This window comes from Colossoma macropomum, unplaced genomic scaffold, assembly GCF_904425465.1.
Source record: "Colossoma macropomum unplaced genomic scaffold, Colossoma_macropomum, whole genome shotgun sequence".
NCBI classification, from domain to species: Eukaryota; Metazoa; Chordata; class Actinopteri; order Characiformes; family Serrasalmidae; genus Colossoma; species Colossoma macropomum.
The window spans coordinates 15,962,908-16,034,996 of NW_023494801.1; the positions used below are offsets into that span (position 1 = coordinate 15,962,908).

Consider the following 72,089-nt stretch of genomic DNA (forward strand, 5'->3'; position numbering starts at 1 on the left):
TTTTAATGGCTTTCTCTCATTTTATCTTTAACTGAGGGTGCTAAAACTTCTGGAAAGCACTGAATGTTATAAGTTGTATTGAGGAGTCAAAAATTCCATGACTGGGTTGTACTGAGTCAAAAATTCCTCATGGGTGAAAAGAAAACCAACATTAAATAATTGATCAACTAGTATGATATTGTTACGGAAACAGTATTCCAAAAAGATATATTTATGCGTGTATGAAATATATGCTTGTATAATGATTGATATATGCTGTATATGCTTGCATTGTATTGTAATGTTTCATATAAAGAAACTATGTGGTGAATATTTACGCTTGTAAATTCCATGCTAAGCAGGCCTGGCGAAGAAATGCATACATTAAACAGGTATTTTATCAACATTGTAATTACAAATTAAGAAAAATTTCAGACCAGCCAGGCTAGACAAGATGTGGAGAAGTATAATATTCCAGATGGATCAAGTGTTCGCGTAAGAGCTTTCTTACACTGTTAATTTTAAATATATTAGTCAGTGAAGAGAAACCCAAAAAGTTAAGCTGACATTTTTCATAAGACTTCACAATTATTGTTATTTTTTTAATGTAATGTGTCTTGTTTTTCCAAAGAAGATAAAGAGCGTTTGGTAAATTTCTTTGCTTACTTTACTATCAAGATACAGAGCCATCGCTGCGCTATAATAAACATGGAATTCATTCTGCTATTGTGATTAAAGCTCTGCCTCTGTCTATTGTTAGATCTTGTAAAAGCCATTGGTTTAATTTCTTTTGAGTTTTTGAATAATGGGGTTAGTACTTATAAGGCTTTTTCTTTGTTGATCCTAAAATGATCATAAAATGCCAGTTTTTACTGGAATATTACAATATGAGGTTTTAGAGCACTCCTTAACTGGCATTAATTCACATTCATTTAAATTCAGAAATACACCACATGCCCTGGAAAATTAATTCATTACTTCAATAGTGACTGGAATCTGATGTTCATTTTATAGAGAGAGTGTAGTATCGTCAGCAAGTTGTGTTATAATTAATTCAGTAGTAATCACAGAAACAGGAAAAGGTAGGCAGAAGCTGGGCAGCTTGATCACTATCAGAAGAAGGTATGGAGAAGCTGGGCAGCCTGATCACTGTCAGGAAAAGGTAGGCAGAAGCTGGGCAGCTTGTACACTGTCAGGAAAAGGTAGGCAGAAGCCGGGCAGCTTGATCATTGTCAGGAAAAGGTATGGAGAAGCTGGGCAGCTTGATCACTGTCAGGAAAATGTGTGGAGAAGCTGGGCCGCCTGATCACTGTCAGGAAAAGGTATGGAGAAGTTGGCCGGCTTGATCACTGTCAGGAAAAGGTATGGAGAAGCTGGGCAGCCTGATTACTGTCAGGAAAAGGTATGGAGAAGGTATAAAATGAATCCATTATCATTAAAAAGTTCTAAATAGTCTAACATATCCAATACAATTTTCTTGTTTTATATGCCTATTTCTCACAAAGCCAGGTTGTACTTCTTTAATAAATTAATCCTACAACCTGATGTATTGCTCCATGTAAACAATCTACCCTCAGCAAATTTAACTTTCCAGAAAAAATGTACAGGGTGATTAAAAAAGATTCATCCGATTTCAAAGCAGCATATTTTTACAACCGTGAGGCGCCTAGGAACTAATCACATACCAATTGAAAGAGGGAGTTTCTGACTGTCAGCACGGCAGTGAATCTCCAACAGTTTAGAGCATTCGTCATTGCCAACAGTTCCAAGATAAATGTCACCAGCATCACCACATCTCACGCCGTGTGACTTTTTTGTGGGGGGTACGTTAAGGATTCTGTTTATGTGCCACCACTCCCAACAGCACTGGATGATCTCCGAAATCACATTGAAAGAGTCATGAGTACAGTGACACCCAACATGCTCAACTGAGTATGGGATGAATTTGACTTTTGATATTGTCCATACAGCTGAAGGAGGTTCATATTGAGCACTTGTAAAATTACATAATAAACTTTACGCTCACTTAAAACATTTACAATTTACTGCATTGTTCTGTAATGATTTACAAGTGAAATAAAACATTTTGAATTCAGATATGAGACCAAATCTATCCATAAAAGCTTTTAAGATTGAGCTGTTCCTTTATTCTGGATCAGGAGGCCATTTATCAACCATACCGTCTAAGACAATATTAAAGCCCCCTCCTATCAACAGAAAAGCATTTGGATATCTAGCTAACCATCGACGTTCATTTTCCAATTTACTACTGTACCCATAAATGCTAGCAATGATGATAATGTCATGATCATTATTACTGGAATGAGATTCTTGTAGAAGAAATATGCCCTAAATTGTTTGGCAAACAAAAATAAAGCTTTCCTGTTAACTATATTATGTAATCCTTGAGTGTTAAATGAAATAAAGGATAAACTCGACATACTAAGGTGAACAATTATAACACACACATATTATCTAAGCCGCTTATCCTTCTGGGTTGCGGGGGTGCTGGAGCCTATCCCAGCAGTCATTGGGCAGAAGGCAGGATACACCCTGGACAGGCCGCCAGTACGTCACAGGGCAGACACACAAACATACACATTCACACACATGTTCACACCTAGGGGCGATTTAGCACGTCCAATTCTCCTGACTGCATGTCTTTGGACTGTGGGAGGAAACCCACTAAGAAACAGGGAGAACATGCAAAACTCCACACAGAAAGGACCCAGGTTACCCGGTCAGGGAATCAAACCCAGGCAACAATTAAAACAGTGACATGAGATAGAAATTAACAGTAATGTAAGTTAGTAGTCAAATGGATTCCAGATCCGCACCCACTGATAAGAAACTTCAAGTGATATGAGTGAACTCTTTTTTCCCTCACAATTTGAAGTACAATACGTAGAGATAAAACGGAAATAAGGTGAAGGAGACGAGCAGTTCTGTTCGTCTGATCTTGTAGTTTGAAGGCGTCATTCTGCGCTATGGTAGTTTCACTCCCAACCAGCAGATGGCGCACATGAATGGCCTTTGTTGGCTGCTTAGGTTTTTCTTTTCTCTCAGTGCCTCGTTGCGAGGACCACCGCTGCCATTTTGTTGTTGCAACGGAATCCTGAAAGCGTTGGACGCTTATTTTTTGTAAATGAGTAAAAATAAACCGTTGTAATTTGTCGTGAACAACTCCGAGGCAGAATGCTGTCCGCCGCCCAGCTCCTCGACGAGTTAATGGGCCGAGATAGAAACTTGGCCCCCGATGAGAAGCGCTGTAACGTCCGCTGGGACGACGAGACTGTGAGTCACTGCAGATAACGAGCACCTAACGTTAGCTTAGCGAGCTAATAACAATTATGCTAGCCAGAATTTTAGCTTAAAACAATACAAAAAATAACGCTGCTTATTTTCTTAAAGTACTTATGTTCGGATCACGTCAGATGTTGCGAGATCAACCAAACTAACGTAATCGACGTCAAATTTGCCTGCGTGATGTAGCGGTATGTTGTAATACGGTGCTGCATTGCGCGCCACACAAGTAGGTTAAGTGTCTAGCTAAACTAGCTTGCTAACGTTCTTAGATAGTTTGGCGTTTTTGGCAGGTAGCTAACTAGACAGCCTGGGCATTATCAACCAGATTCATTTCTAAGCCTGTACCCAACGAATTGCATTACCCTCGTATGTGAGCTCTTAACAAACGTCCACGAGGTTGTTAAAATGTCTCCGTGCTGTTAAATTGTGTTCTCTAAGCAGGTGCGACCTTTAGCTAAAAAGCGCTCTGAGCTTCTACACGGTGGGCGGTGTTTTAGCTGCAGCGACTTGGCTAATGCTAAGTTAGCTAAAGTTAGCGTAGTATGTTAGCGTCCCCCTAACTAAATATAGATAGGGGTCCTCTCAGGTCTTCTGTGCCCAAGTGCTTACTGGTCAAGTCAAAACAAGCTACGAGGAACTAGGATTGTAGGGTAACTTAATTAATAAAACACGTAACGCTAACGTTATTAGATGATGTTGGGCCTCTGTTTCATAAGCTTGACTTGATACGCGCGGCAGTTTTTTTTTAAAGTTATATAGTAAGAAGGTAAAGTGCTCCCCGAAATCATTGGTTTGATGTGAAATGCGCCGTTCTGGAGAAACTTTGCGAGTCAGAATTATTTCCGGGGTGGTGATAGGAACCAGACGACTGAAGCATTTAATGCCTCTAAAAGCTACTTCAAAGAAAGTTAGTACTTGAAAGGTTTATGGCTGCACTTCCTTATCCCTGAGATACTGTTCATGGTGGAGAGATATCTGTAGGTCGCTGGAAGGCAAAATAGTGCCTAAGGTTTTTTTTCCGTAGTACCACTGTATTACCATTACTAACAGGACATGTTAAAGTTCAGAAGATGTGTAGGATCACTGGTCGTATTGGTTAATAAGTAAAATAGTTATGTTTGTTTTGTAGATGTCACAACACTGGTTGCTATGCCCACTACTGTAAATAAATCTGAATTGCTAATTTCTTCTATAGTGCACCATTTCACATCAGACCACTGTGAATGACTTTGCTTACATCTCAGTGATTATTCTGAAATTCAGAAAAAAAACTTTATAGCCATAATAATAGATGAGGAGCGTTTGGGACGTTTTCCCTGTCACATAGGTAGTTGCCAGGGTTTTTTGCAATAGCATACTATGACCGATGTTCACAATGTTCTACACACGTAACTTGTTTATTTTAACGATGGCTGTTTTGTTCTAGATTTGATCCCTTGTCTTTCTTTTTTGGTCTTCTTTTTATCACAGGTCTGCAAGTATTATCTCTGTGGCTTTTGTCCAGCTGAGTTGTTCACTAACACGCGCTCTGACTTGGGTATGAATATGTTTCTTGTGGTTCTTTAGGATTAATTTAAGTAGCAGCAGTTTGTCCTTCAGGTATCTGAAACTCATAATGATGAAACTTTTTCCTTTCCTAGGTCCTTGTGAAAAGATTCATGATGAAAATCTCAGAAAAATGTAAGTGAAATATCCTTTTAAACTACAGCCTGTTTTGTAGTAGGTATTATCCAGAGTTTGAAATAACATGGTTATGTGTGGGGCAGGTATGAGAAAAGCTCCCGTTTCATGAAGGAAGGGTATGAGAGGGACTTCCTGAGGTACCTTCAGAGTCTTCTGGCTGAGGTGGAGCGCAGGATCAGGAGAGGCCATGCCAGACTGGCGCTGTCACAGGCCCAGCAGAACTCTGGAGTATGTGAATATAAAGCTTTTACTTCTTTTGCAGTCAGTCTTAATCACCTGTGGTTAAATAGCCATGAATCTTGTGACATCTTGGGAGAAGATGTGTTTAAATAGCAGTTTTGTTGGTGTACTTTTTTGCTTTTAAAAGTATTTTAACTGTTGCGGTACCACAACTATGCTTAGTTTTGCCCATGCTTACAGGGACCTGGCCCATCTGGGAAGAATGAGGAAAAGGCCCAGGTGCTCACAAAGAAGATTGAAGAACTTGTCGTCCAGGTATGGTTGTGTTGTGTATAGAGATGCAATACTGCTCCCGAATATTGGCCCAAAAGCATCCATGTTTACTAGTAAAAATGTATCGATACCGCGTGATACCATGTGACGTAAGCCTAGGTATGCTGCCACTCTAATGAACATAACACTCAAGCTGGTAGTGAACAGAAGTCTCCTTGCACAGAGGAGTGTTGCTGATGGCAAAAGTTGGACGCATAGTTGGTCACTTTAAACACACGCATATGAGGTTTGGTTTGTTCAAACGTACATTGTAAATTCTAATCAAAGAACAGGATTTCTAAAATCGCAAATTGTGTGCCTGGCTTCAGAGAACATTCAACTTCAGCTCAATCAGCCAGCTATTCAAGAAAGCTCCAACAAGATGTAGAACTAGAAATGTGAGCTCCTTAGATTAGCCTCGTGTGTGATTCCTGCTGTCAATTTGCTACAGAGACAGATGAGTGTGTATCAAAATCATAAAACATGTTTCTGTTTACTTTTAATTACTAAACGTACTTACAGCTGTACAGATGTGCTTTTCTTACTTGGAACAAAACCCGCTCTTCTCCACTGCAGTGCTACTCAATCCAAGGTAACAAATGGTGACTTACTTGTGTAGCTAAGTGTGTTAGCTACACAACAAGTCGCACCTGGCACCTTTGCTTAATAAGTCGGTAGCATATTTAACCATGTTAAAGCAGCCAAAACATCAAAGCCAGCCTAAAAGAAAATGAAAAACTCGTTACTGTTAGTCAGGTTTAACACTGAGCAGCTACAAATCAGAAGTTTTTCTGACCACTTCATATTTCAGATATGCCTTAGAAACAAGGAAGGGAGATAAATGCTGCTTGTTAAAGAAGTGCAGCGAGGTGATTCCAAATGTGAGCAGGTATATAAGAGCAGGGTTAGCACTGAAATATGCAGTGCAGGAGTTCTTCAGGACCAGAGTTGGGAACCATTTTGAACCTATAAATTAGACTCTTACTCTTTGTAGCTGTTGCTTGTCTGAAAATATCTTGTTAAACCATGTAAATTAAGAGCCATCACAAATTGCATTGGCAGGATTTCCAACTGCTGAATGTTATCTTTCATATGAATATGGCACTTATGAACTTTACGCAAGAAATTGATTGAATCTTAATGCGGTTGTAATAAGATTCTAATTTTTTAACATGTGTATTTGTTTCCAGATTGAAGAACTGGGCTCAGAAGGCCGTGTAGAGGAAGCACAAGGCATGATGAAGCTGGTGGAGCAGCTAAAGGAAGAGAGGGAGCAGCTCAGCTCAACACCTTCTGTGAGTTATAAATCTGTTAACTACAGTGTTTTAACAAATTTAACATCTGTTTCATTCTGTGGAGTTTTGGATGAACTTTAGTTTTAGATGGGGGAAGTTTTGACTCTAAATTGTTTATTGGTAATTTCAGACAATTGAGAGCTTTGCTGCTCAGGAGAAGCAGATGGAGGTTTGTGAAGTGTGTGGTGCTTTCCTCATCGTTGGCGACGCTCAGTCCAGAGTGGATGACCATCTAATGGGCAAGCAGCATATGGGCTATGCTAAAATCAAATCAACTGTGGAGGAGCTCAAGGTGAGTGTGCAGCATGTTCATGTATGCTTTAATGTGAAAGTAATTGGGAGTTAGTAGTTGAGAATCCTTGTTAATAATTCATGAAATTCATGTTTGTTTTTTTGGTTATGCAGTTATTTTTTGGTATGCTGACATTCCCTTAACCATCACAAAATGTGTTCAAGAATATTAAAAAGCTTTCTGATGTTTAAGGCATCTTGATTGGTTTACATTTCTGCCTTTGTTTAATCAGCATTCTCTGTAGCATACAATTTGAACAAAGCTGCTTTTAATGGCTTTTAGGCAAGCTGTATTTCGATTTTGGGCAAGCAGCTCCATTAAAAAAAAATGTATTTGCTGAAATTCTGCAGGAGAAACTTCGTCGGCGCTCAGAGGACCCAGAAAAAGAGGACCGGAATAAGAGGGAGAGAGAGAGGGAAGACAGGGAGCGCGAGAGAGAAGAGCGAGAGAAGAGGCGCAAGGAGGAGGAAGAGCAGCGAGAAAAGGAGCGGGAGAGAGAGAGGGAAAAGGAGCGGGAGAAAGAGAGAGAGCGAGAGCGTGAACGGGAACGTGACCGGGACAGAGAGCGGGAGCGAGAGAGACGCAGCAGACGAAGCCACTCCCACAGCCGCCACTCCAGCAGGGCATCAGATCGTCGCAGGAGCCGCTCACGGGACAGGAGGAGAAGCAGAAGCAAGGAACGGGAGAGGAAGCGTAGCAGGTGTGCATGCTCCAACCCAGGTCAAGCCCTCAGTAACAGTGTCTGTTATAAATTATGAGGAATATTAAACTGGATCAGCATATGGCTGTGTTGCACAGGCCTCTCCTCTTCCTGGAGTTACCAGTGCAGAGAACCAAATGTTATGGTTTCAAGTACAAAAATATCTGACTCTTTAAGCTAAGAAGAAAAATAAGTATCTCTACAACAGTGTTTCTCAACCTTTTTTTAGTTATAGCACCCTTGAAAGGTATGCAAAATCTTGTTACCCCAGTCTAAAATGTATTTTTAAAAAAATGTGCACTCTGCATCCCTCTGACAGCCAATAGGCACACACAACGCATGCGCTCGCTATAGCACATACGTATATACATATCACTGCTGAGATATCTCTGGATTATAGTCGACTCATGCAAGTTGCACAACTGTCGTTTCTAGAATTTTTTATCATAATTCCTTTTATAATGTCAGCATTGTTCAATTGTGTGTGTGTTTTGGGACGCCACTCTCGACGAAGCCAGATGGCACCCTGGTAGAGCTGCTCTACAACATGTTTGTTCCACCCAATGAGATTAACAGGCTACAAGATTTAGATAAACAAATCTGTTGAATTCATAGAATCATTAAACGTGATTACCTATTACATAGCTTTGGTCATTATGTTAGTAATGTTAAAAGATCTGTTTCTGTACTACAGTGCAGTTTTTCAGTGACTGTATGTAGCAGAAGCAGTGCTAAAGCAGACCATTATCTTGCCATATAAGCAGCCTTATTTAACTTTTTTCAGGTGAGGATGCAGTCACCAACCAATAGTACATGACTAATAAATGCACCAGAATGTAACCTGGTGCACTTGGCTAATGTTAACTTGGCATACTCTTTACAAAGTGATATTTTTTTTTTGGTAAAAATAAGAGCTAAAATAACCTGTTCTCTAGTTTACTAGCCTACATAGCATTGGCAAATAAATGTAACTGTTCAAAGTGAAAATTTGAAAAATAGCATTTGGCATATCAAAATATATCCTATCCCATGTCATGGACACTTGCTTGATAAATGCCATGCACCTGATACTGGTCCAGTAAAACTACACTGCAAAAAAAAGGATGCTGATTTGATTCAGATTATGTTAGTTACGTCAGATTTTTGAATAGACAGAAGTGGATGTCATATTCTTGTGGAAACGATGACGCACACATTTGAATCAAGTCCTTTTTCCCCCAGTGTAGGCTTGCCCTAGTCTTGAACTGCTTTTCCACAGCATGGAACTGGCTTAGCTCAACTCTACACTACTTGCTTTTGGCACCAGCTACTTCGTTTTCCACTTTAGGTATAGTCAGTGGTTGTCATAGCAATGCCACATGAAAGTACCGTGATGTAAAGGACACCAATATTGTTCAGAAGAGACTGGCAGCAAGACAAAAGACTACTGAAAAAGCAGGGGAGTTTGGGGAAACAGCACAGAGCTCAGATGATGAGATGAGACTGGTTGCTCAAAGGCGACGCAAGAGGGTACGCTAACCTATTAGCTATCGTAAGCAGATGTGTTGATGGTAACAGTTCTCTTTGACCAGTCAGTAGTCTGCAGTTTTTCTGCGTCACCTTTTAGTATTGGCTCAGCTTGATTGGACCCTCGACAAAAGTGATGCCAAAAATAGTACCTAGAAAACATAGAAAACCAGAAAAGTCGAGGTGAGTTGCACCAATTCCGTTTAGTGGAAAAGGGGCTTTGGTAAAGCTACGCTTGAACCTGTTATTGAGGTTCCAGTAGTGAATCCTATTCCAGTGCATGTTATCTTGCTTCACTGTTCATAGTGAGGGATACTTTAAATGTTTTTAATACTGTAGTTGCTATCAGTTGTGTGTTGAACACGCTTGGTTACTAGAACATTCTCTGTTGCTAATCAGGAGCCGTGACCGGGAGAGGAGGCGTAGCAGGGAGCGCTCGGACAGGAAGAGGCGTTCCCGCAGCAGAGAGAGGAGGAGGTCCCGGAGCTCGGAGCGCAAGAGCCATCGACACCGCAGCCGTAGTCGCGACAGGGATAGAGACAAAGAGAAGGATAGATCTGCCAGAGACAAAGGTAAGACCAGAAATCTTAGATGTCCTCCTAATCCTGTGACATAGGCCCCTTTTACATTGTGGGACAGGAGGGTTCTGAGTATGGAGAGTAACCATTCCCGTGGCATTTCCACGCGGATATGATTTGGCACAGAATGCATAGTTTCCTCGACACTGTTAGCTAACAGTACTCTGGGCTGCAGAAGTGGAGATATGGCCAAAAATGTTATCACGATAAACAAAATTCATATCAGTCGATATCGATACATATTGCGATAAATGTCAAGTCATTATTTCTTTCAAGTTTGAAGGCTGATTTTTGCTCCTCACTGGTTAATTGCGGTTTTAAGCTATGCTTTATGGTCAGAACATGACAAACACTTGCCAAACAATTCTCAAATCTGTCATGGGACAGTGGGAGAAAGTTTCTGGTGAGCTGTTTTTACCAGCTGGAAAAGCATGGCCGCAATTTTTGTAATATTCATAATTTAAGGAAAAAAAGCTTATTTTTAGCTGTCTGATGACAAGTGCTAGGCTATCCGGTTACAAATTTTAAACTGTTTAGTTTCTCAACAACGTCAACTTAGTACGAACAGCAAATATTAGCTGGCTCGGTAGCTCAGTGATGGATCACACCACCTTATTGCCATCCCTCTTGCCACATCCACATCAGAGTATATCACAGTATTCAGACACCAGCTAGCAGACATCTGGAATATCTCTATAGTAGTTTAAGGGGTAAACCGCAATATATCTAACACTAGACAAACAGAGTCCTCCTTTTAGGTATGTCTAAACTGAAATCGATGCTTTTGTGTCTTGTTTGATCTACAGTAACATCAATTTGCCGTGTTGTGTGAGTGACGGAGTGCTGCTTCATGTTAGCCAGCTGTAACTTGCATGAACCCACTTCTTTCTTGCACTTTTGTTGCTTGGAAATGCACTAATACTAAAATGACTATGTAGTTGTGAGGAGCAGACATTTTGTCGCTGCTAAAGCTTTTTAGCTAGGATGTTAGGAAGTAGGTGAGTTACGCACAAGATAAAATAGCTAAGCCAGCACTAAGACCTAGTACTAACTTGGGCAGGATGGTGCTAATTTAGCCAGAAGTTTAACAGGTCACTCACCATATTTGACTTTAGATAGATGTGGAACAAATGCTTGACACAGCTGCAATTTTAAATAGTCATCATTTATCTATTTTTGCTAACCACTTTGTCCTAACATGAAGTTATGAAGGTATGTTTTTTTTTTTTTTATGTATTTTTGTGGAAGCACTGTGAAAGCCTGAAATGTGTTCTATAACTACTATTCTGTATAAATATTATAAGCCCTCCAAGAGGAGTTAATCATTTACAAAGCATTTTTCAAGTGCTGGGAGTCTTTAAAATTCACCTCAGTGCATTTTAAAGTATTTTATTACCAGTAGCCACAATGCGTTGCAGCCTTACTGCTTATGCTAGTATGCCTACAAAAATCAGCAATATTTTTATGGAGCATATTGGATCTTGTGTCTAGTGCAAAAACATGCAGTTTCTCCTAAGTTTGACAAACCATGTCACATGCGTGTTCATCACTATAGTTGTAATGTAGTTCATCCATATCATGCAGTCCCTGGTATGTAAGTGTTTTGTGCTATTCCTGTAAATGAGATCTGTGCTGTCCCCTCAGAGCACAAGGACTCAGAAGAGAAGAAAAGTAGTGGGAAGGGCTCAGGCGACGAGCGGCCCAGTGAGCCCCTGAAGCCCGAGCCCATGGAGGTACAGCCTCCCAAAACAGAGGTGAACGGCACCACTGAAGACCTCCATTCTGAAGGTGACACTCAGTCCAATTAAAACTGATCTGATAGGACCTCAGATCAGCTCCAGGTAAGTGCACTCTCCCCCTCCAGCTTGGCTCCTTCCCCCTCCCCTCTCCCTCCCCCCTTTTTCTTTCAGTTATGTCTGTGATTTTTCTTCCTGTTTTTTAATAGTGCATCGTAAGTATGCACTGAAGATGGGACTAGAGGCTGAAACAGAAGAAGGTAGAATGAAACACAAACCCAGAGGGAAAAGCCAGTGTAGTCCTGAAAAACATGCCTGGAGGTACTTTGTTTTGTATCGGTCATACACATTTGTCTCTTAGACAAGTTCTCTTCCAAATTAAGGTTTTTTTTTGTTTTTTTTTTTTTAATTTAAATTTCCTGCCTCTACCTATATACATTTCTGAACCTCAACTGTTAACTCAATGCTCGCAGTAAGAAAATGCTGTGATATTTGTTTAATTGATACATAGAACATAAAATGGTGTGCCTATGTATGCATCCACATATATAAGCACACAGCAGTTTTAGCTGTATTTGTAATGTCTGAGGTGTTCACGGAAGGAGCTTTTTAAAAATTCATTAAAACTGCAGTCAGTATTGATTCTGTTCTCCAGTTTCATGGATGTGTGCTTCCTTGCCTTGCACTTTAATGCAGTCTGTTCTTAAAGTCGAGAGCCGATAGCATTGGGATGATGGAAGTGTAGGGTTAATGAATTATTGCAGCTGACTTCCATACCTCACACAGCGTTGGTGTTGTGAGCGACCCCATGAAAAGCCAAATTAAAAATCAAGGATACTGTCAAACTGTACAGGTACTCACCCAAGGTACTCCTTTCTCTACCCACATCCATTTGAATGCTGTTGCCTGTGAACGTGTTTCAGAGCTTGATGTTTTTGGTTTCTTTTCATTTTTTTTTTTTTCTCCAGTTACGGTTAAGATCCTCAGGCTTTTCTTTTTTTTATTTGTTTTTGGTTGATTTTGAAATGTCAAATGCCTACTGCACTTTAAACAAGTTGGAAGCAAAATGTTGGGCTACACAGATGAACCCGGTTGATATCCCAGAGTCGCATGTCATACACTGATCTAATCATTGGGAAATGTGATTTTTCATGCGAGTTGTGCTTTCTTTGTTACTAATATTTTTTTAATTTGATTTAAGCCTGTTTAATATTGGCAGTTTAATGAACAGGTAATCCACCTGTTTTTTGGAGATCACAACATACTCCACCTGTTATTCCCATCACTCGTCTTCAGTGGACGAGGGGATATCAATCGGGTTACTCTTATGGAGGGAAAAGTCAAACATAAGTGCATCATAAATAACTTTTAAAGTTCTGAGGTTTTGTTTGTGTGCTTTCCCTTAAACTTTTACATGTTGAACTGAATGGTCACTGAGTGTTGCTATCTAAAGTACAAGAAGGGCCAAAAACAATTAGGCAGGAAGAAGATAACAAAAAATCCAAATGTCCTTCTCCAGCCAAAATTGTCATTGCAGTGCTAATTACTGTCTAATTGGAATAAAAAGTAACCAATGGATTTACACCTCTGTGTTTAATTCTGTAGTAGTCCATTAGCTGAAGTTGTTTAAGTGACCATGAATATGATGAGGGAGTTTTTATTTTTTCCTATTTTTGTGTGCAGCAAATGACTGTTTTGCTGTGAGCAAATGGGATTTCAGCCACTAATTGTCTCTCTCTGACCATTTGTGCACGTCAGGGGGCGCTGGGACAGCTGAGTGAGGAAGACCCGAAGACCTCCTATCTTCAACATGTCAACTCCGCTGCTTAAAACAAGGTGAACCACAGATGTAGTGGCCTAAATAAGATAAAAGGAATAAATGTAAAATGGTTCTGTTGCCCTTTTCCAGCAGTATCACAGGACCTTGTTTTTACCATGTTTCTGTTCCTTCGTACTTAACTGTTATGAGCTTATAAGCCTTTAAGTACATGAAGGTCCGTTCTTACTTCTGTTAGTATGCATTTAATAAAAAGTACCTGTGACATGTTTGCTTTGTGCAGTTGGGTCTCACTTCACATTTTAGAATTGGAAAAGCAGTTTTGGAGTATAATGTACAGTGTTTGGACTCAGGCCCTGATTGGGCTGTCTCTCGCTTAGCTTTCATAATTTTTCCCCTCTCTGTAAGCTATATCCCAAATGTTTGATCACTTTTAGTTTAGAAAAGTGGATTTTCATTTTGTTCATATTTTTAAAATCCTGTATTTTGTCTTGAATAAAAAGTCAAAATGAATTTACTGGAAAGTGTCTTGTTAATTGATGACTGTTACGCTCTATTGGGGAAAATAAGGTTTAAGCAAATGATTGAAACTGAGTAAAGAATGTCATAACACCTAGTTACCTTCAAATCTTTCAATTTTTCAATGATTAATTGTCTAATTGTGATTCAGTGTAAAATACTTTTGTGTAATGAATAACAAATGGTTTGTTAGTAATCCTTGCTGTGTCCAGTTGTGAAGGGAAAGACTAAAAGTCTTTCTCTTCAAAGCGAGTTAACCTCTCTAGCTGTTGGTTTATGAATGTTTTGATGTTTGATGTTTTGACCTTGTCTTCACTGTTGAAACGGCAATCATTTACTTGAGCTTTTTGGTTCTGCTTCTGACAGCATTCTAGGAGTAATGATGTGACTAAACACAGTGTGTAAAGTGTTTTTAAAAGCAGAGATACACAAAGAGTTTGAGACAAAATTAAAAAAAAAATCGACATTTCATATAAAAACTCTAAAGAAATGTGCACGTTAGAAATAGAAGTAATGGTAAATGTAGATATTGAGACCCCTCATGACTATCACCGCCGCTGTAAAGAAGTCCGAGCAGGTAAGTTTCTCTACATTAACCCTTTCGTATGAAAAACACTGAATGAATGTGTTTAAGGTCTTAACGATTTAACTATGCTGTAATTTTGAAAAACCCCTTTAAAGTCACTGTTGGCCGTAGAAGACTTTCTCACGTTAGTAAAAGGCAAATTAAAGTTACTTTGTGCTGCCATTAGATGGCGTGATTTACATGTGACGGACTAGTACGAGAGCCCTGTTCTGTGGAGCAAAGGGACGACAACTATGTAAGATCACGACATGCGTTTTATAAGACCTGTACTATAATTTTGTGATGTGAAACCTATTTGCATGTTTCTCTCTCATAGACACAGGTCAGGGGGATATCCTTTCCCACCCTTCCCTTTTCCGCAAACATCCCAGTTTCTTCTGTTACGCAATAAGCAGTCCTTGAATGTCCGATTCGCTGTACGCTGATAAACCTCATCTCATTGGTGCTGTCTCACTTATCCTTCATTGGCGCTTGATGTTTACGTTCATCCAGCATCTTTATATTCTTACATTAAGTTCCGTAAACACTGCCCCCTCCTTCGGAGTGACGTCATGGCCGTAGCCCGCTATTCGTGTAACTTTTCAAACACGTTCTCGCGCTGCAGCTCGAGCTCTCAGTCTCAACGGAAAAGTGTCTGCGTGTGATTCACCTCCAAGAGTAAAGTGGATACTAAAGCGTGGCAGTGGGGTTTAATTCAGCGACACGGACAAGATATTTAAACAAACATTCTTATTGTCTTTTCGCCTCGGTCTGGGCGGTTTTAAGGAACTGCTAACCTTACGGGATATTTTTGGGACGGAGTGGTCGGTGAACAGACTACAAGAGAAGTACTTTCAAGGATGTAAGGCGAACAACAAAATGTGAATTTACAGTGGAAATAACTACAGAAGCGGACCAGCACGGCACCTCAGTCTGAATGGCAGTGTTGAATTTTACGCCGGAGCTCGGGTGACCTACAGGCTAATCTTTTAACGGTTGTTTTTACGGATAATGTTGCTAACACAGACATAAACTCGTTAATGAACGGTCTATACGGTAGTACGTGACTTGGAGCTGTATATTGTAGAGTCATCCGTTTCTGAACAAGAGACATTTTTTTCCAGCTGTGAGAAAATGATCTCGGAAGAAAGAAGCAACCAGTTAAGCAAACAAACCCTCGGTTTTCCCGTCGGATTATTAATCCGGTCACCGAAAAAAAGCCTTGCGAAGCTGGGGAGAAAACCCAGCAATGGATCTCTACAGTAAGTCATCTTTGGTTTAAAAAAAGTTGTACTTTCCTGTCTATAAAATGTTTTAAAATGTAATAGCAACGCTGTTACACGGTGATAGTAACCTGTTACTCTGTAATATAGCTTCTCTCACTCCTAACTCATGAAAAAAAAAAAGATTAGCAATTACAGTTACAGTGCTCAATATGTAGCATGCAAGCTTTAGCCTAACGGTTTTTTTTCTCTGAGAAAGCTGATGAGATTCACAATACTTCAAATGTAACGTAGACAGACCTTTTTTCTTTATATATATATATATATATATATATATATATATATATATATATATATATATATATAAATATATATATAAATATATCTACAGCCTGTCATTTCCAGCGTATGGTCCGCCGTGGATTTGCAGAATACTAACTTTCTGGGAGCCTTTAGCTACTCCACTGATAGCTGAGCTGTGTCTGCTCTAGCTAATATTGTTTCCCTCGCTATTGGCTAGCAAAACAAAATCCTCTTTCAAGCATAAAATGTCTACTTATGGGTCCAAGGAATCTGTCTTTGCTTCACTGTCTATGGAATGCTTTTAAAAGAATACTGTCCTTATTGTCCTGTAGATGGACACTGTGCGGATGAGCATGGCTGCAGCACATCTTAAAGGTTATACCTCTCTCTCTGTCTCTCAGGTCCAGTGCATCTGATATCACCACCCGATCCATGGAGAGCACTGGCGTCAGGCAGCCAGCCAAAAGCAAGATCCGCCGCCACAACAATAGGTTGGCCACTGTGTTTAACCGGAGTCCTCTCTTGCGGGACAGCAGACCGGGCCAGGGGGGCAGGCACCTGTCAGGAGACCTGCAGGTAGCTGACGATCCCTCTGAACTGTCCAGCCAGCTCTCTGCTCCGGGGATCCTAAAAATATTCGGCAGTGACATCTGCCAAGGGGCCAATTATAAGAGTGTGCTGGCTACAACTAGGTCCAGTGCGAAGGAGCTGGTTAAGGAGGCTCTGGAGAGGTAAGTGTTTCTGTCCATTTCTACAGTGCTGAAATGAATTTCTGTGAAAAGAATTTTTTTTAGATTGTAGCTGAGTTCTCCCTTGATTTTCGGTGCAGAAATTGTTGTATCACTGAATTGTTTTTTGCTGGTGCTTTTACAGATACTGCCTAGAAAAGGAAGATCCAGAGGCGTATGTGCTCTGTGATGTGATTGGCCAGACAGGAGTGGACCACCAGTGGAAGACAGAGTGCCTTCGGGTTGTTGGCGACAATGAGAAGCCCCTTATGCTTCAGTCACTTTGGAAACCCAAAGAAGGATTTTCTAGACGCTTTGAGATTCAGAAAAGAACTAGTGTTGAAGAACGTAGTGGCAAAGACAGAGACACAATCACTGCAGGTATTGTGTCTAAATTACCTTTTTTTGTAGTAAATGTTGGAATCAAAACTGTTAGCATTGGAAGTTTTAATGTTAGAACTTAATTAGAATTAATTTACAAGTGACTTAATGTCCTTTTTTAATTCCATTTATCATTTCCTGAAAGGAAAAAGTATGGTCACAGTAGTCTATCGTAGGTGTGTTTTATTGGAATGGTTCCTTCAGCTCTCATACTGTGCTTTCCCGTTGTGCCCAAACACCTACAGCATGTTGAAGCACCCCCTTGTTTTTCCTTCTATCTGATCTTGTTTCCTGCGCTCTGGAGAATGTGTAACCCTGTTGACTTTGGCACGGGGCGGTGGGTTTTCTCAGGGTTCCCTGGTGGAGACTTAGCCCTGCTGCTGCCTTCCTTTTGCAGAACAATGTGGACAGACGCCCACTTCCACAGCTGATAACGCCCAGAGAGCTGATGGGTGTGAAAGCTTGGCCTCTGAACATTCCACAGTGCTTAATGGACCCGGGGTTGAGTTGAATGGTGTTTGTGTTACGTCAGTCCCATGCATCCATGGGTGGTATCAAATGGAAGTGAACAGCTCTTGTTCTCCAGATTTTCCTGCCCCTTTACTGTCATTATTCATCTCAGTCCTCAAAGAGTGAATCATACTAGAATGCTGTTCACTTATGAAAGACACTGGCAAGGTCTTAGATATCTGTATTACTTTAAAGTCTGTTGGGAGTGTATAAGATGCTTCTGAAGAAGTTGAGTGGGGTTTAGTTTGTTTTTCTGAAATTATAGCTTGCCATTTCTTTAGATGATGTGAATAAGAGTGCAGGCTTCTATGTTCTTCTAAGTGCTCTGCTTTGTTGCTTCACATCTTTCCTGATAAAACTGATAAAAGTTTCAGCCAAACATAACAAAACACTTATCATCCGATATTATGCATTGGTTTGGGTCTGACTGAGCAAAAACGTTTCAGACACAGGTAATCCCAGCACCTGTCCTATCGTAGAAGTGAGAGCAACACCATTTCCACTATCATATTCCCTTGTCTTATCCCTCCTGTCTATTCCTCCTCAGGCCTCAATGCCCAGGTCCGAAAACTGCAGAAAGTGCGTTCACGGGTCACCTCACTCTTTGTGGACGGGAGCGATGGGGAGATAGACAGCCTTGGCATGTGGAGGAGCCTGAGTGACATGGACGTCTCTGCCATGGGTAAAGAAGCCTGCAAGGTTCATAAAGCAGGGGCACTGCAGGAGGACCCGGAGGCTGAGGCTGATGCAGAGGGCCACTGTCTCAGCACAGAGAAAGAAGAGACGGAGAGCAGTGACGACAACACAACACAGTACTCCATCCACCCGCCCTTCGATTTTCCCTACTTCCTTCTTCTGCAGGGCTACAGCCACAGACAAGTGAGGCTACTTTGCCTACCATAACTACAGCTTAGTAACTACTGTCTATTATTGTCTCTTATGCATGTGTACAATATGGGTAGTTTCTATGCATTGCAGTGGCAGTTTCTTTTTTTATAATTCCATCATGGCAGGCCATCAGGTAGTGATTGTGTCCTACAATCAGAGATTCCCTCTGTAATTGGTTTACCGGGCATTAATCAACAGTCCCACAAGGTCAGTGAAGGTGTATTCTGTCAGCTTACCCAATGCTGTCTGTCTACAAATTTACTCTACCTTATTAACTGTACATTAAAGCTTTTAATTGAACTTCTACATTTAATCTGGTGAAGAGAGTCCTGAGGAGCTGTGGGCTGGCAACTGTAATGTGTGGTGCGCTTGTAGCAAAGCTAGGGGAGGGAGCTTCCTGCTGGATTAGGCCATGTCTGACTGTATTGGGGCAGACAGGCAGCCACGATGGAGACAGGTGATCTCTGGACCTCTGGGGTTTGACCTGTCTCTCAGAGGTGGGAAGCTCAGCTTGAATCAGTATTGCCCCTGCCAAGAACTTCAAGCTGTATTTTGGCAGAACTTGTGAAAGGAATGTTCTGTACACGTTAGGTCTCATGCTGAGATCTAACAGCTTAAAGGCTTGATGGACATACAAAGCATGTGTGCAAACATGTTTTGTTCTCACCACAACCGAACACTGATAAACACTGCTAAACTACATTCTCTTTCTAACTGAGACCATTAAAAACAAATCTTAACCTCATTTAACGGTTTACTGGGTGATTAATTTGTTTACAGAACTTTGCCTTTTTGTAACGAAGGCCAGAGTGACTGCCTTTAGCTTGGCCAAGCTTATTTCCAGGAGCAGGAAACTGCCACTGCGCTGTTTGTTCTTGATTGTAAGTGCTGCTGAGTATGCAGAGCGGTGTGAGGGTGGGCGTGGCTGGGTGGGAGTGTGTGCTTCACTGGGAAACACACAGCCTGGCCTGCAGCAGAAACAGCCATAGTTACTTTTTCACATAGTGCTCACTGATATGTTCATGCTCACCACAATGTATTTGTTTGACCTTTGCCATTGATTTCATCTCATCATCAGTTAATGCCAGTGCTTCCTTCTGCGCAGAGAAGGCAATAAAGTGCCTGCTGATTGTTTTGATTGTGTGTGTCAGTATTGTCTGAAGGTTGACGAAACTGTAAACAGGAGTTAACATTCCAGAGGGATGAGGCCACCCTCAATGCTGTAATTTGCACAGGTAGAGCGCTATTGTGTACTTACGCGGAGGTCAGCTGAGACAGAACAAAGCTATAATCAGTACCGAGTCTGTCTCCTGTGTTATAAGACTTTTGACACACTGCTTTTTATTTGTTTTTAGGTACTTTTACTGTTCTCCTTTTATAGGAAAATGTTTGTTGTTTTACTAGAAAATGCATCATTTAATTTTTTTTTACCATGAAAAGTGAAACAAAGCTCAGTTAAGATGTGATTTGATGCCATAGTCAGTGCCCAGAAAAGTCTTAAATTAGATTATCTTAAATTAAAAGATTAACACAGTGATATGCCAGGCACTTCAGTAAATCCCCAAAGGCACATTTATTTTAGATCAAATAGTTACTTCCAATCAATTGGCTTGCAATCGCATTTCTTTCTTTCTGCACAACTGTGGGAGCTCATAATGAATTTTCTGTTTAATTCAGTGGCCATCTGCAAAGGATTTACGATAAGTTCATCCATGGTTTTTAATTGCTTTTAAGTGCTTTTAATTATGAAAATTATCCTGAGATATTCCTGGGTGACAATCTGATGTTTGTGGAGAAATTAACTCAGTATCTCAGTGGTTTCTATTGGCCTATTAACATTTTGTCCACTCACTATCTTATTTGGTGTTTTGTAAAAAAGTCTCTTGTTCCTGGTTCCTTGCAGGACTTTGTGATCTATCTAATGAGCGGGAACAGCTGCGTGTTTGGCTGCTACGGCGAAGACAGTGAGGATATGGAGCGGTTGAAAGTGGATGTGCTGCTTTATGCACCTGACGTGCTACCCCAGCACTGCTGTGTGCGACGCCTGGATGCTCCCAGCCCCCCATCAGAGGGCAACAGAAGGACTCTTACCCTACTGCAGCCTCTCCACGGAGCCCCCGTCACACGCAATGGTGTTCCATTAAAGAGTGAGGCTGAGCTTTTCTCAGGGGACCTGGTGGGCCTGGGCCAGCACTACCTCTTCATGTTCAAGGACCCCACTGCCCCTGATGCCCAGCATATGCCCTCTTGGATGACCACACTGTGTGCCCCAGCTGAAGCCTCACCCTGTAAAAGCTGTGGTTCCTCTTTAAGAAAGCCCAAAACCCACAGAAAAGTAGCAGCGCACTGGAGGGACATGGAGGGCAGAGTGCTCTCACTTTCCTACCAACTGCAGCAAGAAGACCAGGTGCTGGAGAAGATCCTCACCATGGTGGACCCAAGAGGAGAGGAGCCCAAACTAATTCCTGCCTTCTTGCTCTGTTTGTGCATCCAGCATTCAGCCGCCAGCTTTGAAATGGTGCACTTTCGCAAGCTATTACTGCGAATTGCCAACCGGATCCAGCTCACCATGTGGGTGAGTGAGATTTAGAGCAAGGCAAATCACAAATCTAATTATGGCCCTCAGCATTAATCACATTCTAACAGCTTTGTCTTGTAAGTTCTTGATAAATGATGTAGCAGTAACAACATTCAAATGATTGTAAGCAGGAGTCACAGGCATATGTAAAGTCTTTTAGAGACACACTTTGAGAAAAGTATGTTTTAACATGAGTATTTTCCTATTCCCTCACAGGAGAACACAAAAGAGCTTGCAGCGCTTCAGCCAGACTCGTGAGAACCTTTCTTTTCTGTCTGTTTTCATTTAAAAGATAAACTTAAGTCACTAGTGTGTTATCACTGTTAGTGTCAACCCTCTATGCACCAAAACATGACCCAGACACTTAGGTAGAGTCATTTGCCATGGAGTGTCCCAGTAAATCAGTCTGCCTGTTAAGAACTATTCCAGCTTTGATTGCAGTTTTTTATCAGACTTTTTGTCTGGCCACAGTACATCCTGATTTTAAATCATTTCCCTCCATATTGTGGCTAAGGTGGAAAGACTAACAGCTCAAAAGGAAGCACTCAGAGGGGAAAATGAACTTCAATGGCTTTATGATTTGAACTTCCTTTGATTCAGCCTGCTCTTGCTGTGTTTTTATTGAAATGAAAGATAAGTGTAGAAACAAAAACATTTAGCTGATTTGAAATATTAGGAATTCTTTGCAAACACAGAGCCCCTTTCATTCGACCCCTCTCTCTTTAGCACAGCATTTGAAACACTAGTGTACAGCTCTGTACCAACACTTATCCCTTATTGTGATACTGCAATGGGTAAATGTTTTGGCAGTGTCGTATGGCTACACTATAACAGTATGGAAATAATAAAGCTTGAGCTATAAGGAAATATAAGATATTTCAGCTTTAGTCTTTGCAGTGTCAGTGTTTTTCTACACCACACAATACTAGAATATGTGTAGTTTTCTGCTTACATGTGTTGATTTTCTGTTTAGCTTGAATACTGAATGGGTTATGCTGAGTGTTATCTTTGTTCTGCAGTGGCTCTGGGGACAGGCAACCAGCGCCAGAGGAGCTGCATCTGCTGAGTATGGCTGAACTGATCCCAGGCCTGCAGCCGTTGGTGCTGTGGATGGCCAACTCTATTGAACTGCTGCACTTCGTCCAGCACGAGGTGCCCCTGCTTCTGCCCTGGACACAGCAGGATGAGGCGGATCAGGGCGAAGGTGCTCTATTCTTTTTATCAATGCACTTTGATGGTCCAAATTCTGTGGCTGCTGTTTATAACCATTAACATCAGTCATTTGGGTTTGTTTTTAAAGATGTGTAAGCAGATTTGGTTAGTTATGTTTTGTGTGACTTCTGTATTTGTTTCTTTTTGTAGAATTAAGTTCTCAGATCTTGTCTACACGCACTGCCAGTGAGGAGGCCATGACTGTTTTAGAGGAAGTCATCATGTTTACTTTCCAGCAGACTGTCTATTACCTTACTAAAGTAAGCTCCTGTGTCTCATATACATACACATACTTACACAAAGACCCACTGTCCCTTTCCTGCTTCTCCTTAATGTCAGTAAGTACAAACAACCTGTAGCCAAATCAGATAATATTAGTGTAGTTCATCACAGCCCTCCATGTGTAGACCTGATCGTGGTCTGTCTGCTGTATGCAGTATGTTTGAAACAGGACATCTGAGTGTAAACACCATTCTTTTCTTTTTGTAAGCATGCCAGAGAAAAGTCATAACAATGCAGGAAACATACAAATTTGCTCTGTGATGGCTGTTTGAGATGGGTGTGTGAGTTTATTTGACACACTCCTTCCATGGAATCAAAAACAAATACATGCCCTGCATTTTCCCAAGATACAAGTACATTGCCCTAACCTATTGCCCCAACTTTGCCCAAACTCTCTTTTCCTTTCATGTTGGTGTCCTGGGGCTTTGTATCTTTAGTCCTAAGGTAAGATCTGACAAAGTCAGGATAATATTTTTTTCACAAATTCATATCACAGAAACAAATCTTCACAGATTATATATTATCTTACATCATCTTATCTCAGTTTAGGAAAACCAAAACTGCTCTGTTGAGGTCGATAATCAATTGTCATGTCAACCAAACATACACACACAACTGAAACATGAACATGTATGCAGAATACTTTCAAAAATGTATTTTAGATAGCTAGATGTAGATGTACAGATGTAAAACAAAAAAAAAAGAAAAAAACTAAGGTATAATGAGCTGAAAGTTCGACAAAGTTAAGAATATCGTAACTGCGCCACCCCCTGCTGTGTATTTGCCACTCGCCTTTGCCCACAGTGTTATTTTTCCTAATAAAAAAAACACACGTTCAGCCTCATTATTCACTGCCATTGCTACAATATTTTATTTGGCAAGTTTTCATGAACATTAACACATACAGGAGGGAATCTGGAAGAACGTGTTTGCAGTTTCCTAAAAATGATAACATTTTCTTTTCAATAGAATGGCTAACGGTAGGAACAGAAACTTAAAACAGAAGTTAGGACACCACTGGGGTTATTCTAAAGTTAGGACAGTATTTAGAAGGTTTTTTCAGGTTAGGATACTACTGTAAAACATGTTATTCTGTAATAGCTGTCTTAAACTCAGTCCTATACATTGTATCATTTTGTATTATTGTATAATGACTAGCATGTTTACTTGCAGCTAGTGTGAAAGCCTGGTGCTAATGTATTAGCTTGTGCCTAGATTGTTAGATTGAGATCATGTTAAGGCACAGCTTTTGTTTCAAACATTGCACTTTTATAATGTTGAATGCTTTAATTAACTGAAAATAGGAACAATATTATAAGGCACATTTGAAACATTCCTTATGTTTACTATTTTGAAAAATGTGTCATATCAAGACATCACTGTATTATACCAAATCAAATTCTGAATTTTGTGAATATTTACCCCTAATATGCTTTCAGTTATACACATTATTTAAGCAAAAGCACATTTTCATACTTTAGTTACTTTCAGTAAAACTGGATAGATGTCTGTTTTGAGAATTAACTTTCTGGAACTGTGTCTGGTAAATGTTTACTACCTAATTGCTCACTAAGGAGTAAGCACTAGGAAAACTTCCCAGTTTCATGACGTTTCCTAGGCCCATAATTCTGGCTTTCAAACAGTCAAACATTTTGGCCACACCTCCACTGAGCCACACTTGCCTAACAGGACGATGTCCTGATTGCCATAGTAATACAGCCCGGCAACCACTTAAACCAAACTTGTACAGCTGCCTCCAGTGAAGCTTTTAGGTACAGTGAAAACACTTATATTCCACAGTATCATGACATTGGTTGCAAATTAACTTTGCTAACAGAGTGAGGAGGGTAGATCTGAATATTGTCAGAGCTACAAGTGTTGACGCACACTACTTATAGTCCTGTTTGTGTCTTGCTAGGGTCCAGACCTAAAACAGTTCTCAAATATCCATTACGTGTGTAAGCGAACGCGTCGGCCTGGTCTGTCCAGATTGGTGATGTGTGTAGCACAGAGGGAGTGTGGCGAGGCCTTATGGTGGAGTAAGCAGGAAGCACAGAGTGACCCAGCAGTTGCCTGCTGTTCAGTTCATGGGGAAGCAGCTGTGGCCTGTGAATGCAGAGCCGGAATGGTGCCCCGAGCCCACAGTCTGTTTCCTGTTCAGGAAGAGAGCAGCTGTCGTCACCAGACAGCCAGTACTGAGAAATGACCACAGTTATCATGTCCACTGGGGAGATTGCAAATTACTGGGGGTTTTGTGGTTAGTAGGTTCCTCAGCATGACGTTTAAAAGACATTTTTAGTTTAGCTTAAGAAAATGTATGTTTTTGTGCTTTCATAAGCTGATGATGTCTGATTTCACCAAAAGTAAAGAGAAGCTGAGGCTAGAATTTAGTGTATGTAGTGTAATGTAATGTCTTACTGGTAGTAGATCAGGACAATGCAAGAGTACTAAAAATTTAATTTGATGTTTAATATGTCCATGCACCATTTTCTCTTAAAAGACTCATAAATCTCATAAGTTATTGTCATATTCTCGCTTTTCTCATACTCATACTCTTAAATGTAAGGCAAGAAAGCTGTCACATTATTTCCATTTTTTTAAATCACATGCTTGTGATGAATTTAAGGCACTTCGGTTCAGCTTTTTCACTTCTCCTTTCATGTTTAGTAAAAAGGAACATTACCTCCCAGATTTGCCTGTCTCATGGGATGGGAGGAATTTGTGGCACTCATTATTTCAATGGGGGGATCACTAAGTGCTACAAGAGTCATCAAAGTCTTTGAGGGGCTTGTCTTAGTAATGCCCTCCCTATATGGACCTAAGTGACCGATGTAGTGATGTCATGATCTTGGACAAAGGCAGAGGAATGTGTCAGTGAAGGAGAAGTGATGTGGGCTGGGATCTTTTGTCCAGGATAGATTACTCATTGACCTCTAATGCCTTCAGTGCAACCAGTGTGAAGAGGCCCAAGAATGCCTAGAAATCGAAATACTTCTGTAAATTGTTCTGGATGAGAGCATCTGCCAAATGCTGTGAAAGTAAATGCAAATCGGCAAGTAGATTGGTTCGGATGGAGTCACTCTCTCAAATATATAATTAGTATACTGTAAACATTATTCTATTTTAGGTGGTGTTTTCACCTCTGTGTTTTCTGCTCTCTTTCTTCAGTATGTTTTGCCTCATGATAGGTCAGAGGAGACTGTTCTTAGTATCTAATCTATGGATTTGTATTTTCTCATAAAATATGTGGGGTAACAGTTAGACATGGCTGAAGTTCTCATGAACAGCTCTAACTCTTGGGTCTTACCATAGGTCAGATCACAGTGTGCTACAGCCGTGCGTTTAAACTCAGAACTTCCTGACATGTTTCCTATATACTTTGAAATCTTCCATGTTCACAGGAACTTTATTTCCACATAGTTTGAAGACTACATAGAAGACTCTTACTGCTTTATGACAAAATACCAAGTTCCAGTCTGTTTATTTGCTGTAGTCTTTGTAGCCTTTTTTTTGTTATCATAGCAGTTGTCCAGTGGGTGATGCAGTAATTAAGCCAGTGGGACATGCAAGTTTGGATGAGAGCAGTATCTTATCTTGTTTATTCCCAAAATTCCCCTCTCACTATAGTAGTAACAATGGACCGTCACAGCTGAGATCTTCTCCATAGCCCAGTTCCAGACTTGTATCTGTGCTCTAAGTGGAAGTCTCTTTTTTGCCATACTTCCTTTGGGCTCAGACAGAGCACACAGGATGCACTCCACTGTAGTTACAGTGTCTCATTGGACTGCTGATATCCAACTCTCTGATAACTGCAGACTCTGCTAGTCAGGTCACTTTATTTTGACTCTTATAGGTCTTTCTCTCTGATACATTTACATCCTTTTGTTTAAATTGTATTACAAACTATTCTTCATTCTTGTGTGTATGGTCAATTGCCTGCCTATTATTCTGTATTATTCTTATCCTACAACACACAAATGTTGCACAGTCTAAAACTGCCTGTTTTCTTCCTTCTCTCTGCTGTTCTCAGAGTTTGTATGCAGTTCTGCCAGGGCTGCTGGACAGCAACCCTTTCTCTGAGAGTGGACAGCTGCGCATGCCTATGGGTGTCAGTGACATCCTGGATGTTCTGAAGGAGGCACTTCAACTACTTAACACCTTCCAGGTGCACACGGAGATATCCTCACAACTCTTGGCTTATTTGTTCTTCTTCACCAATGCATCTCTCTTCAACATACTCATGGAAAGAGGTCAGCACTACACACTGTTCTGTCCTAGCAAGTGAATGCAGTTCTAAATAATTTTGTAATATATGATTGTTTTATTATACAGTTGCATGGAGTTGCTGGCTATTTTGGGGCACCTCCTTTTTTCAGTATTTGAATCTGCTGCTGAAATCTTTTGAAATGAAGAAATTACTAGATGTGAATGTGGGTATTTACTAAGGTTCTGGAGGAGGGTTCTACCAGTGGTCCAGAGGAGTACAGATTCGGGCCAACCTGGATTTGCTGATGGATTGGACACAGAGCATTGGACTGGGTGACCTGGCTGCTGAATTCTTCCAGAAACTCTCATCAGCGGTCAACCTGCTGGCCACTCCTAAGGAGACCTTACTACAGGTAGGTCTGCCATGCGATTTGGTGATCTTCCTTCAAATGACCGCTAGCTGCACTTATCTGTGCACTTTGCCTGAATGTAGTATTTGCAAAAAGCAAATACACCTGTTGTCTTAAATCACCCGACAAACCTATCAGTCTGGTTTCTAGAGGCTGTTTATGAAGGATGTTTTTGTATTTAGTTTGTAATAAGATGTCTGCACTGGATCACAGAACACCATGTTTATTCTGTCATACACTGATGTGGCTGTGGAAACCAAGGTATAAGTTTGTTTTATAATCTTAGCACACCATTGTAAAGTCCTTGAGGCTCCTCATAAATACAGAAATGACCTCATGCCTCGGGCAGCACTAAGCAAACCTGTTGCACCAACAAAGGGGCTGGCTTGAGGTGTCAAGTTCAGTCTAATGTGACAGAGAGATTTGGTTAGTGTGATAACAAAGTCCATACATATTTATTTCCTTATGACTGTTGCAGTCTCTTTGTTCACAATGGGGCGGCTCTAGTATATGGCATGCTGAAAGTGCCAAAACTAAGAACCTACGGTCTGTTTAAGTTGATGTCATCTGAGCGAAACTCCAGCAGGCATGCTGTGGCATGTAGTTTGTATAGCTTCCCATGAAGAGTTGGACCAGGATGTTGTGCGTGACGAAATTAAACATTTCGTCACGCACAACATCCTGAGTGAGGAGAACAACACCTGAATGAACAACCGAGGAGGTGCTGACTTGTAACAATGTTACTGAAGTAGTTAATCCTTTCTTAAGTCTGCCGTTTCCTCTGTAATCCACTGAAAGACGGAATCTTGTTTAATTGTCTCACTCGAGGAAGTTGCCCTGTCTAATTCCACTCTTTTTATCAGCCCCTGCCTTCCACAGACTACAATATAGGATACTTCCATGTTAAGAGGGATATACAAAAGTTACAAGGTGTCACCAGGACGCATCCTGTTCTGTAAGAGATTTACAGGCTTGTCAAATAGCAGCATTTTCTACTGGGAATAAAGATCAGAGGAGTTCTCCAGGGGTGAGCAAGCCCAAGGGTGAGAGGACAACTAACCGAAAGGCAGTGGCCTTAGCACCAGCTGACTACATCATACTACAGCAAGTATATAGTGAGCGGAAGTAAGAGAGCGTTGACTAATCAGGTGTAAACCCATTAGATAATCGCACCCAGGAGGGATACTGGCTTTTTCAGTCCTCTCTGTTTCTCATTCATTGTTAATCAGATGTACTCAGGCAGGGAGGGGCTGAAATGAACTCATGTGACACGGAACGTGTAGTGTACCATGTTTAGTTCCTCGTGTAGAATCTCGTGTTTAGTTGACTGCACATTGGACACTTATCATGACTCATCACCACCTGATGATTCTGCTCTTCAGCTTTTGTGCCCTGACTCTTTACATAAGATCAGCAAAGCTGTAAACCCATGCTCTTAAGGAAAAACAGTTGTGTTTCCCCTGTCTAAACTGAATTTTGTGAAGCATTGATTGCAGTAGTGGGATGAGGGGGAACGGTGGGATCCCGTTTTAATACTGTTTTTAACGTGCCCTTGCCAACTTTGACTCACCACTCAGAGGTGCGTCACACCTGTGTTACTCCCAGTACAAGGGGAAGAGAGGACAGTGAGAAGTGGATTTTTGAATCGGAACACACTCACCCTCAGTTAGGTTAGCTTCAGTAAGCTATATGGTTAGTCCTGCAAACTTTGTATTTAAAGTGTTTTTGAGAAGTTTTAAAATAATGTGTATTGCCTTTCTTTTTGTTGTTGCTAGCTGTATAGGCTTTAGCTTGCTACCTTGCAGGCTAGTAGAGTAAAGTGATGAGGTTCTATCAGCAATCATGTATAAGAGATGGAGTAGTTTCCTATATGTTATTGAAAAAGATGTTATTGTTTTGGAAATGTCAACAATTAACCAATTAAACAGTTTTTTTTTTCATGTTGAAAAGGGAAATGTATCAGGTTGCAGTGATTTCTAAACATGTTCGTTCAGTCCCTTCCCCTTGCCATTTCTCTTGTGCTAATAAAATAAACTGTTAAGATGGCGTCAGGGATTGCCCGAGTGGAATGTCAAAACCAAGCGGTCTGGGCCTTTAGTACTTTTTTAGCACCTAATGTACAGCAGGTCCTTGTTATGTATAGCAACTAAATGTATTAATTTGCAAGGTAGGAATCATATTGCCATAGCACCTGTTTGTTCTTAAGATTAAGTTGGGCTGAGCCATCTCATGTGTTGCTAAATGTAACAGAGTATTGCATTTTGAGCACAATTTGATTTACTCTGTTCAGCATTAACAGCACTTGCGTGGGACAGTTGCTAGGAAGCTGGTTTTCACTGTTCCACCCATGGCACTAGGGCACAGTTTGTGTTTTGTATAGAAGCCAGCAATGTGCTCAACCACTTGTGCTTTCTCCTTTTTTTCCGTCTGCCGTTTCTGGGCCTGCTTTGCTCAGTTGATTAGGACACTGTTTTGGCATTGCTGAGGTTTAGCTCCTGTCGACATTAAACAAAATTGCTCTTGGATCAGCATGACAGTGGCAACTCCTTTTGAATAGTGTTTAAATGTGCCCCATGCATATTCTTCTGAAGAACTAGTAGTTGCTCATAAACACACTATGGACATGCATGAAAGTGTTTTGGAAATGAGAGCCTGTGTTTAGAAAAACTCCCTCACATCAGCCTCCCTTCTGTGTGCAGACAGCTGTAAGTGGGAGTTTTCCTTAGGAGACCTCTGACTGATGAGCTGGCATGTTGGGGCAACTTGAAGGCTCCTCCCAAAGTGGCTCTCTTGCAGTGATTAAGTTGGCCCTGTCATCACCCAATCTGTTTATTTTAAAATGATGTTAGTGTGTGCACAGACCTCTGAACCCTCCCAAAGTGCATTATACATGGCCTTATTTTAATTTGTTTGACGTGCAATGGCAGCTTGTCATGTGACCCAGGAAAAGTGCCCCGTTTATTACAGATGTGTTGGAAGATGTTTTGGACTTGGATGTTTTGGTTAGTAGACTATAAATTTTAAGTGGCTGCATTGTGGACAAAAATGTTCACTCCCAGTGCTCTGTCATTTGCCTGCTTTATTTTACAGTGCATCAACAAAAGGCACCAAGAGTGCAGAAAGATTTGCTGCAAGCTATCTTTTGTTGTTGACGTTGTTTGGCAGTATGTTATATGGAGCATTTTAAATAGCGTGTGCGTCTATGTATTGTGTATTTTTCCTCCCATTCCCACTTGTTGCTCATGAGTGTGGAGAGTTGTGTCTGTGTGTAATTGTGGTTTATGTGTGCATTTTAGAAACAGTTATTTAGTAATTTCTTAACCCTTGCTTTACTGTTAATCTTTACTTTGTGTCTGTATGTAGGCATCCTGGCCATCTCTTAGAGCTGAATTCACACATCTCAATCCAGCACAGCTTCATCACATGCTGAGGGAGTACAACGCAGGCAGGGCCTGCCCCTCCTGCTGGACCCCCTCCCCCGAGGAAGCAGAATCTGCTTTACAAACCTGTGAGTCTTACTGTGGCACATCAAGCTGTAAATGAACTTCTTCACTCTTCCCCTTTGGCATGAGCTGCCTTTTGTACCTTCTCTTTAAATAAAATGTGGTATTTGTGAAGATCGCATATCTTGTGTAATATTTTACCTTGTAGACAGCAATAGGACAGACATGTCCATAAACAATGTTAGATGCAACCCTCTCATTGTCTAAGCTTACCTGTGCCTAGGGGTGGGAATCTCTAGGCACCTCACGATTCGATTCGATTATGATTCAGAGGGCTGTGATGCGATTATAAAATGATTATCGATGCATCTTTTTTTTCTATACAGGATTTCTATTTTCTCACTGTGTAAGGACGTGGCATTTTTAAAGCAAAGTATTTGTAATGATCCATAATGAATTTACCTCTTTTTTAATAAAACAAATGGAAGTGATGTGGCAAGTGAACTAGAAGGCTGTCATTTACTGCTCTTGTTTGGAGCACGAGACACTGGCTGCCACTCATCTGCGATAAAATGCGCTGTCACAGTGACATAAGATCCTGTGGCAACGGATGTCCACACAGCATATATTAAAGCTATCCTACCTGTTTTCTTTAGTGATTTTATGACTTCGGTTTTGGTCTCATTGTAGAGAGTGAGGATCGCTGTGTCAGTAAAATATTTTTGAGACTGGACGCTGTATCTCTGCTCCAAAGTGTGCAACATAGTGCGAAAGCCCTGGTTCTCAGCGACAGAGAACTGGCGTGCAGACTGCAGGTCACATAGCCACGCAGTCTTGCCTAGCTAGTAGCTAACGAAAAGGCAAAGAGAGAGATTTAAGACGAACATTTGGAGGCGATTGGACTTATTCGCATTTATAAGCATTGCAGTTGGTTTCCTGTAACGTTAAATCTGCAATCTCGAATTTTCCCATTTCACATTAAATGGTGCTGCATTTACATTCTCGCGCCTCAGTTAGAATTTAAGGTAGAACGGGAAAATTCGAATAAGAAGCTGGCAAATAAGAAGCGACTTCAGCCTTGTAAAACAGTCGAAGTTGAGAGACACTTTACAAGAAACTATTTAACTTTTGAGGAAGAGTGTCCTGGCGGAGATGGTAGAAAAGTGGCTATAGATGAAGTTTAAATCAGAGCAAAGTAAGTCTGCATTTTCGTTTATAATTTTTTTAGCCTATACTAGAACATTAGCATGTACTGAGACATGTTGGACATAAAATTTTGTGGCTCCCAAGGTAGTTTGATTTTTGTTGAAAGGACAAAATGGCTCTTCTTAACATTTGTGTTGTCGACTCCTGACCTAACCTAGCTTTTAATGCAGAGGGTGCCAGTCGGATTTCTCGCTCATATAGTTGTGTTTTTGTTATGTGCACGCCACAGACTGTCCAGGCGCTGCACTTCCGCATTTCCGAGTTCCGCCTTTTGTGTTCCGTCAACATTATGTTATAAATAAGAATTTAGAAAATCGATTTTTGACATTTGTGAATCGATTCAGAATCATTCACGTCCATTTTGCCCCCACCCCTACCTGTGCCACCTCTTAACTCAGTCTTATCTATGTTTTTGGTAATGTGAAGTCCTGTTTACATGCTAATATGTTGCTGATCTTACCTAATCTTCTCCTAGCTGAAATCCTAGAGAGTTTTGAAAACCATCCTCCGCTCATCCTGCCCAACAATACCTTTCACTTGGAGCTGGGGAAGCCTATCACAGAACCTGGTTTCTTCTCCCAGCTTCAGCACCTGCAGGAGTTCATCCACACCATCTCCATCAGCCAGATGCAAAATGAACTGCAACCTCTGCAGGTACTTTGCTCTCCACTCACCCTGTTCACCTATTTAACTGCTTCTACATGCCTGAATATGGTGATAGATAATAGTTCTAGACTAGTGTACTAAATACACTTTGTTTTGGTGTGTTTCTTTCAGGACACCAGCAATGACCTGATGGAGGATACACAGTCAGTATCGTCTCCATCCGGCACAGAACCAGAATGCCATATCCCCAGTGTAACCCCTGACCCAACCATTCATTTTGCTTACGAAGCAGAAGAACAGCAATGCTTGTCTGCATCACCCTCTCATGTCAGGGGGTCTCATGGTGATCTGAGCTCATGTGAAGCAGTGTTGGCCCAGAAGCTGAAGAACCTGGAGCTCCAGAGTAACTTGCCAGGGGAAACAGACATGGGCTATCACAAGAGCCTGGCCTTGGACCCCTCCTGCTTGCTCACCCCACCCAACACACCCCAAGGCCTTGAACTGGCTGAGTTAGAGGCCAGCCTGCAGGAGGAGGCAACACAGCAATCAGCCCGGCAGCACAAAAAAGGTAACTTATCTGCTACATAGTAGCTGTAGATACAAGAACACAGTCTATGATTCCATCAGGTTCTGATTAAAAAATCCCATAACTGCTTCTCTAGTCAATAAAGCTGCCACTGTGATTTCTTATAGCCATGGCTTGTAGCCTGAGGGATGTAATTACTGCAGCTAGGCAAGGAAACATTCTCAACAAGGAGCTGACCTCAGGCCTCTGCCGAGTTATCGGTTGATATGAATGACCTGGACCAAAAACATCTGTCCCACTCCTCCTCCAGTTCTTATTTCATTTTTCTTTTAAGCTGAACCCTAAGAGAAGGCCTCAGGCATGTTCGGCCTGTGGGGTGTTCCCCAAGTTCAAAGGATGGGCCGTTTCCTCTTCAGGTCAATTGTTTTTGGAAGCCTGAGTACTGAGGTCATGCGGAGGCAGCAGGGTGGATGTGAAAGTGGTGCTTTGTGTGCTTTGGTTCTGATTTGGTGTTATGATTGAGAAGGGAGGGAGTGTGAGGAGAGAGCCCAATTAGCTCCTATCACCACAGGTTGAACTCCCCCGCCTCTATGAATCAGTGCATTTTATCACATTTAAAAAATGATTAAGAAAGTGAATCTCTGACTGTGTTGAATAAATGGATCAGGTGCATATCGCTATTGGAACAGAACTGCATATCTCCAAGAACGCTAACTTTACTGGAGAAGGAAAGTAATTTCCTAATTTTCAGTGCATGTAATAATTTTATATTAAATCATTTGGGAGCATTTCTATTGATCCATTCTTCTTGAAATTTTGACATAATATAAACAACTGCTGGCACTTTCAAATTAAGTAAAAAAATCAAAATAATAACAACAAAAATGGTGATACAGAGTTTTGTTCCAGCTGGTTCTTTTCATATGTTTCCATTCAGCTGTGTTCACCAGGCTAGAATTCTACTTCTCTGTGACATTCTTGACTATAAAAGTGTCACTTAGGAGCTCTAAAATCTGGGAAACAAATGATGAAAAGTGAGGCTTCCCCCAGCACTGCAGCATGTCCGCTCCCTTCAGCACATGACTAGTGGGGGTTAACCTTTACATATGGTCATAGGGCAGTTTAAGCTTTAAGCCCCTCTAGAAAAAGGCATGGGTCAGTATCCTTTCACAAAGGATTATAGCTCCAGTTCATTGAACCCAGTGACTACTGCCTTGTAATGATTTCTTAACAATTCTAAGTGTGCTGCCCACCACAAATAAACACAAATTAACCAACTTTTACTCTTGACAGCCCTCTGTGAACTGGGCCTGGACTTTCACCACCCTAATCAACAAGACTCCTGTTCACCCACACTAGTTTTCTCTGCTAACACGTCACGCTTTTTTGGTAGCCAGGCTAATCCTATAATCTGGAGCAAGAATTACAGCGAGGTGGTGATGTCAGGAGAGAAAAGAGTGGTGGATAAAGCGTCATGGGAATTTACAGTTGGGTTGCTGGATGGAATCTTAATCGGGACTGGCATTGTTCGGGGTGCTGGGCTGGGGTGTGACCAGTTTTAGGGGATGGGGGTGTTACTGTTGCTGTTGTGATGGGGGAACATCAGAAGAGCGGCAGACAATGCAGCAGTATAGCACACTTAAGGCCCCTGTGGTCCTACAGGCCTAGTGCAGCGTAGTATTTGATACATGGGATTAAACATTTGAAATACTCCTCAGATCTAGTTTGGTTTTGTGTTTAAAGACATGAGGCAGATTTAGATGAAAACATGTAAAAAGGAAGGAAAGAAGAAACAATCTGTATGGATCTGTCTTTACAAAATTGGCACAGTTTGTACCCCACAAAACATTAACTCTTCTTTTAGCTCTGTTTTGACACAGTTGACCTCCCCAAAATCTAATCTTATTGCTCTTAAGGCTTATAATTCTATAACTGCTATTAATTATTCTGTAACTACTATGAACCTTATCACTTGTGGCTCAACTTGAATTTAAATTTATATAGAAGTGGACTGCAAACTGAAAATCAGTTCTAAATGAACTTAACATGTTACTTCAAAGATGATACAAACAAAAATTAACCAGAGAGGATGCAAGCAGCAGTAAGCATTTTCAGCTTTACCATCTCTGTGTGTTAGGTAAGGGGGATGTGTTAATATGCACAATGCTGCCAGTCTGAATGGCATTTCATGTCTTAAAAAAACCTGTACTAACCAGCCAGTGATCAGAGATTTTTCCCCCCTTTTTTAAGCAATTTATTTGTCCCTATCCATGGTATAGGCCTACAGAGTTTACTTTTTTATGGACTACTGTTTAGCTTTTCATAACCATCTGGGCTTATCATTAAGCTTTGAGACCTCAGAATCAACTCTGTTCTCTGTAATTGCATTTTTTGGACTAGCTGTCCTTAGCATTGGCAGAACATTGCATCCACTTTGTCAGTACAGGCACTTCACACAGTACTGTACTGAGCTCCCCAAGGTACTCCTTGTAGACTCATGACTGCATTGCTAGATGCAGTGCCAGAACTATCGTTACAGTTGTTACAATTGACTACCACCATGGGGCTGATCACTGACAACTATGAGACGGCTTATAGGGAGGAGGTCAGGCTACTGGTTGAAGTTTCAGACATACAGCATCACCTTAAATGACAAGTAGCTGATTATTGATTTCAGGAAGAAAGAGGAGGAATGTACTTTAATTTGCATTAGTGAGGAGGGTATGGATGTAAAGTGGAAACGTCTTGGCATCACAATCTACAACAACCTTACCTACTAAAATTACTAGTTTTTTTCCACATGGCTGAGGAGCTCTTTAATATCACAATTAACTCTTACCAGCTTTTGTAGGTGTACTATGGAGGATCATATGCGTAGAATCTTAAGATACTGTAGAGAATACAAACTCCCTGCCCTGCTTTCTTCTAGAAGGCAACACAAGTTCTTAGGTCCACATATGTCAAGAATCGGATGGAGCCAGCATGGCCACTGATAGTGTTAATTTGTTTATATATTGTTCTTGTTTTGCAGGCACTAATTTACTGAAGTACACATGACAGAATGTCTTGGAGTCTTTGAGACAAACTGCATAAAGGAACTATTGTGATAACAGTTTGCTGTGATTGTGTTTTGTTTCCTCAGTAGGGAATGGTCTTGTGGCAGTTGCAGATCAAAGGGACGAGAGAAATGAAGAAGAGGATGATGAGGATGAGCGAGATGAAGTGTTCACTGTAGAGCTTTCAAAAGGACCACATGGCCTTGGCTTGGCACTGGTGGATGGACTGGTGAGATCTTTTAAGTCTCCTTGTTTTCAACTCCCTCTTTACTGTGTTTCTCAGCTTGTCCTCCAACATGTATTCAGTTTTTTTCTTGAAGTCTTTATAGTGGTCTTACATCAAACTTTACAGCTTAATTTATGTTCAGTTCCCTGCTACTGGTTTGATGCCACAGGGTCACAGGATTGCTCTTTGGTCATAAGATCTTATTAATGGGGCTAGTACCACGAGTGGCAGAACTTTATAAACCTATAATCTGATTACGTTCATGTGAGTATACTCTGCCTACCATATATGTTTTAGATTTGAAGGTCTTACTAGGCTCTTTCACAAAATGGGTCTAATTAAGTGCAGGCAAAAATAATCTGTCACAGGTGAAACAGGATACACTTCCTAGTTCACTTCAGCACAGAAGAACTTGTTTTCATCTTTATTTATATTCCATCTAGAGTTAAGTTACACATTCTGTATATGATTCAAAAGCAATTTTATTAACAATTTGTGTGTTAAATTTTAATAACACCCATTACCTCAAACTGAGTCTGAAGGTGCAATCTGAGCTTCCTGCATGACCGACATGTTAAAGGCTCTGAAACTAGGCCAGTCAGCAGCTGTTGCCTAAAAATAATTGTTGCTTAGCTAGTACAGTGGTAGTGTATGTGCAGACAATAAAGGTTGCATTGTTTAGCTCCCCTGCTGTGATTGGTCTTTTAAGATGTTGAAGGTTGCTGATTGAGGGACTTGGTATGGAGGTATGTGAGGAGGGGGGTCAGGTTTTACTGGAAATGACTCAACAGGAGGTAAATGGCTGTGCTTTGGCCTCGCCAAGGGTCTTTTGAAGTCATTATTGGTGGCTGGATTGAGATCATGACTGAAAGTGAATTGATCCTCTACTTTTCCCAGAACATCCAAGTCATTTTGGTAGCAAACACATTATAATAGGGACAGTGAGATTGTAAGTGTACATCCTGCTGGTGTTCTGCATATGACACTATGGTTTATCACAAGGACAGTAAAACAGTGTTTGCTTTAAGTGACTCATCCCCTCAGAAGCACTGAACATGACAGTGTACCATTTGTGCAGATACTTGGTTTTCTACCTTTCCTTGCTGGTTTAGCTTTGTTACCTAAAGACACTTTAACATATGTTGTTGTAGGTACAAATGAGATGTTTAGGCTTACTGTGTATTGGATGTCCCTTTTAATCTTACTGAGTGCTTGTGTTTTCTGGCTGTAGAAAACTCCTTTGAGGATGAGTGGCATCTATGTAAAGTCAGTGGTACCAGACTCCCCTGCTGCCCAGTGCCAGAGGCTCAGGCTGGGTGATCGCATCCTTGCTGTAAACGGAGTCAGTCTTGTGGGTATGGACTATCATACGTAAGTATATTGTCTCAGGCTACTTACATACTTACACCATAACATCAACACCATTAACATACAATATTGTCATAAATAGACATAAATTGTTGGGTTGCCATGTTCAAATAAGAATGTACTTGTTTTTAGTCAGTGTCCTAATTCAGCAATGTAAGATCTCCATATGGCAGTTGGGTCATAAAGCATAGTGTTTTTAGCCATTTTACCCAATTTAAACCAGTGGTTTTCAAAACAGTCCTCAGGTCCCCCAGATGGTCCATGTTTGTGCTCAATCAACTACCAACTTATAAGGATAGAACATAAATGTGGACCGTCGGGGGGGTCCCTGAGAATCGTTTTGAAAACCACTGTTTTAATGCCAACAAACAGTGGAACCTGTAGCCAGCCATGTGAGACTATGTCTGTCTGGTCTGTCCCTAAGTCCAGAAAAAAAAGCTTTAAGGAGGAAGTCTGAGGTTTCACAGATGAGATCTTTCGGGCGTTCTTGGCACTGTAGCTCAGTAACCACAGTTCAGAACAGAAATAACCCTCCCATGCTCTGCTTCCTCTCTGTCTGTCACAGTGGTAGGGAGATCATCCGGACATCAGGAGATTCTCTCAGATTGCTTGTGGCCAAAACCGAAGCAAGGAGCAGTGGCAGGACCTCCATCACCAGATGCTAAAGTAGCAGAAGACTGAAAAAGACTGCCTAGTGACAGCTGAGGGATTCGTGCCAAACCAGCTACTCTATCCAATGATTTTACTTAATGCTGCTGGGATGAAGTCCTCAGACATTGGCACTGTGCTTACTTTTGGTTCTAAACCAAAGGAAAGAATGCTCTCACTTTTTTCAAAATCTTTTTTGAAGGTTTTTATTGGGAGTCTGTCCATTAAACAGTCAAATCTACCAAAGATTCTATATTAGTATATTAGTGTCGGTTTTCTCTGACAGACTGGACAGACTGGTTTCATACCCCTTGTACACTTGTCTTTCCACTGCAGAAGCTCAGTCCCATCTCCCTTGGATTCAGATGCGTATACCAAATACCATTTATACCAATGTTTACTACAGTTTTTATTTTAATTCAAAATTCATCCAGCTGTCATCTGCATGAAATGTTGCATGTGGTTTGTTGCAAAGTAGCTGTGGTTAAGACTCCCCAGTCTTTGGCCTGTTTCAGCCTCAGCGTGGCGTGTATTAGGAAAGAAAGGCGTGGCCATTTTAGCCTTTAAAAGCTCAAACCCCATACTTAACGCATGCAGAACCTATGCACCACATATTACAGTAAATATCAAGAATTATAACTTTATATTTTTTCTTAAATATATATATATATATATATATATTATATATATTAATCAAAGTCTCATTTAAACAGTGTTTTTAAATGTTCTAGTAAGAACAGAGTATTTCCAATGAATGTCCTAACTGGCGTCATGAATATGTCCTCTTTTATCTATTTCACAGTTGGTATTATAGAGTCCTAATGACCATCACATGATACAAGCATGTGTTTTCCCTCAATGCCAGAGAAACAGTGTTATGTCAGTGTCAAATATGTTCAGAGTATTTTGTTTGTTATATTTATATTCTAAGTGATATGTGAAATAAATATTGCTTGCTTTTTTATATATGAAAGAAAATATATATACGAGTGGGTCAGTTCTTGTAAACACAAGTCTTGTTTGACATTTATTTATGTGTTATATGTGGTTTTGGTTCAGTTTATAAATGGGCAAGACTAATCTGGTAGTAATCTCAGCTTACATGGAAAATGCAATTGCAGGCATTTTTAGGGTGTCTTTTTAGCTTTATGGCACATTTATTTTGATTTTTTTTTAAAGTGGTCGTTAGGAATGCCATCCAGTTCTGCTGAATTCATTCTGCGTTGAAATGGTTTATTAATTAAGCAGAAATAGTGATGGCCTGCTGTAGGGTAAAACAAGAATCCAGCTGTCGGTCCTGCTGGTTGGAGACGGTGAGAAGGGAGAAGTGTGGAGCTTAGGGTGTGTCTCCCTGAGGCACTGCTGTCTTGGGCCGGCACACCACTTGCCATTTTTAGAGTACTGAGGTTTCCACTCTATCACTCTGCTCTGCAAGCTCCAATTACACACTGTTGCCTCATGTGCCTTTGCAGGACGCACACTGAGATACAGCTCACCATGATATGCTGATTAGACAGGTTGGCTGCTGAACAGCTGCACTGAGATTTAAACAAAGTAGCGTGTTAAAAAATGCTGAACAGGTTTGTGGTTAAGAGCTATTGCTACGTGTACACTACGCCATTAAAACAAGCTAACGTTTGACTTTCTTCAGGTCTTTTGGTCTTGTATTAATTAAGAAAGATCAACTTTTTCTTCAGACTTGTCCAGCCTGGCAGGCTGTTTGTTTTGAGCGCTCTATGTGTAGCCTCCAGATTTAGTGCCGGTCAGGCACAGACTGCATGTTTATTCCACTATAACCACAAGGTCTTGTAAAACCATCTCAGACTCACATAAAATTATGGCTGCTGGTCGCTCATTGCAGAGTCGACATCTTAAAGATGTTTTACAGCTAAATTTATACTGAAGTATAAAACTCAGACGGCAAGTATTTACCATGCTAAATATATTATACAACTTTCCCAGCCATGACCGGTGTAACATAACATCCAGATGTACATACAGATGCCCTCTGCCTGCCTTAAGTTCAGCAGAGCGAATACATAAATATTAGTAGTAGTAGTAGCAGTAGTGTTAGTAGTAATATTAGTATTATAATTTTAAAGAAATATTCTTAAAGCAGGCAATTCTTCCACCACCTTTTGCCTGATGTGTGCTAAAAGTGCACATATTTATGCATATTTACACATTTATTCACACACCGGAAGAATGAAAATGTATACTTTAAAATATCAAATAAACTATTACCCCATAACTTTATCACAGTAAGTAAGACACTGTTGTCTCTATGTGTGAAATTTTGTGACTAAGTTGAGCTGCAAGTGAGCAATGAGGGTTTAAGAAGGAGGGATTAGAACCCCATGCTGTTAAAACAGTTTACACCTCTCCAAAAAGTAAACTGTGTTGAAATAACCTCTCCTAAAAGGCAGCTGTGCTGAAATAAGGCAGCCCAATAAGAACAAAATAAATTTAAAAAAATTCCACAAAAAAAGAAAACTCTGTGAAGTGTTTAGAAATCAGCAGCGACGATGAATCCAGTTCACGCCAGGTTTTGTAAATGATTTCAACTCAAAAAATATTCCATCACTGCTGTTGAAGAAAAAAGCATCTGTCAACCTGGGGAGCCCAAAAAGGTGGAGTTTGCATTTTATGGCTAATGTGAATAGGATTAAAGAAATGTTTTATCACTTTAAGAGGGTTATTGTTTCACTCGTTTGGCATTTCACTCACAAATGATCTCACTGCTTTTGGTTTTGAGATGTCATGGTAACAGCGTTTACCCGACTTAATAACAGGCCTTCTTACAGGTGAATCAGCACTGACTTGAACGGGAGATGATGGGTTTAATCTAAATGGGATTTGGTAGGCACTCGTAACCAGACAGAAATGTTGCAAATAAGGTAAATTACAACATTTCTCCTGTGTGTGGCAGCAGTAACCTAGCATTAGACCCTCTTGTGCAAGAAAACTGTCTGCGCAGTTGGAATGTGGATGGGTGCTGTATGAAACTTCTAGACTACTTTCTAGTTTATTCCAGGACTGAACAGTCACATCTGTGGGTTATTCTTCACTAATGCTAATACACAGGACTCGGTTTCATTCAACAGCTCTGCCATGGGACATAGGTTATTTTTACTGGCTGCTGCCTGGAAGATAAAGTAATTTTGTGAGCTACAAACTGAGTAGTCATCTATGTTATATGACTGCAATGATGTAATTTAGTAAACAATTAAATAGTATCACAAATTGCATAAAACAAAGTTGCACTATTTACGTATAGTCATATAACAGACATACACTGTACATTTGCAAGGTAAAAAAGTCTACTTTTACTTGGTTACATGTTAGTCATTAACATTTAGTAACTAATCATGTGTGTGTTCAGTTTCATTCTGTTTTTTTGGTGGCAGCATCTACTGTGATTGGTCACTGCCAGACATCTTCACGCTACACACCACATTTCATTTTTCTGAGGTTCGATAAGCAGAAGAAGACAAAAAAAGAAGCAGTAGTGCCATATTTTCAAAAACCATCAAAAGCTACAAATATAAATAGGCGTGCTGAAATAAGACAGACCATTAAGAATAAAACACTTTTAAACACTTCACAATCACCCGCAACGATGAACCCAGTTCACGTCAGGTTTTGTAAATGATTTCAACCGAAAAATATTCCATCACTGCTGTTGCATCTGTCAATCTGTGGACCCCAAAACAGGTGGAGTTTGCATTTCATGGCTAATGTGAATAGGATTAAAGGAATGTTTTAAATAGTTTTATCCAATGTTTGAGATACTGTGAACTATACAGTTAAACAGGACTTATTAAGCTCTCATTGTAATGAAACATTCAGTTGGTCAGGGTTCTTTAAGATGATGTCTATGATATGCTGTGGCATAATTGTCACAGTAATTTAACAACAATGACAGTAAATTTGGACAATAAACCTCAGAAAAATGAAATATTTTGACAAACATTGTGAAAATGTCTTCAAGTATCACAATATGTTTTTGCCATATTGGTCACTCCTACATCTGACCTTTGAGGTGCATCATTTATTTTTTAATTCAAGTTGTTTTGGAAAGGTTGTGTTTACTGTAGTGAGTACATCACTGAGTCTGAGTTTAGGCCTCTACGTAATTCTAGTTGTGAGGTCAGGTGTAACTCAAAGGGCAGATAGACTTAAAAGGGAACTCCAAAGATGTTTTAAAATTTCTCTATAATTAAATGGTTTAGATGTAAACTAAGCCATTCCGAGTAGTGTGGAGTGAATGCTTCGTTCTAGCAACACTTGCAGAGAATGTTTTTACATTGAATGGTTATTAATACATTGCCTGATGTCTGAGATGTTGTTTTACGGTAGTTTTGTGATAACATTTTTGCCTAAAATGCATTTTAATACATTTATTTTAATCTATTAATGTTGGGGTGGTGGTGCATGAAGGGTGTTCTAAGGTTAAATAGTCCCCAAAGAAAACGTTTTCTTTTCAGATTTCCCACTATTTTACAGTCGTCACCATTACATATAAGAACTCAGAGGACAGGTGTAGGTTCACTGACGGTTTTGATGAGTAAATAAAATGGCTATATTTGTGTTGTAGACATCATAACCTCTGGTTCCCATCACCACCACTCTAAAGTAATCTGAGTCGGTAAGTTTCAAACCACTCTGAATGACTTTGTTTATATATCAACCCATGAATTGTGAAGAAATTTACAAAAAATCGGTGGACTTCCCCTTTAAGCTGTCTTTCTCCGAGCCTTCAAATCCAGTTTGGAGCAAGAAGGATCAACGACAGGTCTCATCAGAAAAGAGGGACCACCGCAGAGCTTAATATTATTTTTAATGCTACCTCTTACTTGTTTGTATATAAGGTGTTGATACATAAATATATAAACTCTTAAAAACGTCCACAAACTACGTTTATGGTGGAGGTATTCTCGATAATAATGACGTATGTCTCCCTCTAGTGGCAGCTGTGGAGACTTACAACACTTCACTTAAACGTTTCAAGACTAACGCTACACGCTCAGTTATGATTAAAAAAAAAAGATGGTTCTTCAAGGGTTCTTCAGTAAAGGTAATAGTTCTATATAGAACCACGAACACTCAAAGAACCGTTTGCTTGATTATATGGTTCTTTGCATGGTGAAATGGTTCTTCAGATTGATGGAGAATGTGCTGTGTATGGTTCTATCTAGCACCTAAAAGGCTTCCACTGTTACAAGCTTAACATTTTCACAATAGAAAAAATCTTGTGGTGCCTCACTGCAGATGGTTCTACATAGAACCTTTTTTGAAAAAGGTTCCACGATTGTTACAAGCCAAAGAACACTTTTTTGCTAAGAGTGTAAATATAACAATTTTCAAAAAGGTTCTATATAGAACCATATACAACACATTCTCCCTCAATCTGAAGAACACTTTCATAATGCAAAGAACCCATAAATCATGTAAAGGGTTTTTTGAGTGTTCATGGTTGTATACAGAACTATATACAACACATTCTCCAACAGTCTGAGGAACCATTTCACCCTGCAAAGAACCCTTTAATCAGGCAAAGGGTTCTTTGAGCATTCATGGTTCTATATAGACCTAAAGAACCCTTGAAGAGCCATCTTTTTAAAGAGTGTAGCGTACATGTCTGACATTTTAGATTTCCTTCAGTCCACATGAGTTTTATTCATGATATATATTTGTTGTTCTATCAGCTGTTACTCTTTTGAAAAACTCTCAGTACAACCAAAATGTTACAAATTGTCCCCCCTGAAAAACATATGGCACTTTATGAAACAAGAAATGTGACAAAAGAGACCCTGAACTGTCAAGCAGCTGAAATCCTATATCAGGTAAGAACGGGAAAACATGCCCCCGTCCTTTTTTGGAACGTGTTGCTGCCATCAAATTCAAAATGGGCACATATTTTTCAAAAAACAATAAATTTTCTCAGTTTTAGCATTTGATATGTTGTCTTTGTACTATTTTCAAATATAGAGTTTAAATGATTTGCAAATCATTGCATTCTGTTTCCATTTACATTTTCACAGCATCCCAACTTTTTTTGGAAATGGGGTTATAATATAAAACCAATTTTCTTTCTATATATATATATATTGATACAAACATAATCTCATATTTCCTTGCCCATACTTAACTATAAAATAATATTCTGTCGCATTAAGTGACTTCATGAAGAGCGACAACATTTAAGCCTTCAGAGGAGCACAGACTGAAAGCTACTAAGTTCTGCTTTTGTTCAGTAGTGATAACTTGCTGCTAGCACTTTGCTGAATCCGACAGCCTGCTCTAATAAGAGCACAATACAGTCCATTAACAGAGAATATAGAATATAGACCAGTTTAAAAGTTAGTTTACGGTAAACAGCAGTGCAGCCAGTGGCTGTGGGTTCTGTACAACTATAGAAGTATAAAACATTTCGTCACCAACCTGAACTGCTGGGCTATTTTTCCTCATCACACTGAACGTGTTGCGCATGAATGGAATAAGTCATGTTATGGGTGTCTTTGGTATAACAATGCTGAATACAAGCAGATGCAGGCAGTTTCTTTTTCAACTCCCAAACCCTTTACAGATGAACGCTTCATTCTCAGCATCAATGATTTTGTGTTATCTGCAGCAGTAGCAGATGTAATGATTTGTCAAAAAAATGCACTTAAAGCAGAAGTCATGCTTTAGACAAGACTGAAACACTGCCCTGCTGAAAACTACTTCTCAAAAGTAAGAAAACCAGCTTAAAAGAAAAGAACAAACTGCTGAGTAGCATCTTGGTTAGTGATGTCCACTGGACACAGAGACCAGGCCAATGTGGCCAGCACACAGGGGCTTCTGACTGCCAGAGGTATCAGGGTACCCCAGACCACAAGGCCAAAATCTGGCTCAAATATTTGGGACAATGCACTGCACATGTAAACATCAGATAAACAAATAGCTCTAGTATATGTAAATAATTAAACAAATATATGTCCAAATGACATACATTTAAGATATAAAAATGACTACATACATGTAGGTAATGTACACATAACTAAACAAATATGAAATATAAAAATGTTCTCTGCAGTCAGGCACATCAAGTTATATTACAGTGGACTCAACGGATATTGTTGCTGCTATTTACATGTTGTTTTACATGGTGTGACAGTGGTGTTACCGCTGTTTTGCACTGCGTTTGTCTGTAGACATACAGTACTGTGCAAATCCAAACACCACTCTTTATTTATTCAGTCAAATCAGCCATTTAGTACAAGTTCTTTATTTTTATGAGAGTATTAGATGTAAGATTATGTACTTGCATAAAGTGAAGGAAAGTCAAAGGAAAATAAATATGAGTTTATAAAACTGGAGATAAAAAATGGGGCTACTAAAAAACCATGCAAGACCATGTAGACCACCTAATCTGTCACCAGAGCAGAACAGCACTTAAAGCTTTCACCTTTGAGAGAGAGGAGAAAGTCAAGCTCCACTCTTGCTTCAGATCGGAAAAAATCTGTTTCTGTCCATCCTTCCACTGTGAGAAGACAACTCAGCGCTATAAGCCTGAAAGGAAGTGAAGCTGTCAAGAAGCTGTTACTGAGGAAGGGAAATAGACAAAAAAAAGATTTGCAGATCAAACAAAATAGCTGCTGGTATTCTCAGAATAATGGCCACTCCAGAGCCCAGACCTCAACACCACTGAACGTGTTTGGAAAGTGAGAAGCAGAAAATGGAGCAAACGTCCAAGGCTGAACTTTGGAGATGTGGAAAAATATCCCTGCAGATTTCTTTGAGAAACGGGAAGCAAGTCTCCCAGAACGAATGGAAGCTGTGACAAATGATGAACACTAAATATTGAAAAATTGGATATTATATTTAGTTATTGGTGCTCCAGCATATTTTTCTGCTAAATGTTTTCTGGAAAACTGTACTATAAATGTATTTATAGAGAGCATTTGTCCATCTCTGATTCTGTAAAAGTTATGTAGAATTAAGACCTCATGAGGGCACAAAAGCCATATCCATGAACATGTTAATGTAATGGTAGAGACTGTGAGAAATAACAGGTGAAGGCGCTCTGCAAAAGGGAGTGGAAGCATTTAGACAAAGAGATCAGCTCAAAAACAGTCAGGATCTGTAGGAATAAATGAAAGCACAATTAGAGGTCAAGGCAACTGGGTGATGGGGAGGGGTGCTGGTAGACTGCACTGATTTAACCATTAAAGGAATAAAAAATGCTACACATTGGTCAGCAGAGTGAGAAGTAGTTGCTGGAAGGAAATGAGGAAGTTTGTGTGGTGGCAATGGTGGAGGCCACAGAGTACCTTGACAAAGCGCCTGATCCAAACCACAAGTTTTTTTTCCTCTAATGTAAAACAAAAACTGTTAAGCACGCACTCAAGCTCACTTGAATCAGTGCTGTTGGTATTCCCCATTTTAACTCAAAAGAACCTGCTTTACAGTAGACATGTGCATGTCCATATTAGGCACAGTAAAATGAATCAGCACATGGAACTGTATTTCTATGCTCTGTGGTGACAAACACACACCCACCCACACACACACACACAAAAAGTACACATTTAACAAGTGCCTCAGAGTAAAATCACTGATCGAGGACTACGCCTTATTGTGAAAACTATCACAAAACTGTTCATCCCATTAAAACAACTATGTTACATGCTAAACTAGTGAAAAATTACTTTTAACATGTTAGAATTACATTGTTCTTTACATATCAATTTAATTAATTTTACTAATATTAACAATTATGCTAATACTTATTTCTAATATCAAACCTTAGATTAAAAGCTAAAATGGCTTGGCTAACTGGATAGCTTGGCCAGGGAAACTATAAAAAGAGGCTATAGCCAAGCTACATGATTTGCTAAAGGTCATGACCCCATCAATGAGAAGACTATAAAACAAATTTAGAACATCAACATTCAAGCTCAAACAGTAAAAAACATGGAAGGAAGAAATACAATCCATTTAAAGATTAAGGCAAAGAAGGCAGTTTTATTTTATAATACAGATGTATTATGTCTGGGGGGCAGTATACATACATATATACACATACATACATACATACATACATACATACACACACACACACACACACGTGTGTACACACACATATTACACACATATTTACAGTGAAAAACGTGGAACATTTGGCAAATAAATAACTTTAAAAAAAGGAGTAGAGAGAAATGATTAAAATATAAACAAGGACACAACGGAACTGATAAAGCACGACAAGCTACATTAGCACTAACTGCACCACCTTGTGGAGAGGCTTTAGCATGCTAAACCTGAGAAAGTGCAGGAGGGACACATTTTAAATCTTCAAAGAAACATTTTACCTGTCCTGTACAACAGGCAATATTGTACTATAAGCAGCTGAGATGAAAACCATTGGTGCCCCCTCTGCTGTAAACTTTCCCTTTAAATAACAAGTTCTCAAACTGCATGCATGTATTCATGAATAAACCAATCACAAAACAGATCTGTAGTGCACTGCAAAACCAAAAATGTTTTAAGTGCAAGAGTTCTTTACAGACTTTCTAGAGATTTGTGCATGGTTTTGTATTTTTGCATATTAAGAGCTTCCTCAGATGGTCCATATTTCCCTGTGTGTTATGAGTTGGTTGTGACAAAAATGTGACCGCCTGGGGGTCAGATGATGAGGAGAAAAGACGTGTTGCTAAATTTAAGTGTTAAAGCAATGAAGAAAGCCTAATATTGCTCAGCTGTGAGAATCAGTTGCTGTAGGGTGCTGAGGAAGCTGGTGTGGCAGCAATTATTCCATCATGGTTTCGAGACCACAAGTACAAGTGTTCCTGACACAAACCATTAGTGGTTTTCAGGTGTAAAACAGAAACAGTCAACAATACTTTCAGGGCTTTAGATTTGCCCCCTTTAACTCGTTAAAACCTGCCCCAGAGTAACTGGGCCGTGTGCCTGTCCACACTGGGCACAGTAAAATGAATCTGCATGTAGAATGGAAGCTTTTTATGCGCAACCAGGTTTTCTATCACTATGTAAAAGAAGAACGAGGTTATCTTCACTGTTGGATGCAATAAAGAATTCAGGACCATTATTTATCAACCACCTTAAAATAAAAACACTGATCTATGATCAGGCCTCATTATTCTGTGTACTATTGAATAGATTACATAAAAGGATGTTTTGCTAAGTGCACCTTTTGGTAGCCTGTTTAAATTCCAGCGTGCAAATCAACACTCGTGTTTAATTTGATGGTGCCGTACTGCCTAATAACGCTGGGCAACGTAATGCAAATTCACAGCTGAACACAACATTGGCCATTTCTGTGACGCTGAGCCCAGTATTTGCTGTTTCTGTGACTTTTTAAACACCCGTGATTTACATTCACCACAGCATAGACCACAGCAAAGGCAAAAGACATGAGTCTTGTGGTAAACCAGAAGTTCTTAAGTAAACCATAAAACTTCACAGCTGCAAGTTAGTCAGAAATCTACACAGGTAGAAGACTTCAAACTCAAAAAACAGCAGATAAACAAAAAAAGCAGATAAGTTTCTTTTAAATACCAAAAAACATGGATATACATGATATGGACAAAAGTATTGGAACTTTCTACTGGCAGTAGAATAGGTCTTATTAATTAGCTTAAAGACTTTAAACATAGATCTGTCATAGTGTGCCACCCCTGCCACAAGTCAGTTTGTGTGTCCTGTCTGTCAATGTCTGTCCTGCTAAATCTGCCCCTGTCAAATGTAAGTGCTATTATTGTGAAATGGAAACACCTACAAGCAACAACAGCTTTAGCCACGAAGCAGTAGACCACGCAAACTCACAGAGCAGGGCTGCCATGTGCTGAAGCACACAGTGCCTATCCTCTGTTGAATCACTCACTAAAGAGTTCCAAACTGCCTCTGCAATCAACATCAGCAAAAGAACTGCACGTTACGGGCTTCATGAAATGGGTTTCCATGGCCAAGCAGAACCACACAAGCCTAAGATCAAAATGCACAATGCCAAGCGTGGGAGAGTCGAGGGGAGTGGTGTAAAACACGCTGCCATTGGACTCTGGAGCAGTGTAAACGTATTCTTTGGAGTGACAAAAAACATTTCTCTATCTGGCAGTCTGATGGATGAGTCTGGGTTTGGCTAATGCTATGAGAACGTTACATGCCTGACTACATTGTACCAAGTGTAAAGTTTGGTGGAGGAAAGATAATGCTATGGGGTTGTTTTTCAGGGGTTGGCCTAGGCCCTTTAGTTCCAGTGAAGGGAAATCTTAATGCTTCAGGATACCAAGACATTTTGGACAATTGTATGCTTCCAACTTTGTGGGAACAGTCTGGGGAAGGCCCTTTTCTGTTCCAGCATGACTGAGCCCTAGTGCACAAAGCAAGGTCCATTAAGGCATGGCTGGGTGAGTTTGGTGTGGAAGAACTTGACTGGCCTGCACAGAGCCCTGACCTCAACCCCATCAAAAACCGTTGGGATGAACTAGAACAGAGATTGCGAGCCAGGTCCTCTCATCCAGCATTAGTGTCGGACCTCACAAATGTTCTGATGAATGGGCAAAAATTCCTATAAACACACTCTGGTGGACTATTCTGAATTTACAAGATAAATTTAAAATGATAAGGAAAAATTACCAAATAAAATTTCTAAAAAAAACGGTAGACTGATCAAGATGACTTCCTTCAATGGTCCTCGAGTCTTCTTTCAGCCAATGCCCGTCTATGTTAATCTGCCTATAAAAAAAAGAAAAAAAAAGAAAAAAAAAAGAAAAAATAGAAACAGGGTGGGGGTAAATCCAGTGAAATACTGATATGTATTTAGCTGACACAGATCACCTCAACCTCAAAAAACAAATGAATTTTTTTTACAAATCTAAATCGTGGATGTAAAAAGATAAAAAAGCCACTCTTTAAAGAATCATTTAATTCCTTAAATCGCAAGCTTATTACTCAGTTATTAGCCTTAAGACTATGAATCTAACATGCAAGTTGTATAGTTACAAGAGTGAGAGTTGTGCATTCTTCATATTTCAGACACTGTTTACATTTTTAGCATCATGTACGGTCATTGTTTACACCTATATGCCTATGCTGATAAGGCCTGTCACACATATTGACTAAAAGGGGGAGTTTTTTCTCTTGTGTATCGTTCACGATGCAATGGCAGCCTTCATACTTCTGTAGCCTGTATAGTAGAGATGATGCGAGTTTATATTCTATATTCAAACTGTTAAGTGAGAAGTAAAGTTATTCCTTTAAGGCTTCAGTCAAGGGAGTTGGGAACTAAATGTTCTGTGCTTTCCAATCAGGAGGCAGCTGTCTAAGTAGACAGCATTTTAAGGCAGCATTTGCACACTCCCAAGACAAAGGCTGTCCCATTCGGAAGGCAGCATAAGTCAGCTGCCTGCTAAGATTCCTTATTTTGACCAAATCTGAAGGCAGCTTGGCATGTATCTTTCTCAGCGAAGGCAATCCCACAATACTGTTCAGCTGCTCACCAGCCGAGAGTACCATTGCTTCAGTTTGATAAACATGGTGGACCGAGTGTCCGTTTCTGCCAGCCAAGGAGTTTACAAATGTAAGTTATTTCTTGACTTCTGTCTTTACTGTTTTGACTGACTGTTGTATTTGTGAAAAGTATTTAACATATTTGTGTCTCTAGAAGATCTCTAGAAATGGTTCCTGTGGTGAAATTTAGGCAGTTCGCTTGTCTAACGTGACCTGACAGGCTGCATTTGCAACTCATTAGGTGAAGCTAACATTAGTTAGCTTAGCTAGTGGGCTAGCTGTGTAAACACGCTGACTCTTGAAAATGAGAGAGTCTCCAGTTTAAAATATTGGCTGCTTACTGTTTAGTAGTGTTTTTGTATGTAAATAATTACTGATTTGATTCTATACTCAGGGACTAACGTTACAGAAGTGGAGAGGTGCTGGCTGAGGGGCTGAGGAAGAGAAGCTAATACGGGGAGAAGACTGTGCAGAAAGACTAAAAGCAAAACTGATTCACAAACTAGCAGCCACGATTATCTGTATTTATCTGGGGCGCCCAGTTTAGTATATAACGACAGATAGGTTAGGCAGTGACTAGTTAGGCAGCTGCCTCCAGAATGGAACACACTAGTTATGTGTGTTTTTGAGGTGAGTTGTGGACGTACAGACATAATCAATGCAAATACATGTTACTGAGTTAATCTTGTTGGGAACTTCACAGTTTAGATGTTTATCACAAAGTGAAGTACGCTGATTAAGTCCCATTATGTGTATACGTACAAACTTGCAAATGTACAGCGATAAACATTGAAACACTTGAAATATTACAGTACATTTTACACAGTAAACAAGTTGAATCCAACTGATGACTTGGTACTGCCCGCTACAGGACTCTGGTCAGAGAGTACAATCTATAATCAACTCAGTTCATAAAACAGAACAGTGGGGGTTTGTGGGCCTAAAACTTGACTGAATCAGTACATCAATCTGTGACCTTCAGATATGACATCTGCTAGGAAGGGATCTTGCCACAGATAAGAACATGATGTCAGTTTGTTTCCAACAAGAAATGCACCGATAAGGTATGTGTTGGCCAAAGCCTGATGTACATACAATGATTAGCCAAAAAACTATGCCCACCTGCCTAATATGCTGTTGGCCTTCCGCATACTGTCAAAGCAGCTCCGATCCGACGAGACATGGACTCTACAAAACCTTAGAATGTGCCCTGAGGTGTCTGGCACAAAGACATTAGCAACTGAGCCTTAGTTGTGAGGTGGTGCCTCCGTGCACCAATGAACCCTGGGCGCCCAGCAGCCTGTTGCCAGTTCATCGTTTGTCCCACAGGTCTGAAACGCTCTGATTCAGGCATCTGGCCACAACAATGTGGCCCTTATCAAAATCGCTTAGGTCTTCATTTCTGCACATTTCTCCCAAATCCAACACATTGGCTACAACATCCAACTGTTCGTTTACCATCTAATATATGCCACACCTTGACGTGTGCCCTTGTTAGGAGGCAATCAGTGTTATTTGCTTCATCTTCAAGCGGTCATGAGAGTTTTTGCTCATCTGTGTATTTGCCAAAGCTGAAACTGATGCAGATACATAAGCATTTATAAAAAGTAGAAACCAAAACTATATCTGCCTGAATTAGTATTACAAATAAATTTACCACTTATTTGGAAAGGGCTACAAAGGCAGTAAAACAACTAAATTGGAGACATTTTGGCACAGTAGGGAAGCTTAGCCTAAACGTGCTGCTCTTCCGGTGTACAATAAATAAATCAAATATCTATTTGAAATATCAGTCAAATCTGATAATCTGTCTTAAACATCTGTTTTTTATAAGCAATTACCTGCTTATGCAAAAATATTCTGAAATCATGCATCCTTATTTCCAACCCTAATCGTTCTACAGATACTGTACAGCGATTAGGGTTGGAAATAAGGATGCATGATTTCAGAATATTTTTGCATATGCAGGTCATTGCTATTTAGGCTTACCAGAAAGCCTAAATAGCATTTAGGTAAGAAAACAGTGAATAGCGACATTAAGGGACCTCACCTGAGTATCTGTCCAGGGGTACACCGGGATTGTCCGAATGAAGTCGCTGTAGCCCAAACGTGGCTCATCCAGACCCCTTGGCTGTATAGAAACTCGGCTAGGCGACGTCTCTTCCACTGAGAGTTTTACGTCACTGAACACTATTAAAATAACACATTGGAGATACAGTGAACACCAAATAAACACAGACGAACAAAGGCTAAATTTACTAAAGAAATATCTTCATTTTCATCCATGACGAGCTCATTTTAATGTAACTAAGGTGACTGTGATCTCTACACCACGGTGTTAAAATAAAACAGAAGTAGGAAATTCCTCCATTGAGCCTACCTGCCTCATGCCACCCACAACACCTGAAGACTCTGCAGGCGGAAGTAACAGATCGCCAAAGACGTGTGACTACAGTACCTGTAGTAATAAATAAGGATGATTAATAGGTTACCAAGACACAGTCATTTAGCTAGAATGTAATTTCTTAAGAAATTATTTAAATTAAAGCACATTTAACTTTATTAAGATATATAATTTCCATTTTTTTCCCCACTGCTGTTGATATAAATAAGCTCACTTGATCATTCTTTATGCGCTGACACAGTACACACATTACCGTGCAAAAGTTTTAGGCACCTCAGAAAATTAGACTTTACTAAATGTTTAGTAAACATTACAATTACAATAGGAAATGTTTATTTGCTCAGAAAACACTAATATTAGAATAAATACACAATACAAATAACATTAATGCAATAAATAGTAGTAATTTTTGTATGGCAATGTGTTTGTTTAATCATTTCCAAACCTCGCCTGGTGGAAGCCCAGTATTAATTAGTGGCTGTTATCCAATACCTGGTTTGGCTAATCAATACTTCATTTTATTAAATCAAGTGTGCTGGTGATTGAAAATGGAAAAAAAAATCTATGCAATGGTTTTGTTACTTACTGTGTTTATGTATATTTATTCTAATGATACAAGGCATTTTAACAAACACACTCATTGCCAATATAAGTGGTTTTAAATGACTTTTGCACAGTACTGTATATACAGTGGCTATTACAGCAAGGGGGCTCTAAAAAATCTTTAAAAAAACTGCAAAAATTGGATGTGTGACACTAAGCTTAAACAACATTCAGAGACTGAGGTAAGGAAAGAGCACATAACTACTGGACTTCAACAGAACTTACCTACACATCTGGCCAAGGACATAAAGTGATGTAAACATATCCTGCTGTCTGGATTCCCATCTTCATTCACAACCCAGCACTGTGCAGAACCTGGGTAAGCAGCCGTTTCCTCAACGGAGAGTCTCACATTACGGTCTGCTATTAAGACAACAGAGATACACCACATGAACAGTGACCACATGGCTGTGATAGCTGAATACTAACTGAATTTAAATGCTAAATTGAATTAAACCCATGATAGACATTAGCACACCAATATATGAATCCTCCTAAAGATACTGGCCTACTATGGCCAATCATAACCTGCATCAATGTGTAAAACAGGTGCAGAAAGCAGGAATTTCTTCACCCAAATCATTCCAGCCGCAACAAGTGACTGATGTATCTGTACTGGCTCTATACTGGGAGTTAAAGTGCCGGCGTGTTAGTCACTTATATTGGCAGAAAATATTCATAATGTATATGAGGTGGCCTTAAAGTTGAACTACAGTGAACATGCACATACTGTCAGTCATGGAATAAGATTGGCTAATCAGTCAGGAGGACCAAATTTCAAGTCCCAATAGGACCATGTTCACTGATGCTAGGACTGTATATTGCTTACAAGTTTAACAATTTCTGCTTTCCTCCTTCAGCAACATTACTGAGGAAACTGAAATATCATCATACAATTGCTGTAAAGTTTTAAAGGTAAAGGCTTAAAAGAAACATGCAAGCATTAAAGGGACCACCAACTCGACTGCAAATAGTAAATATATCTCAATGATCCTAAAAATGTGACTTGATCATGGAACACACGGCATCAAATCAGGCTCAGTTAGAATACGCCTACTGATGTGATGGCAAGTAATGTCTTTCTAGGAATTTGAGCATATCTAACCCACAATAACTGGGTTATTAAAATATGGCTTTACTGCCAGTATAATAATAATCAGATAACAATGCTGAATAGGAAAATAGACATAGAATAAGAAAGGCTGAACCAATTGAAAGAATTTGTATGTAATTTGCATGATTTTGAGAAGGATGCAATGTTACGTTGAGCATGCAGTCAATTTCAACAACACACAGACATCTCTGATCATTCTCTCCCAGACATAACTCACTTAGAAAACTGAGTATTCAAAAGCATGGCTACAGTTTTCAACACAAGCGCTGTTGTAGCACAGTGATCTTCAGTGAACCCAAAAACACACCTGCAGTTTCTGACTGATTAAGCCTGATGGGCACAGAGGTGGGTCAGCAGGACCTAATTATAAAATCTTCAGTCTGGCTGACTATACCGTGAAAAATGAAAGGATCATCATGTCATCTGCTGTTTTGTTAAAATGGAGTGGATGTGGAGGACCCATTAAAAAAGCAGCATTTGAGTGTGGTTATGTGAAACCATTAATTCAGTTAAATGTATGATAAAGGCTACAACATTCTCATATGACTGCATTGATAGTAGCTAATACTCTGGCATTAAGTCTGTTTCGATGTGTACAGGATTACAGTTTTTCTACCACATTGCCCAAGTTTGCCAACCAGTGACGTCAGTGATCACACGAGCCGTATTAGAAACTTATTTGCATTTGTACTGTAATAATAATAATAATAATAATAATAATAATAGCACTTTATGTTAAAGCCATATTAGAACCGACACTGAATGTGTACTCGCTAGGAAGAGGATGATGACAGTTCGGCGCTGTTTATCAGGTTGTCTCTCCGTCGTAGCTTCGCAGTAAAGCGGACACGTTTCTCGACCCAGGTGAGCCTCTTCCATAAACGAGCAGATTAAGTCGGTTGTATAGGTCGCTGTAAGCACTAACTCTTCTAACCAAGAACTCAAAAGTCGCCTGGAAAATGTCTGAAAAACTTTGTGGAGCAGCTTTAGCTTCAACACGCTGAATCTCGCCATAAACAACCACCGTCAGACGCCGTCAGCCCTTTAGCAGCGCCAGTCCAGCCGAGCGGAGTTCAATCTGAACGCGGGAGGGTTTTCATGTAACTTAGTAACGGTAAAGTAAGAGCAACGCTCTTTCCAGAGGAAGTGTTATTTAATGAAGACAGAAAGTGTTTTTGGACGTCGCCTGACACGAACAGCAAGCTAAGCTAATCGCTGAGACAGCGCGCAGACAGGTAAACACTAACGCGAACTGAACAACGAGCCTAACTGGCAAAAACACACGTGCTCGACGGAAACCGCGTACTTTTACTCCTGACTGATTTCTTACCAGACATGGCGGTGTGATTCCTGATATACCGAGCGCTTCGACCGGCGAACTTTTCCGGACAGTAAAGCTCGTTTTGACGGTCCCGCGGTTGGTTCCCGAGTCCAGTCACCGCCTTCAGTTCAATGCGCGGAGTTAAGTCTCATGTGATTGGTTGGCGGAAGATCTGGAGGGGCGGCTCATGTGAGCGGACTCAGCCAAGCAAAGCTACCAGAATCAGATACTGTAGAATGTTACTGTGATATTTTGATATAATGGCATAGAGAATTTCTGCAGCGGAACTAACTCTTTATAACGGTTTGTTTGCTTGTTTATTTGACCGGACTGCACAACCTACAATTATCAAATGCTGTCCTAAATCATTTAAAATATATAAACTGTATCGAAATATATGTAGGTTATTAAAAACGTCAAATGTCCATACAGAAACGTGTACACATAATCTAACATATCACAGTGCAATCGCTCAGAACCCTGAGGAACATCTATAACGTGAAATCGTATCTAAGGTCAATTCACACAGCAACCCTAAGGTCAAAATTTTGCCTTGCTAACATTTTACTTAAACTCCTAAATTTGATGCCAAAACACGAGATGAGAAGACGAGATGATGTAAATGAGTTCCTGGTTGGGGTATACTGCATCATTTGTTAACTACTTTTTTTCAGATAACACAAATGCAAGTAATTTAACACTTTATCAATTCTAGCCTCTTTAACAACACTATGTGCTCTATTACTGAACATGGAATGGCGCTTACCTGCAATCAGTGACAGATATTTCTCTCCCTCTTCTCCTTAAGAACCTTCAGGATTCATCAAATAAATGCATTGCTCGGGAAAGGGCTCTCCACTGATCGCACAGCAATGCAACAAGCCCATCTTTAGGTTACAGTTTAAGCTGAAAAGAACACAAGCTAATCTTAGCTCCATCCAACTCTCTGCCTCAGAGAAGTAATGACCACGTGGTCCAGATTTCCCGCGCTAATGACGCAAAACAGGGTGGAGCTAGATGTGTGACGCGACGTGTCTGTGCAACCGTAGAAGAAACATGAATTTACCTTTACGACGTGTTTCGTTCTTGTGTTATTTTGATGTTTGACTGGAGACGTGTAGAAATGTAAAGTTTTGAAACGAGGCTACAAAACTACTTCATTACAGCCACTTCCCTACATCCTGTTACACTACTTACTGAGTTCAGCTCAAGCATTAGCTTTGGAAAAATTCATTATCAAATTAATCCATGATCAACAGTCAAAATTTTCAGGGGCTGAAAGGTATTTACTACATCATCTACAGTACATAAATATGGACATAAAGAAAAAGACAGTCAAAATAATCCTTTTTTCTATTTGGTCATACATTAAAAGTACAATAATTGTGATACAAACAATCACTGATTATTTTTATGTTTATTTTAGTTATTTTTCTTTTTTATTATATGTGTATTCACGAGTGGGTTTTTGTACAATTCTCCTTTGAAGAGCTAACAATTTTTTTCAGGTGGGCCACACAGTCAACACACCAGATAAGTGTGTGCTCAGTAATAATAATGCAAGCAGAGTAACAGTTAAATCATAATTAAGTTAACTTCTTAAGTGGCCAGACCCCAATGTTTTACTAAACACTTCTAAAACCCAAGATTAACTCAGCCAGTTTGTATTGTCCATGTAGTTACTAAATAATAAGCTCTAGTATGTCATGAGCCTGGGGTTTTAAGGGGTTAAAAAAAATAAGATTCGAAAAAACAAGCATTTCGAAATGCTAAAAGTATATTTAATCTGATTTTGGGTAGCATTCATATAAAAACAGACTAGATTTCAGCAGTAGTACAGTACAGTGTAATTTAACATAATTTTCCCTCAATGTGAATACGAGAGATTAACATAGAACATGTTACTAACAGGCAGCTTCTTAGCACAAAATATGGCAGAAGAATAAGAAACATGATTGATTGTATAAAACGCTTTAAATGGTCAAAATGATATTCAGCATTAGTGACAAGCCCTGTTTTTGCAAAATGTTGTGTAGAAAATGATTATCTATTTCATTCTCACCTTAAGTTACATTTCTTTGTTAAAATGCTGGGGCTGTTGCAAAATATTTTCTATTACATATAGCACTTAAAAGGCTGGAGCCAGAAGTTTAGGCTGTGTAGTTTCACAGAGCTCAGTGAACGGAACACCAATCAGGGCTCTGTGGATGGTGAGTGGAGTCTTTGGTTCACACAATTGGATTCAAATTTCAAAAGAGTATTTTGTATCTAAAATACATCAATAAAAGCAACAAAATACAGGTACAATATTTTACAAAAAAAAGTTAAAAAACGGGATAACAATCCAAAGAACTAATAAAAGGAAGCCTGTGAAAAGCACAAGATCTGCGGAGGAGCAGGAGATCATTCGACGTCTTCCACAATAACATAAGACCTAACCTCAGGTGATAGAAAACAGTGACATCATCAATGAGTGACAAAAAAATAAATAAATTACAGTCAAGATTAACATCAACACTTCTCATCTCGCTTTTAGAGCAAGGTTTCCAGTTAAGACAAGCAATTTCTCCTGAAGCAATTCTGTTTCTTGGGAGTTATTATTCACTGAAATTAGAGCCCTGAATAATTTTTAGCAGCATATATCGTACATTGGTACCATCCACATGGCCATGGAAGTTGAACCCATGTTCTTTCGGTTATGTGAATAAACAGACTTGACTGCTCTGTTCTAGATGTAATCACATTACTCCCTCTTGTGTATTTTGATAATTGTTCCACTGTAACATCAACCATGACCACCATAACTTTATATTCTTTTTCTCTGGAAGCACAAAATTCTAATAGAAAACAAATCTTTAGGTCCTGACTTCAATACTTCTGTACTTCTAAAGACCTGAGATGACTACGAGGACGAGTAGGTCCCACATTATTTAAGATAAAGGCACTTTTGTGAATGGTTTGGTTTGTGAAGGCCTGCACGGTGGTTTAGAGATTCACTGGAGATCATCAAGGTGAAGTGACGACTGGAATCATATTTGGACACCATGAGGTTTCTTCCTCCACAAACCAGGGCCTCACAGAACTCTGGTTAAGAGATGCTGGTGACGTTTCCTCGACCGGAATTATGACTTCACATTCATCTGTTAACACACAGTGAACAGCACAGATACACTGGAAATACTGACACTTTAAATGACAATACTGGCAATTTAAATATCATTATTTTATTTAAATAGGCTTTTCCCATAGGGCTACAAGAGGCTATGATGGATGACATATGATGTGGGAAAAACCACCAGTTATTATTATTATTAGTTATTATTACAACCAAGTAACAAATGTATGCTCTTACTGCTGAATGCTTGAAAGTGTCTTCATATAAGTGAGTTTACCTGATCCAACCCAGCAACAGCATGTGAAGAATTGGGTGACTGCACAAAGAAAGCATTGAATCCCAGTAGTAAAGGTATCTAAGGGTGAAAATGGGGAATAATTAGGCTACTAAAATGTAAATGAAGGGTTATGTATGACGAAATTCTGTCAGTAGTGTCCTGTGTCACCATAGTTAGCAAAAATGCAAGGAAAACATAACAATGTCTTGACATTGTTTACTGTAACGAGCTAAACTACCATGTAACATATTTGATTAGCGATATTGTTTCTATTTTTACATTATAATAACAGTGGTTTTTTTAGGTACTGTGTATCTGGTTTAGGTACAGTTAGAGCTGTAATGTTTATAGGTATTTGTCCCAATACTATGTCCTTCACTAATACGGTCAGATGTTGGGATGCATGTTTTGACAAACAGCTAAATACAGCCCCCTTTGGACCAGGTGTTTTAGATTAGGATTGGAGCTAAACTCTGCATGGTGGTAGACTTCCAGGACCAGGACTGGGCACGGCTAAAGTTGCCTCTGATGGGATTATACCCAGGGAGGCAGGAAAGCATTTTAAGTCAGGAGTGCTGAAATTTTAAGCAGCATATACGTGATGTGAACAATGACGTCATGCTAAATGATTTATGGGTTTTTGTTATACTTTACATCAAATAGAATGTGTCATACTGCACTATAATGAGCAGAGAGACGACCATATAAACAGACAACTGACACGTTAATCAACTGAAGCTCTGATTCTCTCACTGCTCTCTGATTCTGATGAGCTATGCAAATTAATCGTGTGGCGACCATTCACATTGTTGTTATGTGGCGCAGTGACCAATCAGATTCTTGATATGTGGTGCAGTGACCAATCAGATTGTTGATATATGGCACAGTGACCAATCAGATTGTTGATATGTGGTGCAGTAACCAATCAGATTGTTGTTATGTGGCGCAGTGACCAATCAGATTGTTGATATGTGGCGCAGTAACCAATCAGATTGTTGTTATGTGGCACAGTGGCCAATCAGATTGTTGATATGTGGCGCAGTGGCCAATCAGATTGTTGTTATGTGGCGCAGTGACCAATCAGATTGTTGATATGTGGCACAGTGACCAATCACATTGTTGTTATGTGGCGCAGTAACCAATCAGATTGTTGATATGTGACGCAGTGGCCAATCAGATTGTTGATATGTGGCACAGTGACCAATCACATTGTTGTTACGTGGTGCTGTGACCAATCAGATTGTTGATACGTTGCGCAGTAACCAATCAGATTGTTGTTATGTGGCACAGTGGCCAATCAGATTGTTGATATGTGGCGCAGTGGCCAATCAGATTGTTGATATGTGGCGCAGTGACCAATCAGATTGTTGATATGTGGCGCAGTGACCAATCACATTGTTGTTATGTGGCGCAGTAACCAATCAGATTGTTGTTATGTGGTGCTGTGACCAATCAGATTGTTGATCTGTGGCGCCGTGACTGCCTCACGCCCACAGTCACACGCTGAGATGTAACACTGGAAAGCGCACTGAGCGGGAGAAATATGGTTGACAAAACGAAACTACATCGTTAACTTACACAGTGCAGCTACTTTGAAAAAACATAAATGAAAATAGAAAAATTCAAACTCTAAAACAAGCAGGCATGGATCTTTGCTGCGCTCAAATGATTAAAAAGTTCAGATCCCTGCATCATTACTGTTACTGTTTTTAGCTGATACAATCCTGAAATCAGGGGGTCCTGAAGCACCCTCACTTCGCGTGCTCCTGGATATACCCCCTCCCCCCCAGAACAACACTCCAGGTAGGACAGCCCAGCACAGCCACAGACAGCAAAAAAGTCGAAATGAAAAGAACAAAACACCTCATTTGTATTTTAATGGTCTATGAATGACCTGCTTTCAATAATAAATAAGCACGCTGTCTGTGCGTATATTCATGAGAATATTAAACAGTTTAAATAAGACTATCCCGCTAAGAAACAACACTGTTCATCTTGATCTATTACCTCTGTAGTCTGACTCCATAAGAAGCTCTTGGTGAACAGTGTGGTGATGAACGGTTAGTGCTGTCTGTTCACTCCCGCTGCTGTTTTGCTCCACATAAGCTCCGCAGTTAAACTGCAGTGAGAGAGATGACAGCTCCTGCTGTTCTGTCTACTTACGTCGATGTGATGCGACCACATGACAACAGAAGAGCAGAAAAGTGGGGAGTTTCTGGAGGGACTTCCTCATAGCTGGGACCCAAGTGTGGTTGCAGACGCTTCCTTTAGTGCTTGGTGGAGGAGGGTTTACAGGCTTGAGTGCACTGTGATGTGTTGGTCGTGCCCTGACATTTAACCCTTTCATTCAAGTTTTTGTTTGTTGTCAAGTTTTGTGCCAGATGGATCCTGATAAACATGAGAAAAAAACACCTTTATATACACTAAATATACTTGCCAAAAGTGTGTGGACACGTGACCACTACACCTCCATGCTTATTGGGCATCCCATTCCAAAACCATGGGCATTATTTATGGAGTTGGTCCCTCCTTTGAGCTATAAGTACCACCACTCTTCTGGGAAGGTTTTCCACAAGATTTTGGAGTGTGTCTGTGGGAATTTGTGCTCATTCAGTCAAAAGAGCATTTGTGATATCAGGCACTGATGTTGGACAAGAAGGCCTGGCTCACAATGGAACAGTTCTGCAGTAAGGAAGAGGATAGGTGATTTTTATGCTCTACACAATTCAGCACTCAGTGGCACTGCTCTGTAAGCTTGAGTGGTCTACCGCTTCGTGGCTGAGCTGTTGTTGCTCCTAGATGATTCCATTTCACAATAATAGCACTGACAGTCGACTGGGGCAGAGCTAGCAGGGCAGAAATTTAACTGGCTTGTTGCAAAGGTAGCATAAGACAGTGGCATGTTTAAAGTCACAGTGCTCTTTAGTACGACCCATTCTATTGCCACTGTCTGTCTATTGAAATTGCATGGCTGTGTGCTTGATTTTATACACCTGTTATCAATGGGTGTGGCTGAAACACCTGACTTCACTGATTAAGAGGGGTGTCCACATACTTTTGGATGTATAGTGTATGTATGCATGAGGAGTGGGTCTGGGAGGACAGAGTGGAAGAAGAGAAGTCTTAAGTCAATTATGCTCTTTAACCTTTATCAGTCCTGTTACTTTTTAAATAAACGTCAAAACACGTTCATGCTGTAAGAAAAGTAGCATTAAAAATTCTAAATATTCAACCATTTATGCATAAGAGGGCTAAAATGTCATAGAGAGTAGGGCTGTAGCTGCTACTCATTATTTGGTTTATTCAAATTATTTCTTCCTTGTTGTATGCTGAGGTACAGATAAATCGATCTTTGGTGAAATGCCATAAAAGTGCCTCTCGTCTTGATTCTGTCCAGAATGCGTGACTCTTTTGGACAGAAAAAACATATTTGTAGGTTTGTAGGTTACATTTAGTATATATTATAATTAACACCACCTCCATTAGAGACATAAAATGTGTTTTTCATTATATGTTACCTGTTTTTATTTTCAAAAACTTCCAAAATTGTTACAAATCGATATTCAGCATTTCACATGCTCTTCACATTTCAAGTAAAATTCTGACTAATAATACTTTTACTTCTGTTTATGTTTGTGAGGAAAGTTTAGCATTTTAGTGCATAAGTAGTTTTTTACTTTTGTACTTCTACTCAAGTTATTATTTGGAAATATACTTTTACTTAATTCATTATTCCTCAAAGTAACAACACTTCCACCTGAGAGTGGGTCTAGGCTACTCTGCCCTCCTCTGACTGTAGGGCAGATTCTCTGTTTGTGGTGGAGGTTCTCTGGTTAAAAGGAAGTGTCTCCATCTAGTGAACTGAGTTCCTTAATTCAGTCTTTTGGCTGTAACTAGTCGCTTATAACAAACCAATACAAATTCCTTTTTGCATTGTGCAAATTGTACTGTTAACTACAGGACATACAGGGGTGGAAAAGTAGTTTGTTTAAGTATCATTTTGAAAGATTTGTACTTCACATAATCTTCATTGACCTTGTACTTCCACTCAATTACATTTCCAAGAGGAAAAAAGCTTACACTCTCATTTAGACAAAGTGCTTGTAAAAATGTCAAAGACCAAGAATTTTTCTTTTTTTGCTGACATTTTATTCCAAATATCAAAACAACTTAAAAAGGATGTGCCGACTTTATCTGTTAAAGCATTTACTGCATACTGATGTTTAAATATTGATACTTTTTCACTTTCACTCAAATATATTTTGGATCCATATTTACACTTTGAACTGAATAAAAGTTTGACACTAGACCCATAATTTCGCTTCAGCAGTTTCTCTGTACCAGATTCAGTCTAACCTTCCACAATTTTGTATTTGTACTATCTGCAGGGAGTGCACATTTGATGATTCCTTTATTTATATGATTCTCTTGATTTAAAGATAGAAGCAAGGAGGTTTATTTAAAAAGTACAACCCCCCCCCCTATATTAAAAATACTGAACAAAGTTTAAATGTAATTTTGCTCAATGCACTGAATCAAAACAAAACAAAACTGATGCAAGACAAGCCATCTAAACAGGGAGACAAAAACACAGGAGACAAAACTAAAAAGCATATCTACTGTTTCTTTTACATAATAAATACAAAAAGGCATCATTTGCTGAATTAGTTTTTTTTTTTTAATTCTCAAAGAAAAGAAACCCTGAAGTGATAAAATTAACCTAAAGGTCCACTCTTCTTTCAGCCAGTGAAACATCTCCACCAAATCTGAGGTCAGTTGGCCTAGATCAGAAAAAGAACAGGGGTCACAGGGTTGAACAGCGATCTTAGAAACATTGTTTTGAAAAGGTTGATCTGATAACCATTGCAGTAAAATACTGTTCAATGAAAGCTTATTTTGTGTCGTGTTAAGTTTAGGTTGTATTGGCTGTACAACTTCAACTTGTTTAAGTGTGGCAGAAAAAAAACAAGTTAAAGTGAGCGAATGCTACTGTACAGTAGCTAAACTAACTCTAACCTTGGAGAGAAAGTTCTTCTGAACCGATCCGTGTCCACAGCCGATACTTTTAATTTTCTTGATATTTGGAATCTGCCTTTAGCTTACTTGCAAATAAAAAAAAAGATAAATCTGCATTTCTAACACAAACATGACTGAAGAAAATCTTCAAGCTTAATGTTCTGCCCACATCTTTACCAGATTGGTCAAATTTATTTTTCCTACTGCATTCCTTTATAGCAAATAAGCCCCATTAATTATATGCCTCCTTGTTTACTAATAACTGATATCCTGAAAAATACATATCAGTTGACCTTTGGTACATTAGTCTTACAAAGTAACTACTAGAGATGTTTGGGTGCAAATATGGACCCTAAAAGCCCAGACACACCAAGACAAGGTCTAAGAACTAGCAATAACTAAGGTCAACTGATCATCGCCTACATTAGCAAAGACTAAAGCTGATGGGTGACAAACATGCATAGTGCACAAGGCTGATTGGTTTTGTAGACAGCTACAGGCTAATGGGTTTCTTCTCTAGAGGCAGACTTTAAGTTGAAACATACTATAAAAGGTAAAGAATGTTAAATATTGAAACGTTCATGTTTGACCTAAATCTACTGTGGGACAAGTGGTGCAAGTACACCACTGTTAGCTTCTCATCTCATCTCTTAATCTTAAGAGAGGTGCATTATTGTAACTATGGATAAAATGTTTCATAAAACAGCAAAATTAATCCTGTGTTTTATTTGATGCATGCCATGAACCTCAGGACCTGCAGAGCTCTCAAGAATAATTTTTGAAGAATATATTCAAAAATATTTTACTGGGACATTACAATTCTGACATTTGAATAGTAAAAACAGTTCAAATGTCCATTTCTAGTGATAAAACACTGCTATTCGCCAAGTTAAACAGCCAATCAGAGAACTCAGTCATTGCTTACTGCCAACGTCAGTGCTCAATTGGCCAAACAGTGCAGGACATACAGGCCACAATGTTCACCAATGGCCTGACAGCTGACTGAACCTGTACATGAGTACATGAGTGATATGGCATCTAACATCTAGAAAATGACCCAGCCACAAACAGCACAATGGCACAGCTTAGATTCAAACCAAGCCATAATATGCAGAACATACGTGATATAACTGAGATATTTGGGGCTGCTGGAGTTCTGATTAGAGTTATTACATGTAACCACTACAGAGATCCGCTGCCATGCAGTTTATTTGCAATCCTTATCTTGCACAGCTTATCTGGATCAACAGGACTTATCAGGGTTTGGCAAAATGTTTGAACACACCTACTCAAACAGTCCCTTTTTTTAACCATTTCAAACATTTTAGAGTAATAACGAAGACATCAAAGCTATGATTGGAATTATACAGTGACAGAAATGTTGAACAAACGTGCTTAATGCAGCTGTGCACATTACAAGCTTTCAGCTTCCTCCTCTACCCTCCACCAACTAAAATAGATAGTTGTTTGGTTTAATTATGATCAGCAGGGCCTGAGCAGTAGTTTGACAGGAAATGCAGAACGAGAGATTCACAATCACTTCAGTGGATTAGCTTGCTTGTTTTTGTTCAATTCGTAGCATTTAAAAAATGATTTTTAATGGCGGTAGATGATTCTGTCTCATTTTTATTTTTTTTACAATTGAAGCAGCTGCATTGAGAAAGTTAATGGTTACACCACTAGGTTCTGTAAATCTCCAGCAGCAGAGCCAGGTGTCCCTGTAATAGACACCACAGAAACAAGCACCAAACCAAATACCCCTCAGGTAAGGAAAGAGTTTATTAATGGAGCTTGACTGGTACACAGGTCAAAAGGCAAAAACATCTCCCTGATCTCATCTTCATCCACACCCCCGGGCTGTGTAGAAATCCAACTAGGAGACGTTTCCTCCACTGACAGTTTCACATCACAGTCCACTGTAAACACATTGAGATACAGTGAGATACAGTAAACACCAAATGAACAAAGGTTGATGTTACTACTGAAATATAAATGGCATGAGGAGATTATAGCCAACCCCCTCTTCCTCACCTCTACACAGCTCATTACAATCCCCACTCATGAAGGGCTCACTTTAGTATAAGACACCGAAGCTAAACTCTCTGAACAAAGTATTAGTCACATATATCATTTATTCATTTATGGATTATGACAGTCTCCTGAGACCTATTTTAGCCCAATCTTCCACAAAAAGTCCTATCAGAACACAACATTCGCATTTCAGGATGACAACTGTATGTGCTCAAATCTGTGTGACTGGTTTAAGAGACATGATGACAGACTGGGACAGTCTGACTGGCCAGAAAAATCATCAGACCTCAGGTCCAGTTTTCAAGGGGGCTGTAGCTGAAATGATGACACCCAGTTCACGGGATAGTGGGCTAAAATGGACTGGCCTTTACTTGACTTGATTGAGGCTATTTTTTGTTATTAAGACAAGGGGGCACATGAAGTATTAGACTATGTTTACGCAGCAGGTGAAAGTGGCCCAAATCCGATCTTTTTCTTCATATGTGACACAGATGTGTCATCTGTGTGGCAGTGTGAACAGCAAAAAACGCACTGAATCTGACAGTTTCAATTCTGATCTGAGACGCTTTCATATGTGGTGCTGAAATCCGATACGTATCCAATCTGCGGCAATGCGACTCAGTCTGAACAGCCAGATCGGAATTCATGCGACTTTTACGTCAGCACTACTCGACATTCGCCATAATTTTGTGCTGCTGAGACTCTTAAACATTTAGGATGATGTTTCTGTACCAAAAAAAGAGAGAAGAAGAGCTGTATCACAACCGCTACGTGTTCGAAGAGGTTTCGAACGAAACGGCTGAACGCAGCTGGAGGAGACCGAGGCTGCAGCGTCAAAAAAAAAAGTTTTGAAGAAATCCGAGGACACGAACCAAAGAAGTGGCCTTGGCCGAATAATGTGCCCTTTTCAAGGCGAACTCGAACACATTCTGGTTGATGAGCCCAGCTGTCAAACATTGGAACTTCATAATTGCTCCTGTGATGCTGGCAAAGACGAAACTGAAAGCTCCGGGAGTGACAGGCGTTCGCTGGCCGTCATGATTGTTTACCTCTGGATGAGGACGCCACGTGAAGCATTGTTCATTTGTGCATGTGGGTCGGTTTAGGAGCGTGATCTGTTCAGACTAATGTCGCATAGAGGTCACATGTCAAAGATAATGTAAACAGCCAAACAAAAATATCGGATTTGGTGAGAACATAGCCTTAGAGAAGAAATGTTGCATACAACAAAATTTTTGTCCAGTTAATACTGACTAGCAACAATGTGTTGCCACAAAAACAGGACATTTCTCCACTGAGTTTAACTGACTCATAGCAGCCACAACACCTGAAGACTCTGGAGGAGGCAGTGAGAGACCAGCAAAGGCAAGTGACCACAGTACCTGTAGTGATAAACAATGATAGTGGTAAAGGTTTGATGTGTTAAACAAGATAAAGTGTGTTTACTTATGAAATTAGTTATCTTAAAATACACATCGGTGATGTGTATGGGCATTTCCATGTTTTTTTGCCCCTCTTGTCTACTGCTGTTGAGATGAATAAACTGGCTCAATCATTCCTTATCATGTTTACATAGTACACACAGTATTTGTACAGTATAAAAAAAAAAAAACAATGTAAATACACTTTGATCGATTGGACACACACATGCAGGACTCCAGAATAAAACAACGGGAGCTACAGTGACCAAAGTCAGTGACTAATGTTTGGAATATAATTACTCTGATTTTGTAGATTGGATTGTTGAGCTACAAAACATGCACACATACAGTGGATGGAACATGACCACCCTGTAGAGTTAACAGTTCACAGCTTAACTTGATGTGTGTCCCATTATGGTTGAACCAAAACCTTTCAAGGAGGTAAATCTTCAGGAGCAACAAAGTATCTCTCAAAAAGACACAAAAACAATTGCAAAAAAACAAAAACCCATTAGAGACTTTATTTAGTATATGAATACCCGATTCATACTAGCCACAAGTGACTACAGCTGAATTTGCACTAAACTGGTAATGTTAAATCACAGGGGCCTGTTACTTGTGGACAGAGATGGCCTATTAATGAGACTTTCAAAATTTTCAAAAGTGTCATTACACAATTTTATTAGGGTTATCAAAGTGAACTTGTTAATTACATTTTAACATGACAATTTATTAATGCCACTAATTTTTTAATGGGCTAACATTTTTTTCTAGTTTGACCCTTTGAACCATCAGAAGTCCAGGCTAAGGTCCAGCCACTAACCACAAAGGAAATGGAACCAATGACTACATATGAAATATATGAAATATCATTGGTTGGTGATTTTCATGTTCAGTTTAACTTGGGATTCATATAAAATAAAATTCAGATTAAACTTATTTCGTCCACTCATGTAGCTGTAACAAACGCACTGCTTTTAAAATAGAAAAAAACTTTAGGGTTTTTCTTTAGGGTTTTCTTTTTTTGGGTTAGATTTGAAGAACGAAGACAAATAAGACAAATGACTACACAAAATAATGCAATCAATTGTGATCATTTTACTCGTTTGACAGCTCTACAATACACACAACAGTCCAATATTTTGTATGTTCTGAAATGTCTAAACTACGCTTGAAACTTTATTTGGTGTATCCCCCTGCCCCACTCAATGAACAAAATTTATAAAGGAAAAAAAGTAAACTGAAGGATCTGAAATGTCCTGAAGCTATCAATCACAGTAGGAGTAAGTGCACACCTCAATCTTAGATTTGTGTAAAGAAGATATTGTGATTGGAAAACATAAAATGCATCACTTTTAGCTTTGTTTTCAATAAACAAACACCACAGAAAAACTTAACTGTGAGTTGAGCAATGTTCAAGCTACAATATTCTGATAAGACAGTATGAAAAAATGATATCAGGTCTGTATCAAAGCATGCAGGATTACAGTACCGCTGGTAAATTGTCAAAGTCTATCCTAAAAGAAAAGCTGATATTCACAGAACTGAAGCCGCAGTATCAAAGGTCACATACTCAGAACCCTATTTTCTCAAAGTGGCTCTCGTTTTCCTCCTCAACAATGTGGAGGAGTTAATTTGGGAGGTGTACAGGTCACTCATATCTGCATGTCACCAATGGCTCAGGTGGACGGACACTGGATGTCTTCCGCGACCAGAACAGCTCAAGGCAAAGGTGGAGATGTCTGGTTACAGAGCATCACAGCAAAAAATCTGTAGATCAGTTCTTAAAGTCCACATGAACATATTTTCATGTTCTTCTCACACCAGAGTCACGTTACTAGCAAACTAATCAGCAAATTAGCAAATCAAGTCCTCCTAGGCTGATTTGAGTATGTTAGAATAGGAAAACTGGAATCTGCAGTGCCTGGATGCCACTATGGGAATGATCTTGTAGCGGATGGTCAGTTGTTGTAGTTCGTTTGAAGCAACAGCACCATCACTAACAACCCTAAAGTCGCCAAGAAAGTGTTCTTAAACCTTTCTGGAGTAGCTTCACCGCGCTGGATCCAGAAAGCAGCGCTCTCTTATAGAGTTTCCCAAAAGACATAGCACAACGATCACGGTATGACAGCATATAATCCCTTTAACTCTCTAATAGTCAAGCTAGTTTGAATACTGTGAATGTTGATTTGAGCCCGATATCGTACAGTAATGAAATGATAAGCAGGTCCACGCTCGATTCCCAGACCAGGTCGTTTTGTCATTAACATCAATAACACGGACACTAAGAATAGTTTCTGTAAACTGGCCTTTTCATATCGTGTATTTGGAGGTTCTACCAGTGGCACTGTATCACTTTATGTGTTGTTTGGTGAGAAAGAAACAGCGTCAGCGGACAAACGACTAACTTCATAAAAGTAAACAACGGCAAAAGCATATGTCTCTATGGAAAACTGATGCTTTAAAATAAATCATGTATTACCTCTGTAATTAGACATCACTGCTCTAATTTGGCGATAATACAGGATCACTCGGCCGCGTCTTTTCCAAACACTAGGGCGCAGGACATTCCCGCTGAAGGCTCGAGTCAAACTTTCAGAGCGCTGTCTCGCCGCACGGCGTCCGCGAAACTTGATTGGTTGGTAAGTAAGGAGGGGGCGGGGTTCTGAGAGTAGATACACAGTAGTACACAGACTACCCTAAACACGAAGAGTTAGATGGAGAAGTAGCCCACGATGGTGCTGTAATATTTGGGCGCAGTGCCGTAGTAAGTGTGTGCACCCTAAGATTTTAGTTCTCTTGCACAACCCACAACTAAGACTGTTAGTTAGTTAACGACGATTAGTTAAATAAAAGAATCTGACATTTGTCCCTCAAAAACAACACATTTTCATGAAGAAGCGTATAGATATGACCTGACACATCATATAACGCTAGGGTTAGCGTGTCATGTACCTCTCTCTCTCTCGCTCTCTCTCTCTGTCTCTCTCTCTCTCTCTCTCTCACACACACACACACACACACACACACACACACATACATACACACATACATATATACATACACACATACACATACACACACATACACACACACACACACACACAAATCGATATTACACTAGTAAAATACCTTCTGAGAACACGAGGTAATGGAATATACTCCTGGCTGCGGTAGGCTGCGCCATTAATGGTCAATTACTCGTTTCAGACTGTACAGATGCAGGTTATTAAACAGTATAAATTAGCGATTCCTTCAACTGTAACAACACAGCACTGAATTAGAGAATGTGTTAGGGAACTCACCTTTGATCAACCTCACATCCTTTTATTTCGCTTCTCTTTAAGAAACTTCTGGTTTTATCAGATAAATACAGGGGTCTAATAAGCCCGTTCTCAATTTAGAACTTAGGTTAAAAGTAAAACAAGTGAATTTCGGCACCATCCATCCAACTCCACCTCAGGAAAGAAACGACCACGTAGGGCAGATTTCCCGCGCTAATGACGCAACGGGGTGGAGCTATATTTATGACGCGAGAGTGCACTCTCAAAACATATGTGTTAAAAAACAACAAATTCTGTCTCTAACTGGACACGTCGGTGTGTTCAGTTGGAGATGACGTATTTTGTGTCACTTTTAACACAAAATGTGTTGAAATATTTCTACACCCAGTTATGGAAAAGACACTTTGGGTTGTTTTGATTTGGTAGCCAAAACCCTTAAAAGGGCTTTGTGGATGGAGCTCTGTGGATTCATTACTTTTTCATGTCCAACAAAGATTTCATCTTTTAAAAATGAGCTTAAAGCAGAAGAATAAGGAACATAACATAAGAACAATATCCAGTAAACTACTTTCTCTCTTTAATATTTCCTTGCTGTCATACTGGGTAAAAAAGTCAGCCATATTCAGTGGTTGTGCAGAATGGAATAAGGTTTAATGTAAGGCAAAAGAAGACAATGTATAAAAAAAACTCAAAACATAGTCAAGATTAAAAGATCAAAACTAACAACTAATATTTCATCTTGTGTACCTTAATCACTGTTCC

At 39.8% G+C, this 72,089-nt stretch overlaps 2 protein-coding genes across 2 annotated transcripts; both read left to right on the forward strand.

The window, feature by feature from the left end:
• Nucleotides 1-3,174: 3,174 nt before the first annotated feature.
• luc7l3 (LUC7-like 3 pre-mRNA splicing factor) lies at nt 3,175-13,857 on the forward strand. The gene is made up of 11 exons (XM_036590498.1): nt 3,175-3,273; nt 4,756-4,822; nt 4,926-4,965; nt 5,052-5,196; nt 5,389-5,463; nt 6,651-6,755; nt 6,886-7,047; nt 7,398-7,747; nt 9,653-9,825; nt 11,476-11,672; nt 13,326-13,857. The coding sequence occupies exons 1-10, from the start codon at nt 3,175-3,177 to the stop codon at nt 11,637-11,639; spliced, it is 1,380 nt and encodes a 459-aa protein (XP_036446391.1). The 3' UTR covers nt 11,640-11,672; nt 13,326-13,857.
• Nucleotides 13,858-14,265: 408 nt separating this feature from the next.
• si:ch73-281f12.4 (RA_Radil_like and Myo5p-like_CBD_Rasip1 domain-containing protein) lies at nt 14,266-39,839 on the forward strand. Its single transcript, XM_036590497.1, has 16 exons — nt 14,266-15,690; nt 16,356-16,685; nt 16,828-17,063; nt 18,121-18,452; nt 20,365-21,036; nt 21,256-21,293; nt 22,059-22,243; nt 22,402-22,511; nt 26,564-26,783; nt 26,980-27,152; nt 30,513-30,657; nt 32,274-32,452; nt 32,576-32,972; nt 36,073-36,215; nt 37,444-37,583; nt 38,146-39,839. The coding sequence occupies exons 1-16, from the start codon at nt 15,563-15,565 to the stop codon at nt 38,243-38,245; spliced, it is 3,528 nt and encodes a 1,175-aa protein (XP_036446390.1). The 5' UTR covers nt 14,266-15,562; the 3' UTR covers nt 38,246-39,839.
• Nucleotides 39,840-72,089: the final 32,250 nt, after the last annotated feature.

Excerpts from the sequence above, each read along its gene's own strand:
- luc7l3 (XM_036590498.1), top strand. The coding sequence starts at position 3,175 with ATGCTGTCCGCCGCCCAGCTCCTCGACGAGTTAATGGGCCGAGATAGA. Across the intron at positions 4,966-5,051 it reads GATGAAAATCTCAGAAAAAT|GTATGAGAAAAGCTCCCGTT; the intron begins GTAAGTGAAATA and ends TGTGTGGGGCAG. Across the intron at positions 5,197-5,388 it reads AGGCCCAGCAGAACTCTGGA|GGACCTGGCCCATCTGGGAA; the intron begins GTATGTGAATAT and ends CCATGCTTACAG.
- si:ch73-281f12.4 (XM_036590497.1), top strand. The coding sequence starts at position 15,563 with ATGATCTCGGAAGAAAGAAGCAACCAGTTAAGCAAACAAACCCTCGGT. Across the intron at positions 26,784-26,979 it reads CAACATACTCATGGAAAGAG|GTTCTGGAGGAGGGTTCTAC; the intron begins GTCAGCACTACA and ends GTATTTACTAAG. Across the intron at positions 37,584-38,145 it reads GTGGGTATGGACTATCATAC|TGGTAGGGAGATCATCCGGA; the intron begins GTAAGTATATTG and ends TGTCTGTCACAG.